The sequence below is a fragment of the Sciurus vulgaris genome (assembly GCF_902686455.1).
Source record: "Sciurus vulgaris genome assembly, chromosome: 5".
Taxonomy (NCBI): Eukaryota; Metazoa; Chordata; class Mammalia; order Rodentia; family Sciuridae; genus Sciurus; species Sciurus vulgaris.
The window spans coordinates 116,320,851-116,391,468 of NC_136465.1; the positions used below are offsets into that span (position 1 = coordinate 116,320,851).

At 50.7% G+C, this 70,618-nt stretch overlaps 1 protein-coding gene and 1 long non-coding RNA gene across 4 annotated transcripts; one reads left to right on the forward strand and one right to left on the reverse strand.

The window, feature by feature from the left end:
• Positions 1-11,086: 11,086 nt before the first annotated feature.
• Positions 11,087-21,955, forward strand: LOC306661795. Its single transcript, XR_013763958.1, has 3 exons — positions 11,087-11,352; positions 13,304-13,462; positions 21,002-21,955. It is a non-coding gene; the product is annotated as an uncharacterized lncRNA (long non-coding RNA).
• Positions 21,956-46,327: 24,372 nt separating this feature from the next.
• Positions 46,328-53,218, reverse strand: SMUG1 (single-strand-selective monofunctional uracil-DNA glycosylase 1). 3 transcript variants are annotated; one of them, XM_079140994.1, is made up of 4 exons: positions 53,159-53,216; positions 51,652-51,850; positions 49,193-49,494; positions 46,328-48,205 (listed from the first exon to the last, which is right to left on the reverse strand). In XM_079140994.1, exons 3-4 carry the CDS (start codon positions 49,481-49,483, stop codon positions 47,678-47,680), a joined length of 819 nt encoding a protein of 272 aa, XP_078997120.1. In that variant the 5' UTR covers positions 49,484-49,494; positions 51,652-51,850; positions 53,159-53,216; the 3' UTR covers positions 46,328-47,677. The 3 variants fall into 3 exon arrangements, with proteins under 3 accessions (XP_078997120.1, XP_078997121.1, XP_078997122.1); XM_079140995.1 differs by having other exon boundaries at positions 49,193-49,956; XM_079140996.1 differs by lacking the exon at positions 51,652-51,850 and having other exon boundaries at positions 53,159-53,218.
• Between the last annotated feature and the right edge of the window lie 17,400 nt (positions 53,219-70,618).

Here is a 70,618-nt window from a genome sequence, read left to right on the forward strand (position 1 = left end):
AGGCCCTGCTGGCCAAGGCCATCCGAAGACTGCTAGGCTGATTTGCTCTGAGCTCTGTGGTGCTCTGGCTATGATGCTGGGCCTTAGATTGATCATCTGCCATATGAGCCCTTTGCACTGGACGATTGTCCTGTAATTTTGGTTAGCCTTCTTGAATGCGTTCAGGTAAGATCAGGGAGAAGATAAGGCCTGGTCCACTTTGGGTGTGAGGGGATCTTCATTTTCTCCTATTGGTGAGAACAAAAATCTGTTCTTAGCAAAATCCTTGCTATCCTTATCCTCATCCCTTCCCCAGGAAAACCACCCCGTCAAGGGGTCTCTCCATGCCAGAAAGGGTTGGATTCATCTGAGAAGAGATTAGCATAACGTTTGCAAACCCTGGAGGAGTCAGAGAAATAATCTCACATGTGAAAGAGAATGAGGAAGGTCCCTACTAGGACATGCAGAGAATTTTACAGACCTCACACAAAGAGATTAATTGACTTTGGATTCAGCCTGTAGAGGTGATCAACTCAGGGTTGTTGGGTATCTGTTGCCTATTGGGCCTATATTCCCATGCCCTATTCATGTGTTCTGGTGGCAACTGCCCAGTTTGATTCAAGTTGTTTTTTGTTTTGTTTTTGTTTTTGTTTGGGGGGTTTGTTTTATTTTGTTTGGTTTGCTTTGGTTTGGTACAGAGGATTGAACCCAGCAGCACTTAACCACTGAGCCACATCCCCACCCCTTTTTATTTTTTATTTAGAGATAGGGTCTCACTAAGTTGCTGAGGGCCTCACTAAGTTGCTGAGGCTGGCTTTGAACTTGTGATCCTTATTTCTTAAAATCTATTAAATAAATCCTTTGTCTCCCCTAAAGTGGAATGGGCAGGTTACTGAGATCATCCAAATCCACCAAGGTCAGTGTAACCTTTGAGGGTGGGCACGGGACCCCCAAATCAACAGTTCAAAAGATATATTCGTCCATGTTCATAGTAATCCTTGCGATGCCATTTTGGGGAGGCCTCTGCCTGGCACTTCCTAGCATTGCCCTTTATGCTTTCCCTCTTCTCTTCTCTATCTTCTTCTTTCACTAATCTTTCTCCTTCTTTCTCCCTGCCTTCCTTTCTGGTTGTTTGTTTGTTGTTTTGTTTTTTCTCCCCCATGTTCTCTCTCCCTTTTCGTCTACTCCACGTGAGGGCCCTTGTACTATTGTGGTATCCCAGAAGGCTCTGCTGTGAGACTTAAGGCTAGCCAACATGCAGTCTTAAGAGTTCGTTGTGTGGATGCAAATATTGGGGTTTGAAAATGAGATGCTAAAGGGGAGATGAAGATTTGCTAACTCGCTGCAAACAGTTCTTCCCCACCCCACCCACCCAGTTGCCCCGGGCCTGTTCCTAGGAGTGGAGTTGCTGATGTCCCCAAAGCTGTTGCTCTCCCAGAATGAATGAGGTCAGTGATACTAGGTTGGAACCTCAAACTCTTAATAAGCAAAGCATATTTCCCTATTCCCTATGCATTCAGAGGTCTTGCACAGAGAGACTGGTCAATTCTGGCTCCTGACTGTCCATCCATGGATCACCCCTGATTAACCAGGCCCTTCATTATCCACATCTGCTGGGCAAAGGGAAGCAATTCACTCCAAACCATGATAGAGGTGTTGCAGACTGCCTTCTCAGACAATCTCCTTTCCCCAACCTGGCCCTGCAGGGAAGGAGGGAACCCAGCCCACTTCGCAGGATGCGGAATCCTGGAATCAGCGGCAGAGCTGACAGCGCAGCTGCATCCTGGAGCCTGCTGCAGAAAGCAGCTTCTGCCTTTGGGCGCTCCTTGCTGCCTCAGTCTTGGCTCTGTTCAGTTTGCCATTGTATTTTTCTCCCCCATTTGGGGCTGAGGGGAGTGGGAAATGAAATGTTTCTCCCCATGCTGCTAATCCTTTCCTGTGCTCCCCCCAACCTCAGAGCTGCTAATAATGAACTGCAGCTTCCAGCCAATAATCAAAACAAATTCAAATTCTCTTCTGGGCAGGAGAAGGGCAGATGTTCCTTCTGCAATCCTCCCCTGCTCATTGATCCATTTTGAGGGCACTTGGGGGTCAAAAGTGAGACCGATTGCTTTAATCAGTATGGAATTATCATTTCTTATCCCACCAAAGGCCCAGATTTCTCACACCAAGGAACAGGAGGTCTTCGCCCAGACCCACACCTGTTCTCTGGCCTCTCAAGCCAGTGGTAACATACAGGTTTGTTGAGGTAGAGGAAGAGAAGGGAAAACGGGCAATTTGCTCCATTTTGTAGTCAGTAGCTTCAGCTGTTCATTCCCCTAATATTTATTTAGTACCTACTATGTATAAAGCATTGTCTCTACCTCAGTTTGCTATGACTGTGAGAAGATTCTTGGAACTATGAGGTCTCAGTATATTGTGAACAAATATACAAATAAACCAATGGAAAAGAACATTTGTCTTGGATTCAGTTGATTTTCATCCCAGCCTTCCACATGCCGGGTCTCAGACCCCTTGTCTTCTCAGCTCCAGCTCCACAGCCCCAGTGAGATGAAAAGCTCACTGGTCTCTTTCACTGAAAAACTATAAGAACATGAGCAAGAGGCAAGTCCTGAAATAAATGATTTAGGACGGCAGAGAGGCCCTCAAAAGTACCTCCAGTCTTTGGGGTATGCATTGCTCAGTCAGGGAGTTGTGTTGGTGAGCATGTGGTATGAAATGTTTCTGCAGGTTGCTGAGTCGATCTGTGAGTTTGTCTGAGTGTGAGCACATGCTTGAAGGTGACAGCAAGGTTGGGCATGTGAGTGAGCTGAAGGGGGTGGAAACTGCCTGCACCAGGCTTGTACACGCAGGGCCTGGAAGCCTGCACAGGTGCATGTGCATGTGTGAACGTGGAGGAGTGGTATAGACAACAGGTCTGAACATATCTCCACATACATGACCGTCTAGTGTGTGCAAGAGTGTGTACACCTACTGAATTATTATAAAATTACACTGATCCTTACAGAAAATCCATACCAGCCTCGGCCTTTCTCCCCCGACCTCTCGACCTCTGGGGTGCCTGAGGAAAGAGTTGACCCGGTCACTGCCTCCCCCTAGTCAATGAGACTTTCTCCATTAGCATAAAACATGAATCTGCTGGCAGCTTGACAAATTATAACTAGCAGCCAGAGTTTTGCCAACTGGCTGGCTTGGGCGCTGTCTATTTATCATTGAAAATGGTAAATCATAAGAATCCAGATGACTTAATTATTCAAATCCACCCAGGACCCAGAGAAGCTGCAGCTCCGTCAATCTCAGCCTTGGGCTCAGGGAGAAGGGCAGGGAGAGAAAGGCCTGAGCTGGGAGAAGCAGGCTCAATCACCGTCCTCTCTTCTGCCTTGCCAGTGGGGTCCTTCTCTGCAGCCCCTTCTCCTCCCTGCCTTCCTGTCCACCTTTTCAAAAGTAAGGCTGCTGAGTGTTGGGGTTGCTGGCCCTCCTTTACCCCCGCACTGTCTACCACCCCTTGTCCACCCTGGGGGCTCCTCAGCCCCTTTTTGTGTGGCGCTCTCAGCTCTTTCAGTGCCATCGTTTTTAATTTCTTCCCTAACTCCGATTCTTTTTACCATTTCTCTTCCTCTCCCCTCTCCCTACAGATGGTTACTGACCCCCACACGTGGCCTTTCCGATGGAGTTCTGCAGGCTCTGGCCCCTTTGTTCTCACTCTCCCTGGGGTGCTCGCTCAGGATCCTCACAGCGCTCCCAGTCCCCAATGTCAGAATGCTCTTCTCTTTGCCGCGGGAGCCGCATGGAAGCACCAAGTCAGTGGATGAGGTCAAGCTTGCTCCCCGCCACCTTGCCCTTTCTGTGGATTTCTACACAGTTCAGGAGGCAGTGGACAGGCTGTCAGAGACTCGTCCCCCACCACCACCACCACTTGAGCAGGGCTGTGTTCCAAGAAGGCCTATCCCTGGGCCTTCCCCTTGGCTCCCAGCATGGAACCACCTCAGGCCCCTAGAAAAGGACCTGCCCTGTGCCAGTTCTCCCAGAAGAACTCATTTACAGAACAGCTCGTGGACCCAGATGTCTGCATGCTAGCCGCCTAAGCAGTGCTTTGATCTTTGGATCCTTTTATCTTCATGTCCCTTAAATATGTCCACTATTTTTTGCAGCCCTGAACCCCAAGGAGTTTTCCTCTATCCCCAGGGAGCAGTGTGGGTGAGTGGGGCTACACGTTCACCAATGCTGATGTGGCTTTGACACCAGAAGAGACCATGGAGAACAGTAGGGTCACAGAGGCCCTCCCTCTAAATGACATTCTGGCTTCTTTTGGAGGGTCTGCTCTACCTGCAAGAGCCCCAGGGGCCCATCAACCCACTACTGTGTCTGCAGATGCTCCTCAGTTTGCTTCTCGTGCGAATCAGTTTGGTTACGTCCGCGTGTCTGTGTGTGATACACCCTTCTGTGGATAACCTGGACTGTGGGCATAATGACAGCTTGTGCCCAGAGATGTGTGCCCGCACAGGTGTGGGGGCCAGTGCTGTGTGTGTGCACGTGTGTGTGCCCATAAGCACACACTTCCATGAAGAGCCCTTGTGCTAGAACAACAAGTGACAATGTCCCCACCAACAGGACACCTGAGGAAACAGCCCTCTTACTCCATTCTTTTTTAATGTCTCTGAGCAATGTTGCTCTTAATAAAATATTGGCCTTTTATTTTCATAGAATTCTAAAGAAAGAGCTACTTGTTTTTGCTACTGAAAGTAAGTTCTGCCTATCGTCTATCTTCTCTGCCTTTCAGGATGGAGTCGGGATGGTCAGGAATCTTGGGAGGAGACACCCCATTCAGAAGAACATATATGACACACAGGGGACCTTTCCACACTGAGACATTCCCCCTGTGAAAACACTGCACCCGCTCCCTCTTTTCTTCTCCCTACCTTCCCGACCAGGTTGATATTTAACAAGGGCAGTGGTGAGGGGTGAAGCCTGGCTGGAGAGGATCAAGACTCAAAAGCAAGCCAAGCAGCTGGAAGGCAGGAGATCAATACGGAGAGACAGATTGGAGACAGGTTTCTCTCCCTTCTCCCCCACCCCTCTGGCTCAGCACCCCTGCCCAACTCCTGACAGCAGGTGGGCGGCAGAGCCAAGCCCTGGCCTCTGTCTGCCCTTCTAACTCAAACAGGTTCCTAATCCCTGGGTGGAGGGTAAACAGCCTCCAAGCACGGCCAGGATCAACCACAGAAATGCCACTAATGTATCTGGAGGCATGTTCCCTGCCCCTGCCCCCACCCTGTGTTACTAATTAGCCCACCGGCTTGGGAGAAGCTGGGAAGGAGTGGCTGAGGATGTCTTTGTGCAGGCTCTCTCCAACAGCCTGGGTCTAGCTCTGGACAGTGTCTCCGTGCCAGACAAGCTGAGGGTGGCAGAGGGATTCCCGCTCCCTCCCTACTCACTGACTCCGTAAATCAGCTCAAAGGCAGACAGAGGTTTTTTCCCTCTGCACCCTCCCTGAATCTCCCATCTCCCCTTGGCTGTTCACAGCTGGGAGGCAGGTGGGAGACAAGAGGGAGAGTGAAATCAGCTCCGGAAATCAAACGACCCAATAAAAAATTAATTGTCTAATTAAAACCATGAGGAAGCCCCTTGCCAGAGTTTGGCTCTGAGTCGTCAGGGCTATAAAGGGTGGGAAAATGAGTCTCAGCTCCTAATAAATTCCTGATTTGCAGCTTGGTCTATCAGCGAAGGAGCACTGAGCGTTCTGCCTGGCTAGGCCTCCTGGAGGTCATTCCACCTCATTCTTGCCCCCAGCCCAGGCCATCACACCCTTCACCCCACACCTACCTGGCTCAAGCCCAGAAAAAAGAGACAGAAGCCACCACCCAAAGCAGGCAAGCGTTTCCTGTGCCTGAGCCTCAGCCTCCCTGATCTGAGGCTTACCCATTTCTTCCTGAGCTTTCCTCAGGAAAGTGAAGTTGCAGAAACTTCCTCAAATGGAGTTCTTCATTCAACTTAACTAATAATTATTATAAGTTTCTGTATAAGGTTCGCTGTGACCTCACCACCTCCCCTTTTGTGAAAAGTACATTTTTACCTAATTCATGAAGTGACAGATCCCCTCTCTTAGACCTTCATGTTGAGTTTTGCAGATGAATGACAGAGAACCAAGCTAAGAAATTAATTTCCCATCTCAAAAAGTACTGCACTTATTCTTCCCAGTTGACCAAACCCTCTGGAAGATTGAACACAGAGCTTGTCCAGAAAGGCGTGCAGTTAGATAATGCTCAAATGCAGATGGAGACCCCGCCTTCTCCCTGGATGATTATATCACCTCTTCACTTGGGTCTGCGGTGTGGACACAGCCTCCAGGCCTCTATGCCCTCCCTTCCCTGGCCAGGCCAAATGCATGGTGCCTCATCAGCCATATTCATTCGTTCTCCTTGCAGGAGGAGTGGGTGGCTAGCACGTTACACTCATTTGTTATATAAAATACAGGATAGCCTCCAAGTCTTCTTTAAACAAACATGGCAGAACAAACAAGGGTTGTCCTTCAAAAAATTACCCTCAGCAGGACATATATGTACTTATTCTACATGTACCACGAGTGATTAAAATATTTCTGCAAGGTCTTCTTTAAAAATCAACTTTAGAGCCAGTGCACAGAGTATTCAAGACCAGCCATATTAATTATGATTTGGGGGGAACAGACTCCATAAAGCAAAGAATGTCAATAAGGACAATCAAAAAGCAGAGCCACACACCCTGAAGACAATGTCAAAAGAGGAACTGCAACCTTGTGTCGCTGCAGCCTTGCTGGAAGGAAGGGAGCCCCGGCGAGGTGACTACTCGGAGGCAGCGGCTCCTTCAGACATGGCTCTCTACGGCCACATCTGGAACATATTATTTATTGTTCCTGATGATCCTCCTTTCATTCATCTGGTTGTTATTTTTCATCCTAAACAATGAACTAAGCTTTCCTAAGAAGGAGAAAAAGGAAAGGAAACAAATTCCTCACCCCCATCTGGGTCAGGACCCCATTTCTATTTCAGCAAATTCCGGTGCACAAGTGTAACCCCGCATGGCTAAGCCTACTTCTAAGAACCCCAAACCTAGAGGCTGGATTGTAGACTGCTTCTGATTCACCTCATATTAGCTGCATGCCTACTAAGTGCCAGGCTCCACTTGTGTGGACCTATGAGTTATCCTTTCCCATCTCAGAATTTTAAGACCGTTTTCCTTTCCCCGTGGATAGACTGTTGTTTCAGATCACCACTAATTAATCTAAGACTATACACTGCTCCAAGGACCAACTGTTCCATTTTCTGGTGGGCACTGGTGAGGACCTAGATTTGGAGATCATTCTGCCTATCTCTATGTCCTGGGGCAAAGCCTCATTAGAATATTGCTGGTTCTCAGGTTGTCTGTTCGGGCTTGTAAACAGAACCCTGATCTGCAAAGGGCCTTAGGAAAAATGAAAATTTAAAAAGAACATTAAGGCTGCCTGCTCTCTCACATCTCTGGAGAAGGGGCACCTTGCACACGTGCAACTCTATGTGAATGGCACCACCTAGGGTTGTGCTCCAGGAGTGCAACGACCAGTGTTCCCAGAGCTGAGCGAGGCTGCCACCCTGCCGCCCAGAGAGGTCTGGTGATCCAGTCCCCCTCTCTCAGCCCTCCAGGATGAAAAATCCAAGTTTTGACAACTACGGTGTCAACACCTCAGCCCCTAAAAAGGGCTCAAAGACAAGATCCTCCCTGCCTCGTTGGCAGCTAGGAGATCTGGGCTCAGCACACAGCTCACCAATCTTCTCTTCATCCACTTCAAAGTGGGCCCCAGGATATGAAGCAAGGCTGTTCTGACCCAAGTAGGGTGTTGGGCGATGTTGCCAGAGCACCGGTCAGGCTGGGCTTGGAAATCAGAGTGGGACCTCAGATCCCATCCATCCCAGAGTTAGGGGAGGTGTGGGAGCGGGTGATGGAGGAAGGGGACAACCCTGAGTGAGAACAAATGCTAACAATTTTCCTGTTCCCTCCCAGACACCAAGCCCGCCAGACTCTCACTTGGGCCCTCACCAGCTGGCAAGCCTGTTTTACCTCCTCGCCATCTGTCAAGTCTGTTCACCTGAATGTCCTCTGCCTCCTCTCCCTCGCCCTTCCTTCCACTTCTCCCAACCCTCAACCTCTTTTGTACCTTCCTCTCCTACAGTCTCTGAATAAAACCTGCTGACCTTTGTAATCTGCACAACACCCCCTCAAGCGCCAATCCTCTCAGCTTGCATGGCCTTTAAGACCCCTGATGTCCTCACCTCACTAGACAGAAGCTCCTATTCACCCCACTAAGTTGGGACATCCCTGATTCAGCAGGTCATGGAGGCTCAGCCACAAGAGCTCCTCATGAAGCTAAGACAGACACTAGCGCTTGGAGGAGAGGGTCAGCCAGTCCACAGCCAACCTTGACGGAACTACTCCTCCAGGTTGGCAACGAAGGAAGAATAGGGAAGTCTGGTCCCAGTGAGTATCTGGTCTCATGTGACAAAAACAAGACATCTGCATTCCAGATTTTAAAATAATAGTAATAAACCCAACCATGAAGGTGAGCTTTTGGAAAAATAAGCTTCAGAGGCAAGAGAAAGTGCAGTTAACTTGGGTCCTCCCAAAATGCACCAAGAGGAGGTCTGATAGGAGCTGCCTTGGTTGGTGTGGAAGGGCTGAGGGCCCACTGCAGCCCTCCATGCTGCTGAGGAGTCACTGAAAGGGTTGATCTTTGTTTCTCCAGCGTATTGGCCATGGAAGAAGAACAGGCACCAGCTACAGCAAGGTAGCATCCCTGAACACCCACTCTCTGCCAGGCCCTGTGCCAGGTCCTAGCAATACAAAGAAGGCCAGACCTTCAACACTCTGACAGTCTAGGTGGGGAAGAAACAAGTTAATCCTTATAGTGCAATGTGGGAAGAGCCAATACTAGATACCCTTGGGGCATCACGGAGCACCACGTATACACCTAAACCTCTGCTGCAGTCGGGGAAAGAAAAGGGTCAGAAACAGCTTCCTGTAAAGCAGGTATGTAAACTGTAAGCAAAATGGCATGCAAATGATGCCCCTTCTTCTCCATGCCATGCTTAACTGAAGGTCATTTTCCAACCCTAAAAAAAATTGGCTTTTTTTCTCTTTTTTTACAACAGATTGAACCCAGGGGTGCTTCACCACTGAGTCACATCCCCAGTCCTTTTTTTTTTATTTTTTGAGACAGGGTCTCATTAAGTTGCCTAGGGCCTTGCTAAATTGCTGAGGTTGGCTTTGAACTCTCAATCCTCCTGCCTTGGCCTCGCAAGCCACTGGGATTACAGGTGTGTGCCACCACGTCAGCTACCACTGGCTTCTTAAACCAAGATCACAGTGGGGTGTCAACATCCAGCCCACTCTCTCTCTCATGCTGTGGGCAGATGATCCAAGTATGAACTGGGATTCCAGCTGGCTCTAGGGTGCCTCCCTGACCCATCAAACCCTACAGTCCATCCCTCTTGCCAGCACGATGGCCGGGAGCTCTCTGATTCCCAAGACTTGACTGAACCTGGGGAATGGGCAAGAAAGAGCATCCTGTCTCCCAGAATTCTAATACTTAAGCCTTCCTCTTTCCCGCCTTTGGGGAAGATGCCCCTGCTTCCCCCCATCCCAGTTCTCCACCCAGCTCCCACCCTCCCCCTGCTGCAGCTGCTCCATCCTCCCCATCCTGAAAGAATGCACCCTCCCCTCCAAGTCTCCTCCACAGGGTGCAGAGCTGGAGGGAGGCAGCATATGGCCCCATTTTCCTTGGCCTGTGTAAGCTGTTTTGGAAATGAGAAACCCCCTTGCCCTTTCCTCCCCTCTGGGGAGCACCCTCCCTCCCTCTGCACATTCCCCAGAAGTTCTCAGACTGAGATCCGCCCTACGTGCAGTTATGTGGTGAAATCACCACTTTCCTCCCCCAGAGCTCCGAAACTGGGAAGGGAGCGTATGCAAACCTTTGATGTAGGCACGTTTTAAAAGGCCCACCTGTCCCCTCACTCCCTCCTCCCCGCGCCCCACCCGTCTGAACTGCTGACTGCTGGAGCCCCTCATCACAGGCTACCCCCTCCCCAGCTTGGCCCAGATTGGTCACACACACTCTCCTGTTGGGGGCAATCAAATCCAAGCATGCTCACTCAGGGACATCTGTCTCCTGCGAATACGGAATGATCCCAAACTTGAGGGGTTCTGTGACACTTAAAAGATTCAAGCAGGAAGATCTGCAATTTCTCTTGGACCAGGGCCTGTGGGGAGGGTCGCTCAGAAACCCTCGTTTGATGTTGTGCTTTCATGGCTGCAGTTTGATCCAGATGTTCCCCAGTTGTGGGATTTTCTCACTGGGAGGGAGGGGCCCTTGGCTGTGAAGACATTTCCATCATGTGCACATTTGGATCTGGGCTGACTGGGCGGGGGTGCTCTTCCAGCTCTCACCAGCCCCACCCTTTCCCCCAGGTCACATCCTTTCCCTTAGCATCCAAAGAAGAGAGCAGAATCCCTAACAGGGAATTCCCATTAGCCTGCTGGTTTGCTGTATGGCTATCCAGAAATGGCCCTACATCTATCACTCTTCTGGCATCATAAGATGGAGCTAGAGATAGTTCCCCAAAGTCATTCCCATATCATGGGAATAGGAAAGGGAGTTTGAGAACCAAATTTCTGGCCAAGGCACAAAAAATTATCTAAGAAATTGTGAATGGAATTGGACTAAAAGTGGATGAGTCAGGGTTCTTGAAAAAGCAAGTGACTGTCCCTCTTCCAGGACAATCTCTCAAGGACAGAAGTGAACCTTTTCAGACTGTCTGCTCCCTTGGAGCTTGGAAAGATCAAGGTCATCTTCCCTCAAGAGCTTCAGTGAAACCCTGGAAATCTTTCCTTTAACTTTAAGGGATTTTAGTTCTTTCTGCTGTCCAGCCTCAGTCCTCATGGGCTGTAGCCTGAGGAGGCTTTCCCATGGAAGGTACATTAGCCCCACTCATGTTTCCTCTCAGGCCTCTGGGAATCCCTCAAATGCCTCCTGGAGTCACTTAGATTTAAAGAAGAAGAAGGAGAAGGAGGAGGAGGAGGAGGAGGAGAAGAAAGAAAGAAAGAAAGAAAGAAAGAAAGAAAGAAAGAAAGAAAGAAAGAAAGAAAGAAAGAAAGAAAGAAAGAAAGAAAGAAAATCAGATTGCTCCTGGAGTTGTGCTGGTGACCCCATAAACACTTGACTTCTTGCCTCCATTGTGGGAGTCATAGCCTAAACTGGATACATGGATGTTGAGCACTAGAGGACAAATGAATCCCAGACTCTACTGGTCCAAGGTGCCAGCCCACGAGTGGATCCTGAAGGACTTGCATCAGACTCCAGTTTGCGTAAGTGGACTTTTTGCAGGGGAGGGACCTGCATGGGGAGAAGCAGCAGCCTGGGGTGCTTCTTGCAAGAAGAGAAATTTCCAAGGAGACAGAAGTTGGAAGCCGCTGAGTGGCACAAGAAGGTGGAAAGAACCATGAGAAACAGGCCAGTGGGAAAACAGCACTGTTCCCTCTTAGACTAGACAGAAGGGAGGGCTGGAGAAAGAGGTAGGCCTACGGATGGAAATAAGAAGAGGAAAGCTCCATGTGTTGTTCCACCTGTAGGGTTGAAGTGACTGCCCCCAGCTCCCTGTGCTCTAGCATTTGGGGTAATGTACATTTGGGGAGCAGTTTTTCTCAGGGAGCCCTGATGGACAGTTCTCAGGCCTCTCCCTCCCCACGACTTTAATCCAGTCCAACACAGATGGGTCAGGTCATGATGGTGATGGTGGTGTATGGCGATGGGTTTCACTGGCTTGAATTTTTTCTTATTCCCCCATGTCCTCTTTCTAAGGCAATCATTTCTCATTTGCCTGGTCTTAATACCCCATATGTCTCTAGCTCAAAGAGCTAAGAAACACTCCATCACTCTTAAGCTGGGCCTTGCCACCTGCAGGCCCCTCCCTCCCATACATATGTTCACACAACAGGGGCAAGTGGTTAGCTCCAGCCCCTCTGGCCCCTCTGCCTCCACCCCACCCTTCCCTCCCTGTAGGGGGTGGGCATGGAAAGGATCCTCACAGCTGGAGAGCAGCTGGAAGGGCCCCACCTAGCCTGTGCACTCACAGTGACTCCCTGGAGGGGACCAACAGCAAGGGGAGAAGGTGTAGGGGGCAGGGAGAATTCCTGCAGCAGGGTTTCTACACGTCTGGTCCAGTCTGGGAAAGGGACGCATGCTCAGCAAGGGGTCTTGGTTCTCAGGGAAGACATGGCCAGTGGTGAGGCGCCAGCTGGCTCCTGTTGCCTCTCCCTCTGGCCCACCTCTCCAACTTGCCACACTGTAGAATCCAGGTAGACACACCTACTACGACAATCTCATCCCTCCTTGTGACTTCACCTTAGTGCCAACTTATATCCCTGCAGGGTACTAAAGTCTGACCCAAGTCTCCACTCCAGAAGCAGGCCTGTCCCCTAGCTCCTGTGGGTGCTGTGCATGAGGAAACTGAGATAGGGTCACAAGTTCTCCTGACTCCTCCCCTGAGGGACTGAAAGACTCCCAGCCCATCCTCAGAATCACCACTCCTGAGCAGAAATGAAGAACTGAGGGAGGAAGGGCCAGAATACATGAGACTGGGACAAGGGACAGTGATGCCCTCTGCATTCTCTTCATATTCCTGCATGTAAATCATTTCCCCCAAAGGTTCTGCTTCAGAACCATGAAGGCCCCACCAGTACCTCTCCTCCACCTCCTTCTCCTCCTCCTCAGCCCCACAGTTACCAAGACAGAGTTGTTTTGACAAGCTCTACCTGCAGGTCTGAGTTAAGAAGTTTGAGTGGGGCCTGGGCATGTAGTTCAGTGATAGAGCACTTGCCTGGCTTGCTTGAGACCCTGGGCTCCATCCCCAGCACTACAAAAAAAAAAAAAAAAAAAAAAAAAAAACATTCAGCAAAAGGAAGAGACATTTCCTTAATGTTTCCTGCAAACCCTGCCCAGCTAGAGATGTGATGATCTGGCTTCCCTGAGCCCTGCATCAGACCCACTTGGTCAATCATTCCACCAAAAAACCTCCCCAGCAAGTATGTTGGCACGTGTGAGGACTCATTGGAGCTGACAAATAAGATTGTGGCCAGAAAGCCATCGACATTGACCCACTGCCCTGCAGTGGGCTGGGCTCTGCTGAATGGAGTGGAAAGAGAACTTTTCCAAGCTTCCACCTCAGAGACCCCATTATCCCATAAAGATACATATTACAAATCTTGGAGACTCTCATGCTTGAAAAGAACTTTGTAATCTTGCCTCATTCCCATTCAGGTGGACAATCATATGTGAATCTCAAGCACACAAGCTAGACAGAAGAAAGAACTCCCATAGGGTGTCAGGACTATACAGAAAAATCATCCAGCTTGGAGGATTCTCTTCATGGGAGGCAATGAGCCAGGAGCCCCCTCACCTTGCTGAGCCAGAATTAAGGTAAGGGTCCTGTCTGAAGGCATCAGGGTGGCTGAGATGATCCCTCAAGATCCTACCTGGAACAGAGGGGAGGAGTTTCCAGTCAATGGGTGTGAGGAGGAGGGAACACAGGAAGAGACAGATGGGTGGATGGTGGGATTGGAGGAGTAGGGGGAACAAGGCAGGAGAGATGAATGGTCTTGGCGGGACTGATGGACGAGGCCAGGATGGATGGATGGTCGCTGAGGTTTGTTTACTGGCAGCCCCCAGCCCACCCTCACCCAGAGAGAGGAATGGTGGCTGGCACATCAGAGGGCTCTTAGGGAAGCTCTTGGAGATGATTTAGATGGGAATGAATCAGCTCCATATGGATTAAGTGTCCCTGCAAATCCCAGGACCTTACAGATGAGGGGACGGGGCAAGGGCACTGAAGGGAGGGGGACCAGGGCAGCGTGGAGCTGGCGCAGGGAAACACAGGCCCGGAGCTGTGGAAGGGCTTGGGTGGGCAGGCCTCTGTGGACACAGTCCTCCCAGGCTTGTCTGTCCTGCTGTTTCTCTGGCTTGGTACCAGGCTTCAGGAAAAGGCCTCCTCCTCTGCCACCAACCCTACCTGTCTCCCCTCGACTGGGCCTCTTCTCCTTTCTTCCTATGTCTTTTCATCTTCGTTTTTCTGTCCCTCTCATTACCCGGCCCTGGCCCTCCGTTTGTTTCCTCCATCGCCTTCCACACTCCCAGTCCCTCTCTCTGTCTCTCTGCACCTCTGTCTCTTTCACTAGAAGCATAAATGGCATAAGGTTGCTGCCCATGTCCTACTTACCTCAGGCCTTAGCCTTGCCCTTTCAAGCAGGCCAGGTTTAGTGCCACCCTGCGTCTAGCGGTGTGCTTTCTCTCATGGGTTCCTCAGGTTCCAGAGGTGGGAGAACAGGAAAAGGTGATCTGAAAGGTGACTTTCTGGCTACACGAAAGCCTTCCCCTTTTCTCTGCGCCCTGCCTCAAGCTGTCCCTCTTCCAGTGCCAAAAATGTCTTGGATGGAATTGGTCTCTTGGGCCAGCAGCAAGTTGAGTCGACCTGCATCACTCCCAGGCCATGGGAGGCAACGGGTTGTCTGCTGGCTGGGGCTGTGGAGGCACCATCTCCCCCTGAGCCCTGCCATACCCTCAGCAAAGGACCCCAAATCAACTGTGGTTATGAAGCTGGCTGCCATGTGGACAACCTGGAGTCAGAGCACGGGGTAGTCACATATGACAATGGTTGAAATATCACAGCCACTCTCCCCCCACCCCCACTGGTGATCTATGGGCTGCGTGCCCTGTAAAAATTATTTATTGGGGCCTCAGAGTGTCCTGATTTAGTGCTGCTGCCTCTGGGGCCGAGAGGCCTGCCTGTCCGCCAGAGTCTAAGCGTTAAACGACGCTAAAAAGTTAAACGGCCAACGTTGGGGGCTCACTCAAGGAGGCACCATAAAGCTGTCGGAGCTGCTTAAATCAGGAGCGAGGATTCCCCGGGACATCTTCTCTCCATATGCTGCAAGCCAAGAAGGCTCTCCTCACCCCTCTGCCACTCACCCGCGTAGGGCAGGAGGCACGAGGGCTGGGCACACAGAATAGAACCTAAAAGAAGGTCAAGAATGGCCTTCCCTCCAGGGGTTCCTCCAGCATTACCTGGGGCAGGGGCTCAAGAGCATAGGAGGTCACATTGTCCAGTCCCCTGTCTCAGGGCAGGGGTCTTTTTGTTCAATCCAGTTTTTTATTGTAGTTTGGTTGGGTTTTTGCAGTGCTGAGGGTTGAACCCAGGGCCTCTTACATGCTAGGCAAGTGCTCTACCACTGAGCTAAACCCCAAATCTGGTTTTTAAAGACTTCCAGCAAAAGAAATTCCACAGTCTCTTCCCATGGCCAGTGGGGAGCAGTTCTTTCCTAAGTGTGTCTCACTTCAATCTATGCTCCTGTGTATCTAATCCATTGGAACTCAGTGTCTTCCTGCCAGCTTTGGAGAGGGTGTACTGACCAAACCAGCCTGTGCCCTCTGACCTCCTGTGCCCCCCACACCTACCCGTGTGGCTCTCTGAGGAGCCGAGTCTTGCCCATTGCAAATTTCCATCCACCAGAGCACCCCTGGGTGCTGGCGTGATGCTCAAGCTTCACGATAGGTTTCCACAGCTGAACCCCAGACCATGCTGCCACCGCCCGGCCGCCACTGAGCACAAGGGAAGGTGGGTCTCCACAGGCTGTCTATCATGCTTTCTTTCAGCAGCAATAAAATTCACCTCTTAAAACCTCCGCTTGGGTCCCTAATATTTGCCTGGCTATATATCTCCGGTGATATATGGACAGAAATTGCTCATAAACGGCTATAAAACCTCTTAGTGGAGCTTGGGAGGAGGTGCATGAGGGTAGGCACAGCCCAGGCTGCAGGAGGATTGGAAGCTGAGCCACTTCACTGAGCATCCCAAACTAGACCCTGGATCCCAGCACTAGATGTGGGGCTCTGGTAAGGATGAAGGAAGGAGACCCAGAAAAAGATCTTTATTCCCATCAGATGGCATCATGGGACTGTCTCACCTTCTTGCTCCAGCCATATTCTGTGTGGCCTCGAGCAAGTCACTCAACCACTCTGTACCATGCTTCCCATCGCTGACATGAGGATAATGGCATCTACCCAGGCTCCTGCATTAAGTTGTCATGAGGATCAGATGAAGACACATACAAAGAATTCATCCATGCTTTTTAAAGTAGAGAGGTTGCATATACTGGGTGCTGCCCTCAGATGGGCAGGGCATATTTGGAAAGCCTACTCTGTGCTGGATACTTTGCCTAATTATCACTCATCCTTCAACACCTTGCCATGTCATTATGTTGCAGATGCCAAACCTCAGGTTCAAAGAGGTGTGCACAGGCTGTCAGTGCCAAAGATGGGATTTGCACCAGCCTGATCCCAGAGCCGGTGCCTTTCCACAAACCAGAATGAAATCCTGGCAACTCAACTGGGAGGATAACCAGGTGGCCTCCAAACAGGGCAGATGGCTGAAGAATGCCTTTCTGACCAGGGTCCACTCCTCTCTAGAATGCAGGCCTTTCTCTCTCTCTGTTTCTCCTCTCTTTCTCTCTTCTTCTTTCCTCTCTCTCTCTCTCTCTCTCTCTCTCTCTCTCTCTCTCTCTCTCTCTCTCTCTCTCTCTCTTTTGTTTCAGGCCTGCAAGGGCCTAAAGGCCTGAGAGTCAAGGGGGTCCCCACAGCATATTCCCAACCACTATACCAAATTACCCAAGAAACAGTTCTCAAAGTGGAAGGCAAAAACCTGGGGCATTATGAGAGGCCTGAGCGCCTCTGCCCAGGAGCCTGGGAAGCATGGGTCCTGGGTGACCAAGAGAAGAGAGACCTTCAGGGGAATAGGGACAGACTGTGATGGCCACAGTTGCAGGGTTCCTGGTCTAGCTCTGCACGAACCAAGCACCTGGCTATACCTGCCCGTCACCCACCTTCTCCCACCTGCTGCTGGATGCCTCTTGCTTCCTTGATCCCCAGCCCTCCTCCACCCCTCAACCCACATGCCCACACCCTCCTTCTCTCCCACAGCATCCCTGAGGTCCCTGTCTGCCCCTTGGTTGTCCCAACTTCTCCCTCCCTGCCTATAGAGTCTCTGTGCCCCTTCCCTCCATCAGGATCCCTCCTCCTCTTTTCCCTAAGTCCCTTCAACCCAGTTGTCCCCTATGCTTGCCCATGCTTCTCCCTCTCCTAGTACCCTCCTAGTTCCTGGATGTTCCTTCTTTCAAGCCCCCAACCCCTCCCCTTCCCCCTGTGTCCACCTGCTCTCCAGGACCCCCAGTACCTGCCTGCTCTTGCCTCCTCATGACCAACCAGGACAAACAGTAGGAAGGCCATCTTTCTGCCCCATACTTCCCCTTCCCTGGTGGCTCCCACCCCCAACCCCACTTTTCTTTAAGTTTCCAAATCAACCTTCCTCCAATAATAATGATAAAGCAGGAAGCCGGGCCGGAGGACAGTGCAGATTTTTCTTCTTGACACGGAGTTTCCGATTAAAGGCAAAGGGACATAAATCCTCCCGCGTAATTGCTGTACTCCAGCTTGGAGCCACTCGGGAGGGAGGCTCCCACCCCCTCTGCCCCTACCTCTGGGAGCCCTACCCCCATTCTGAGCAGAGCCTGGTCCCCAGAGCCCGAGGGTGGGCCTAGAAGGGGAAGGGAACACTGCGTCTGTGGGTGAGGTTGCGGTAAAGGGCTGGGACACACCGAGCAGGCTCCCTCATCCCGCTTCCAGAGGCCAGAGCGATGGCCCATCTGAAAGCACCTTCCCTGTCCAGCACACACACTGAAAGCACACTGTAACTTTGACAAAGCTTCTTGGGGTTCATCATCTCATTTGATCCTTGTAAGGACCTTGAAAATGATAAACATATCAGATGGTGGACAGGGTCCTGGAGATCCATCTGTGCAACTCCCCTTGTTCTGAGGGGAAACTGAGACCTGGCAAAGGGACTGGCTGACGGCAGAGCTGGGATGGCAATGCTGTCCTAGCCCCATCAGAACTTGACTGGCATACACAGGGAGGGGCTGACAGGGCTTAGGTCCATTAAATCATGAGCCTACGCTAAGTAGCCTCCTCCCAAGTGGTTTTCTCATCTGCTGGGGAAGCTTTGTTAAAAATCAGAAATGCTCAGTGCTTTTCCCCATCTTTATAGATTAGAGGAGGAGGACACTGGAAGGATGTGTGAACTGGGGTCCCTAACCTGGCTCCAGTCCACACTTGCCCCTCCTCAGGTTTGCACGCCCAGAGAGCACCACCTCTGCTTACACCACAGGCAGACCTCCAAGCCCTGACTCCTCACCCTACACAGAACCCTTCCCACTCTGATCCCTAATTCTTTCCCAGTCCTTCCAGCCTGCTCTCCTCCTCCATGAAGCCCTGCTTGATTTGAAATTTTGGGGTTCCACTTTCCCTTTTTCCTTCCTACACTGACCAATCCCCAACCCCAGCTCTTCCTAAGTCAGAGTCCTGGATGTAACCCGACTCTTCTCTCTCATCAGACTAGGGGGCATGGACCTGTCTCCTCCCTCAAACAGCCAGGTCCCAACTCCACCCTTCCCATCATCTCCACTCCCACTCACTCCCCCACCAGACTCAGACCCCAAACAGGTCTGTACAGGATGTTCATGCGTAACCATGGGAACCCAGGAGTCCTGTCTCCTCTTCATCGATGGAATTTTCCACGGAAGGTCCAAGGTTCCTATTTCAGATGCAAACTATTCACGGCTTCTCAGTTTCCCTGGCCACTTAGGGACATTTAACCTGCCATCCTCACAGCTTCTTCAGGAGCCCTCAGCCAGGCCAACAAAAGAGAAACATATCCTTATCTGTTTACCCATCTCTAAATAAAACTGACCCCAGCCATACCCTGCTTGAGCTCTCTGGACGTTCTGACATGGTGGCAGGCAACTGAGTCCTCTACCAGACCCTGATCAAAGGCTCCATGTTCCACCAGTTACACATGCGTGTCCCGTGTACTCCCACTTCCTGCTACCATGGCAACACTTAGTGGAGAGCAAGGGCCAATGATGGCTTTGGAGTCAGAGCATCCTGCCTGAAGAGTGAGAAAAAGTGTGAAAAGCTTTAGATGCTTCTGTAGGGGCCTATGTTGAGGCTCCTGAGTTGTGTTTGGGGTGGCACCATAGCACTACCTGGTCTGGGAGTTAGGTTAGGCTTCTAGGGTGTCCGTGCAGATTCTCGATGCCACTGTAGAGTTTGAAGCATAACTGTGGAGTTGCCCTGAAGATCTCGATGGGGGTTTTGGACTTCACATTAGGGATGCTCTGGGTTGTCTAGAGAGTTACTCCAGAATGCCACAAGCCTGTGCTACTGCCTGGGCCCAGTGATGAGGTAGGTACAGCAGGAGAGAGAGAGAGAGAGAGAGAGAGAAAGAGAAAGAGAGAGAGAGAGAGAGAGAGAGAGAGAGAGAGAGAGAGAGAGAAAGGAAGGAGAAATTTTTAAAAGCTAGATTTTTTTAAAAAAAACATTTTGGTTTAGGTTGTATTTTTTTTAAGTTGTCAATGACCTTTATTTTATTTATTTATTTATTTATTTATTTATTTATTTATTTATTTATTTATTTAACTGCAGTGCTGAGAATTGAACCCAGTGTCTCACACATGCTAGTCAAGTGCTCTACCACTGAACTACAACCCCAGCCCTAGAAGTTTTTTTGTTTGTTTGTTTGTTTAAAAGTTTGGAGGGGAAAGAGAGACAGGCCCCAGGCTCACACAGGAGGGGATAATGTGAAGTTTCAGGGTTAGGAAGGCCATATTAAGAACACCTGTCTTGGTGTTCATGTCCTGAGTCCTGGTCAACAGCCTCGTTCATTGGCGAAGAGGGGCTGGGAATGGAGAAGGATTCTTACTGCCTTGGGAATGATTGCAGGTCAGAAACTATGCACACTCCTGGCTTTCTGTAGGGAGGAAGAGCCGGGCAGATAGTCCTCCTGAAGTCCCCAGTAGTCTTTCTGGGTGTGTGTCCCCAACAGCAACCAAATCTGAGCTCCTACCTCATTGTAGGGGCAGGAGTGAATTCAGGAGGAAAAGATACAGACCCCTAGGCTGGGGTTGTGGCTCAACCCCAGAGTTCTTGCCTTGCATGCATGAGGCACTGAGTTCAATCCTCAGGACCACATAAACAAACATTGTGTCCATCTACAACTAAAAATTTTTTTTAAAAAGGATACAGACCCTTCTCCCCAAAGACCCCCAAACTTTCAGGTGTAATAGAGCTTCATCATGGACCCCGGCAATTAAGTGGTTAACTCTTCTTGCAGCTTGGATAACTTCCTGAAAGATAGAAGTATGAAGCAAGGATTAGTAGAGAGGTGGGCAGCAAGAGAGTCAGGCAGAAACAGGCTGAGGGCCACCTCAGAGGTGAATAAGGATGATGGTGAGTTCTAACCTTAGATACCTGCGTAGGGAAAAAGTCCTTCACCCTCGTATCCATCACTCACTTAGCAAATCATAAGGACAGCTGTGTCTCATACATGGTACCAGAAAATGCATACAAACTAGAGGGGCAGGAACAACAACTGGAGATGTCCCCCAAAACTCAGTTCCTCCTCTAAAATACTAGCTTTGGCTTTCAGTGTTATCTGAATCCAGGCTAAGTAACCTCCCACCTCCCTGCCTCTCCAACACAAGAGAAATGCTTTCCCCTTAATTTCAGCTTCCTTCTTCTCTAGAGTCCCAATTCCTACCCCAGTCCCTGCTGTTTAAATATGCCCTGCTCCTCTCTCTAGGAAGACTTTGGAGCATTTTGGGTCATAGCTGCAGCAGGAGGAACTGGGGCTAGATATTCTGAGCACCTTCTCAGCAGCAGGGAGGAGCTGAGTGGGAGGCCAAAGGAAGGACGGTGTGAGCCAATGAGTCCAGGCCTGAGATCCTCAGCCCGACTTTGCATCTTGCTGGAAGAGGCATCATTCATCCGCCCAGGGGTGGAGATGGGGCAGGGGGAGGGGAATGAAAAACACCCACAGCCCATTAACCTACTTTTGCAACTTCATTAAAACAGAGTCTTCGACATATCGCCATAAATTGTCTTCTGAGGAGGAAGCCAGATCCAACATCAAGTTCTAGCAGCAAAGCCTCTAAGAAAAGGCTGGAATAACCAGGGTGGAAGGAATACAATATGCGTGTGGCACTGGGGTTGCAGGAGTTGCTGAGAGGCTTCACAGACTGGGCCAGTCCAGCGGGGCCAGCACACAGTCTCTGAGGTGGGCAGGCCACTGTGTGAGGGGCCGGGAAGGGATTTCACATAATGTTGTGCACTTGCTGCTCTGATCAAGAACCCTTAGAACTTCCTGGAGTCCCTTATAACAAAACTAAAAGCTCTTCTCCACTTTCCAGGGCTTCCTTCGAGAAACCCTGTTCTGGCCTGAAGCCCTCTTCTGCAAGGTGTATGCTGAGCATGATGTCTTTCCTCCAGAGAGCCTGAGGTCAGCCCTACCCTGGCTGGGCAGGTGGCCCAGCTCAAAGGAAGGAGCACTAACCCATGTGCCGCAGGGCTGGGCTCCCAATTTCAGACTGGGTAACCTGGATCCAGTCCTCACATGGGTAGTGACTAACTGCCCAGGCCCTGGAGAGGGATTACCAGGGTTCAAATGCTGCCTTTGCCATTCAAGGAGTTTGGCCAAGTTATTTAACCTCTCTGTGCCTTAGTTTCCTCACAGGAATAAAGATATCTCAAAGTTGTTGAAATTTAAATAGGATCACCCATGGAAAATGCATGACTCTTGGGACCTGGCACATTCTAGGAGTCAAAAAACATGAGCCATTGTTGTCCTTATTATGAATTTATTTCTCTAGGGTTTCACAGGCCTGAAAAGAACTTTTGATGATCATGGAATCTGAACATCTGGTTTTATGCATGAGGCAACTAAGGCCCAGAGAGAGGAAGTGACTTGAGCAGAATTATAATCCAGATTTCCTTCCACCCAATAAAAGGGTCTTCCCTTGAGACATCTCCTCTGGGCCTTAGTTTCTTCATTTGTACAATGAAGTGATCCAAGTAGGATAGTGGTTTCCTTGCCTGTTATTATTCTATCAGGAGTATGGACTCAGAAGCTCCTCTCAAACCTCTCTCAGAATCCAAACCTGCAAAGGTAGACTAGATCTGGAGAAAACCGTGCAAGGCCAAGGACATGGAGTGACCTGGAACCTGAGCCATGGCCCCTCCTTCCTCTTCCTCAGCAGCAACCCCAGAGAAACCCTGAGCAGGTCACAGACCCAGGTCAGGACAATCCCTGGGCTTCTACCACTGTCACTTTAGGAGACAGTCATCCCAGAAAGAGCAAGGACTCTCCAAAGCCTCATGGGGAGGGAAGGAAGGTCACGAGAAAGACTTCCTGGGGTAGGATTATTTTGACACAGTCCCTACATAGACAGGTGTGGAGAAGAAGGGTGCAGGGGATGCAGCAGAGGGCCCTGTGCCCAGGGCCTGCTCTGCCTGCCCAGGTGTCCCATCCTGGCACGTCTCCATCCTCTCCCCACTTCCCAATTCTGAGCTGCCTACACTCCTGCCATAGCTGCAGCCCAAGAAAACATGGCCATAAAACAGACATTTGCTTTAATTTTCACTTGAAGGGGCAATTTAACACAGGTCGTTTGCAAGCTGTTGGGAGTTCTTTATGAGCCTGTATCATGTTTTCCTAAAGTCCTCCCCAAAAAGTGGATTCCTGGGGTCAAAGTTCACACACAACTATTTAGGGGGAAGAGGGTTGTGGGGAGTATGGGGGATTTCAGAGATGGGGAATACATGTGTTTTTCAAGTCACATCAACATGGCTTGGAAAATAAGAGCAAGAGAAAGACAGGCCAGGCTAGCCAGCCCCCGGTCCTAGGCAAACGTTGTGTGATTTTATCCAACCCTTTGCCCTGTCTGGGCTCTGCAAGCAAAAGCCAGACCTATCATAAATAAGATACTTGTGGCTAGGCTCCAGTTTCTAAGGACCTTCCACCCACTCACAGTGACCCAGATACTCATATACACAGCCAAACCACCTTCCCTGGACCCTGACTTTAGCACTTTCTGCTTTGGAATCTCTCCAGCCACTTTAGCCCCCAGCAAACTGCTGACCCTTCCCTGACCTCAATTTCCCATCTTAGGTCCTCTGCTTGTCTTGTAGGGTCCTGCCTCCTCAGGAAGAAGGCTAACATTTTATAGGTCCTCCCAGCTACTCTGAGGAGGGAACAGTCAACCATCCCACCTCCTTCCAAGATTCAACTTGGCTTCCTCTCCCTTGATTTTCCCACAGTCCTTCCCCTCTTCTCTCCAGAGCCCAAGGCTGAGAGGCACAGGAAGGAATAAACCTCCCATACCATAAACTGCGCATTTTCCCTAGGAGTCTGGATGCACTCAAGGCCCTTGGAGATCCCAAGGCGGGTAGGGGCCAGGAGGCTGGGACCCAGAGTGCCTTGAACATGCACCAGTCCCCCTTTGGCTCCCTGCAAAGAAAGGATCCTACTACTAAGAACATGTGGGACTCAGGAGTTTGGGGATACACTCTGGGGTCCCCATTACCTTCTCCCAGAGGCAATGTGGGGAAACGAAGATGAGCCAGTGGTTGTACTGTAGGACAGGGGTCTCCCTTTACTCAAGACCCCTCCCTCTTCTTCATATTTCAGAGGAATTTTCCTGTTCTCTTGGAATTCCAGCCTCAGTATTCCCAGGGAAGGGTGACGAGGCAAGGGGGACAATTCTCAGACTTGGAGAGACCTAGCGGTCAGGGTCAGGAATGGAAGGCAGGATGTCTCAGAGGCAGATGAGGCAGGAATATGGGAAACTGGCATGGTGGGAAATTCTGTGATTCCTGCCATAGCAGCAGCAGTTTCAGAGGAGACTCCACCAGGGCTGCTGACTAGAAGCTCTCTGAGGTGGTCTAAGACGCAGCCCAAACCCCCCACCAAGCTGCTGATCAGGGACTCCATGTAGGCCCAGGTGCCAAGCTGCTGGGGCTGATTTGAGAGGAGGTGAGTATGGGTCCTCCCAGGGAGCTATCAAAAAACAGCAAAACCCACAAGAGGTGGGTGGAAGGGAGGGGACCAGACACCATTTCCCCAATAACAGTCCTTGTGAGTACCTTGTGCATGAATCAAGCTTCCACCTACATGACCTTTTCTAAAGTTTAAAAGAAGCCTGTAACATTAACCCATTTTGTGTATAAATAAACTAAGGATGCAAGAGGTCAAGGAAGCAGCTCAAGACCACGTTGGACTTGTCTAGACCTGACACCAACCTGCTTTCTCCCTGGGTTGGGACCTCTCCAGTGCCATTGATCTAGTTACCACCACCCCGCCCCTGGCTCCCAACTGGCAGGTTAAAAGAGGCTACCCATGCATCTATCTGCAACTGAGCATTTACCTCCATCCTAAACACCACAGAAACACAGATTCTCAGAGTAGGGAAGTCCAAGCCTTCTCATGATGCGAATTAGGAAACATGCCCAGAGAGAAGAAGCAGCTTGCTCAGGGTCACACAGCCAGAAGAGTCAGAGCTTGGATTTGATTCAGTTCAGAAGGCTGTTCTTCCCTAGGGCCAGGTTCTCAGCCATTTACACCATATAGATGCCAGGTACCATATTAGATGCCAGGAAAATAATGATGAATAAATACAGGCACTGCCTTAAGAGACTCAGAAGTAGGGAGACACAACCTGCAGGAAGACTTACCCTCCAAATGCCAAGGACCACCTGCTAAGGGAAAAGTTGCTGCAAGCTGGGGCAGTCACAAAGGCTTCCTGGAGGAGGTGACCTTAAACCATGAGAGAGCTGAGTGGGAAGAGCACTGCTCTAGCCATCCAGGCAGGAGGAGGAAATGCAGCACACACGACCCACCTTCCTGGGGAAGATACTTCCATTAGAGGATGGCGGGGAACAGGACTGGAAGGCACTTTGAAGACTAGACCAAAGAAAGCCCTGAATGACAGGGCTGGGAGTCTGACCTTCACCCCATCAGCCCTGGGGAAGTTATAGAAGGGAAGGCTTTTTTCTGAAGTAAGAAGAGGTCCCCTATAAAGGGGTTCATTAGGAAATTTACCCTGACAGCAGCTCATAGGGTAGACTGCCTGGGAGAAAACCTGAGGCACCTAGCATGTCCGTGTGAATGTTGAGTGTGGTCTCTGGGGATGAGAGTGTGAGTGTGTGTGTGTGCGTGTGTGTGTGTGTACGCCCACACATGTGTATGCATTTGTGCACGCACAAGCACTGTACTAAGCCCGGGAAAGCCTGGATCACACGTCTACCCTGCTCTGCTCTTGTGGGGAGATGATGGATGACCAGCTCCCTGCCCCTTATGTCTCCTTCTCATAACCACCCTGAATGGGCAAGAGAATAGCTACCTCCCCCATTCTGCATGCTCAGTACCCCGGCATGCACAGCATCAACACAGTAGGAACAGAGTGAGAATTTCCCCTCCTAACACTGCCCCAGATCTCATACCAGCAGTGACAGATACCCAAGATGCCGGGATAAGGGTGGAGGGGTGGAGAGACTGACCATCCCCAGCCTGAGGAGCTCCGAGGGCAGTGAGGAGTCTGGTGGGGAGGTTGGAGGGGCACTGCTGGGGAGGACAGCTCAACCTGTTGGGACCCATGTACACTAGGAGGGTGGGGGTTACTAAAAACACCCCGGAGAGACAAGTGGAAATGAGGGGAGCCGATCAGAAGAGGACTTGCTAGGAGAGGGCTAGAAGCCCACCTGCCCCTTACCTTCCTGCTCACTACCCTCAGTATAGGTGCTGACTGAAGTCACGTTACCTGGCCAGCTGTTTTATCTTATCCTCTTTTGAGATCCCGGATGTCAAGGATCTCAGGCCACCCCTTTCCCTTCTCCCTTCAGGGAGGAGATCCTTGAAGATGAGGAACTGTGGCTAATGAATCCTGGTGGGGTCGTCATTTCTGTGACCTGTGATCATCAATTAATAGTGATTAGCAATCATCATAGCCATGATGTCATATCCACTGCCACCCAGAGAAAAGGGAATGGCAGCCACTCACCTGCTCTGCTCATCCTTCCCATTTCCCTTCTTGGAAGCCTGTGGAGAATCCTAGTTTAGGGATCCACAGGATCTCAGAATCAGAGCAAATCTTACAGAGGTCCCCTTTTCTCCATTGCTGTCTGTATGCCCATCTCTGGCTTGGGCCACTCGTTCCCACCCTGCCTTGTGCTGGGGAAGGGTTAAGAACGTGTTCTGTGCCCTAAGGCCCCAGTGGCCCAGTGGAGAAGTCTGCAGGAGTACTGCTCCCTTTCTAATCCCGAGGTCTTCCCATCCCTCCCCAAGCCAGCCCAGACCCAGAGCCTCCCACACCAACACAGACTAACCTCTTCGAATGTCCAGTCAGTGTCACCCCACCCGCCCCTCCAAGACAGCATCCCGAGCCTCCTACTCTCCTTCTGCTTCTACAGCTGTGCGCCATGAGCCTCCCACTGCACAGGAAAACGAGGACCTGATTCGCCTTCTAAGGAGGCTTTCAAACCTCTGAGCACGGGTCTGTCTCTTGCTCAAGTGCACCTCATCTCTGACTTCCAGGCACTTCCTGATATTTAACCTGAGTCTTACCCTCTGTGGGCAGAATTTGGCAGGAGGTCATTTATTTAACATCCTAGCCCAGTGTCCCAAGTCACTGGTGTTGTGACTGTGATGTGTTTTGTTCCCTCTATCAGCCTTCCAGGGCACTCCCCCCACTCCATCCCCAGTTCTGGGGCCCCCCAGAGCCCCATCCCCCAGGACTGTTCAGGTATGCCTGCCCACAGGCCTGGCTCTAGCTCAGGATGTCAGTCCTGGCCCAAGAAGAGGAAGAGGCCTCATATAGCCCAGCCCCCAGCCTTTCCTCTAGAAGAGGTAATTAGGAGCTGTGCAGTCCCTGTCCCCCAACAGGTACAGCTGAGCAGCTGCATCCATCATCAGGGGCAGCTGCCAGAAAGGAGGAAGGTCACATGGCTTCATAAGACCAACGGGAGGGCAAGGAGAGGCCTCGTGCATGGGGATTGGCTGGTCTGCAGCAGGAGAGTCATGGCTGTTGGGGATAACCTGAGAATGACCTTGTGGGGACGTTAGCGCCCCTGGCTCTACTCCTCCCCAGACATCCCTCCACCTGCACCTAGTCTCTAACCTGAGGCCCTACCACCACCCTGGCCCTGGCGCTTTCTCTCCCCCTTCCAAGTCATTTATCTGGATGTAATCTCTTCTCTTACTCTTCTTTTTAAAAAGGAAAATGGCCTCTCATGTGCTTAATAGACCTGAATCAGGAGAATGAGTAGTTTTCCGGCCCAAATAGGTGCTGATGACTTCATGAAGGAAGGAAAGAAGGGAGGGAGGGGCCCTACTTGGATGGAGAAAGTGTTGGTGCAGGTGCATTTTTCTCTAATTGCCTGTGCCCGTGCCAGAATGTGAGTGTGAAGGAGCCTGTGCTGGCAGCCGTGTGCACGGCACATTGGCGCGCATGCAGCCTGGGACGTGTCTTGCATACTTGCACCGACCTGGGTACATTACCACATGCTGCAGTGCACTTGGGTAGAGATGGGTGTGTTGACCTTGTGCCTTCTTTCCGTGTGTGCACAGGACACTGGGCCTGTCCAGGCACACTGACACAGTGGGCTTTCACCCTGTTTCTGAACCAAAGAGGGGAGCCCCTGCAACTCACGGCATCTGGAACCTCTGAGCACATCTCCCAAGCAAAGGAGGTACCCCCACCCCCAGAGCCACAGGTCAGGGTGGCAGCTGGCAGGAGAGAAGAAAGGGAAAAGAGGAGGGGTGGCTTCACCAACACCTGTGAAGGTTCTTCGTTATATATGCAAATGTCCTCATTAGAGATGCAGAGAGCTTCCTGGAGTTAATCGCTGCTGCAGCCGGTCCTGTGTGGATGTGCTAAGCAGAAGGAGACTGCGGGCTGTGGGGAGAGGGAGGAGGCAGGACCACCGCCCTCTGGCCAGACAGTGCCCGGGCCCCCATTCCTCACAACCCATCCTGGGCTGTCCTGGGTTGAGGAGTCTGTGGCAGGGACAAAGGGCTGCTATGAGCAGGCACAGCACACCCAGCAGACCGCAGCGCGGGGCACTTGGCTTTGTCTGGGCAGGTAGGCCTGAGCAGAGCCCCATGCCTACCCTGGGTCAGGACTTGCCTCCTATGAGGACGACTGCAGCCAACCACACCCCTCCGCCTCTCCACCGACCAAGCCCCAAGGCCAGAGTCCCTCTAGGTCTGACCCTGACCCCCGTCCAATAAGACAACACAAGGAGCCTCCTCAGGCCTCATCCTCTTGTCACCTCTGCCATTGAGTACCTAGAAGAGAGTCTCACAGTAGTCTTTTCCTGTCGCCCCAACCACAGAGATAGGAAGCCGACTCTCATCAAGCCCCCTCCTCGCCCTGGCTCTCATCCCCATTGGCCAGTCACGTATAGGCCAACCCTTTCTTGGGGCTGCTTTGTCCTTTTTCAACCTCACTGCGACCAGCATGGCACCAGACACAAACACAAACAGTAACCTTCCGTTCACGCATGCCCCCAGAAGCATGCAAACAACTGCTTGCCTCCTCACAGGGGCACACGCTGGCCTGTTTACACCAGCGCGTGCTTAAATACACACCCACATTCAAACAGTCCTGCCATCCTCTGCTGTCCTTGTACACACATGTCACCCCATTTTGGGGACAGAGTCCACAGAGACCTCCCCTGCCCTACCCCCCACCTCTCCTTTCTTCACTTCTCCCTCCCCCTCCCGCCCTCCTCCCTGGGCACCCGTTTGCCAGGGTTATTTATAGAAGCAAGCGATAAATTCAGTGTGTTTCTCGGCGCGCAAAGCTATAAATAATGGCACAGATCATTAAACCCCGAGAGCAGGCCCAGCCGCCCCGCAAACAAGATGAAGTACAAAACCACCACGTGAGAGGGAGAGAGGGAGGTGCAAGGCAGAGCCCCAGACCCAGGCCAGTGGGCCCAACCCTCAACCACAGCCCAGTCCCAGTGAACTTGGGCCTCCGAGAGGCCTGGGCCCTGGGCCCTGGGCCTCATTCCCCCCCTCCTCCCTCTGTGCCCTCTTTCCCATCTACCCGCCCTCGGCTTCTTTCTCCCCTTCCTTCACTGTTCTCCCATGTTTTCCTGGTTTATGTATTTATTTTTTCCTAATTCTCCTTTCCCACCTCTCCCTTTATCTCTCCACATTCCCTCCTGTGCCTTTACCTTCCACCCTTCATCTCTCCCTCTCCATCCACCTGTTCTCCCCAGCCCTTCCTTTTCCCCACCCCAAATCTCCAGGCCCCAGGAGGGCCCTCATCCCACCAAGGAGCCCTCAGAGGCAGAAAGTCCCCTGTCAGCAGAACACGGGCGCTGGCTGCTGATTCAGTGTCTGTAATCTCCCAGGCGGAGGCGGGGGCAGGGAGAGGGACAGGGAAGATGGATGAGGAGTAGAAGAACAAAATGGCATGGACACCAGGTACAGGCTGTAGGCTGTGTGCGGTTCTGGGGAGCAAAACCAGAGCCCCAAGCTCCACCGAATCCCACTACCACTAGCCAGTCAGTGGAGCAAAAAAGTACTGTCTAGCGATGGGGGGAAACAGCCATTGGAAAGAACAAGGCACCCTGGAAGGAATGAGGGGATAGGTAAGGGGGCAGCAGGGAGAGGCTGTTGTAGGAGCCTGAGAAAGAGGCAGCAGAAGGAAGCCAGAAAAGCAAGGGGACTTGATAAAAATGATGGCCCTGCCCAATCCCACCTCATCCCCAGATCCAATATGAACCCCTGAGCAGCCATATTGAGTTCCTCAATCCAGGTCACAAAGTGGAAAGTTCTGGGCTTCCAATTATGGCTACCCCAACTCTCCCTCCTTCACTTTTTGGAAGTACTGCTACCTTTGGGTTTCATCCAGTTCACTCTGGTATTCTTCATAGAGGTTTGCTTAGGCCCCCATCTAGGTCCTACATTCTAGGGTCTCTCACCCCTTCTCACTGAGAAGTCCTTAGCATTACTTCAACTTGAGCCTCTCAGGAGGGCAAGCCCACCTCTGTCCAATACATGCAGTTAAGGGCCCCAGAAAAACAAGCAATGCTGAACTCAGAAGCAAGTCCAAACCCAGTTCTCTCCTCTCTGGCCATGTCAGCAAACCAACTTCAAGTGGGGCAGGAATTGGACTCCATATCAACCAGAACCTGCTGGTGCTGTGGGATGGGAGTCACTTGGAGAGCTGATGGGGAGCCCCACAGGCTTGAACAAAGTGTAGGCTGGCTTTGTGGAGGGGTGGGCAAAGGGGCTCAGAGCCTTCCTCCACTGCCCCTGCCCTCTCCACCCCGTGGCCAAAGTAACCATCTGCTCCTGCTCACTCCCCTGTTGGCAGCTTTGATGCAGAGCTCGGTTATCCGCCCAGGGATTTATAGTAGGAGCCAGGACAGCAGCTAAATCCCCCAGCCACAGAGTTAAATCAGCTGCTGCGATGGGCCGGAACGAGGGAGCTGTCGGACTGGGAGGCTGCACAGCAGGGCTGGAGAGGAAAACACTTGTCCCGGATCCCTGGGGGCAACCACCAATAAATCCCCTCAGGCCCTGACGAGGGCTGGCGATCTGACCAGATCTCAGAGCTGTCTGTGCTGTAACAGAGAGGACAGCACAGCCAGCAGTGCCACAGCAGCAGACTAAGGCCAAGGGCTTGGGGACTGACCACGAGAACTGCTCAGAGCATCTGGGCTAGTGAAAATGGGGCTGTTTTCCCAAGAGTTGTGTGAAATAGTATCTCTGAAGGGAGAGTAGTTTCCCCAAGCCAAAATGCCTGAACTCAAATCCTGGCTCTGCCACTTATTAACTGTGTGACTACAGGCAAATTACTCGACTTCTCCGTGCCTCTGTTTCATTATCTGTAAAATGAGGTTGAGGATAGCACCTACCTCCCACAATTATTGTGATGATTAAATGAGACAACGTGCATAAAGTGCTTAAATCTGCACCTGGAAGTAGATTGTCAGTGGCACTGTTGTATAGAGTAAGCTCTCCAGGCTAAGTTGAATCTGGTCTTGTATAGAGGAACAAGAAGGGACCAAATGACCTTTGGAATAACATGGGTTTGCTGGAATGATGCTTAAAGAAACCGAGAGGTTTTTTCTTAGTGTCACTGGGAGGGAGTGTAAGATCAGGTTTTCCCAGGGCTGTGGTTAAGAACACCCTGGTTACTCAGGCCTATATTGGAGTTCCAGAGCTATACAAGGTGAGACCTTCTTCAAGTTGTTTAACTTCTCCACACCTCACTCTCCTTATCTGTCAAGTGGGATAAAAATACTCATTTTACAGGGTTTTTGAGCGATTTACACAAAATCATATCCAGGTAAAGTGTTTGGTTGCACCTTGTCCATAGTAAGTGCTCATTTAATTTTAGTCTTGTCATTATGGTTATTTCAACAAGTGAGAGATTGAGGGTTATGTATGGTCCCTGAATCTAGGCACCAAGTCCTCTGAACCCAAGCAGAGCAGCTGAAAGAGGAGTGTTATTGCCAAAGACAAAAGGTAAGAGAATAGGAGGCAAGAGGAGCTAAGGCTGGGGGTGAGGCAGCAGGAATCAATACAGCAAAAGGCAGCCAGAAAATGTAAGAGGAAAGTAGAAGCAGATAGGAGGAGAAAAGAGGGGAGACTTTATAAAGAGAAAAGAGGATAGCACAGAGGTGAGTCTCAGGGACCCCTGGAGGAGAGAGATAAAGGGAACCCACCTGGGACACAAATGACAGGGGACCCGGGGGAAACATGAGTGGAGCTTCAGGCAGGGGTCATGAAAGCGGACCAGGGAGAAGGGAGTGGGGGCTTTGGAGAGCACTCAGGGGCAAAGGAAATAAGGGGAAGTGGCCAGGAGATCGAAAGAGACTGGAGTACCAGCTGGGAGACAAAGGAGAGGAAACAGCAGGCCAGGCCCGGGGCTCCAGCTCGTGGCTCCTTATGCAAACGTGATTCCAGGGCTGCTCCACTGCACTGCCCCCTCCCCGGCTTTCATTTTCAGCTTGGCTTCCCCATGGCTTCCCTCCTGTGACCCTCCTGCCAGCCTCCACCTTCTCCACGCTCAGCCCAAGGCATGAGAGGCATCAGGGAGGGTAAGGGGCATGGACGCCATTCACCAGGGGGTGAGAAGGGGAGGAAGAAAACGTCCCCAACAAGAGCAGAACCCCAGGGTCCGTCCCTCCTCCAGCAGCTCCCCTCCATCAGCATGAAGACAGGACAAGTGACAGAAAGAAAGAAGGGCAAGCGTGGAATGATTATAACAGCACTTAAAACATTAGCATTTCACAGTCCACAAAGTGCTTTATAAGCTCCAAGCCCCAGGCTCACAACAACCATTGTGAATTTGACAGTATTATCCCCATTTTTTGTTGGTTTTGTTGTTTGTATTGTTTTGGTCCTGGGGACTGAACCCAGGGGTGTCCAATCACCGAGCTACATCCCCAGGTCTTTTTATTTTTTGAGTCAGGGTCTCACTAAGTTGCTGATATTCTCATCAGTTGCTGAGGCTGGCTTTGAACTTGAGATCTTCCTGCCTCAGTCTCCCACATTGCTGGGATTACAAGTGTGCGCCACCATGCCTGGCCTCTTGCTTGCTCTCCAGGATTCCCAACAGGATCCAGCATAATTCCATATGACCAGCATCCCTTTCACTCAGGAATCAGCTGGCAGGTGGCAACTCAAAAGAACATACAGCAGCTAGAGTGAAATATGACAATTCTTTCCAGCGTTGATGTTTCCCCACTTTCCTCCCAAAAAGATCAGAGGTGACTTACCAGATAAAACAGAGCCATTAAAACAACCATGTGCTGGTGGTGTGGTAGTACCTGCCTGTAATTCCAACTACTTGGGAGCCTGAGGCAGGAAGATCCAAAGCTCAAAGCCTGCCTCAGCAACTTAGCTAGGCCCTGTCTCAAAATAAAATAAAAAGAACTGGAGATGAGGCACATGCTTAGTATGTGCCTGGTTCCATCCCCAGTACTGCAAAAGGGAAAAAAAGAAAAGAAAAAAAAAAAATGAAAGAATCAGAACAAAAAATGAAAGAATCAGAATCAGAGTGAGAAAATATCCCTTGAAAGGAAACTAAGAATAGACAATTACCTCAGAGGAACGAAAACTTAACCCTCAGCTTCCTAACACTAAAAATAAATGAAACCAGGTTAAAAGCAAAAAGAAAAGAAAAAAAAAAAAAAACCTCACTTCTACCAGAAGATTCATCAGTCAGGTGATGAGCACCTACTGTGTGTTATGCCTTGAAGCTGTGATTGACACCAAGGATATAGACTTTTTACTCTACACAGTCAGGAAGATTTTGCCTGAGATATGCAGAGCACATTTGCTGAAGAACTGGAAGAACACTGGACTGAAACAGCTTGAGAACAATGAGGAATATAAAAGGCAAAGGCCATGGGCCCAGGAGAGAAAGGGTCCCCATGAAGTTTTCCCAGAGTGGAGAAACTGAGTCAAGGTGACAGTGATAGCCCTTGGATTGGTTCCTTCCCCCAGGTCCTTTCAGCTGCCCTTCTACTCCCAATGGCCTATTTGGGTCAGTCTATCTACCTCCATGCAATGCTGGCAGTGACTGTCCCTGGCTTCTTCTGCTTGTTAGCACATCAGCATGGGGATCATCAGCAGCCAAAGTAGATCAAATGAAAATAATACCCCACACTCGCCCACAGAAACAAAATCTGCCCTCCCTTTTGCCACAATTTCAGGCCTGTAGGAGGAACAAGTACCAGCAGGAGAGTGTCCTCAGGCACAGGGGACAGGAACACACTGGGAAAAAGGAAATGGACCCTAGTTAGGGAAAATTCTACACTTGCAAGTTGGGCTGCCTCCCATAAGCAATCATAGAAACGCTACCCATAGCTACCCGTGTAGCTCAGTGATAGAGCACCTACCTACATGTCCAAAGACCTGGGTTCCATCCCAGCACCACAAAAGCAAACAAAAAGTCTTACTCCTTCCCCAGCAGTCAAAAAGAAAGGGTCCACTCCACACAAGCCTGTGTGTGAAGTACATAGGTAGGAACTTAATTTAAACTAAAAACTTAGTTCTTAGAAACAGGGGCACCTGTTCTGGCCAGTGCTGGAGGTGCCTAAGCAGGAAAAGTCCCCAAGCATCTGGCATTGGTAACATTGAGATTCCCATTCCAAGGTCTCGAAATGCTGGTGCTGAGGGGTGGAGTGGCTGGTGGAACACTGGAGTGAACCACAGTCCAAGTGTTCAGCAACAAGGCCCCACAGTGTTGCTACCTGCTCATTTGCCACGGAACAGTAACCTCCTCATTCCCCTCTTGAAGCATAGCTGGTTCTCATCAGGGACTCCTGGGCAAAAGAATCTGGTGTTAAGGCAAAAGCTCATAAACTTTCCATAGAACAAAATGATTCTAGCACTTTCTGACTGGGAACCCCACCCTCAGCTTCTGCTCAACCCAAGGACCATCCTTTCACTTTCATAGCCTGACCAAGCATTTGGTGAACACAAACAAGATAACCTGCAGAGAGGGGTCCCACTCTATTAGTCAGGTAAACCAATAGATGTGAAGACTTCCCCAGAAGAACCCCTTCCAAATACATATACCTCCTTATGGAACTCCCTTCCACAGCTTCCTAAAGCACACAGAGCAAGCCTCCCTTCACACCAAAACACCAATTCTTCATCTAAAGCCCTCCTTAATGCAGACTCATACCAGGCCCCTACAGTTTCTCCTTCCATTATTCCCCTCTCCCTGCTACTGGTCCCTGTATGGTTAAGGAACATACCCTGCCTCCAGCCCATTTTTCCTGGAATGCCCTCTCCACCACTTTTCAGGGCCCCCGTATGCTCTCCCCATCCCCTCCAAGCCAAATTTAAATTTCCCCTTCACTGTTGGATGCCCTCCTGCCCCCTGTTCACCTGTGTGCTTGGTGCTAATAGGTAATTTGGATAATGTTTCTGGAATTTTTTTGTACCAGGGATTAAACCCAGGGGTGTTTAACCATTGAGCAACATACCTAATGCCTTTTTATTTTTATTTTGAGACAGGGTTGCTTAGGGCCTCACTAAATTGCTGAGGTTAGCTTTGAACTTGCCATTCTTCTGTCTCAGCCTCCCAAGCCACTGGGATTACAGGCATATGCCACTGCACCCAGCAATGTTTGTGGAATTTAACAAAAATTGCAAACCTGTTCACTGCCAGGCTTTGTCTTCTATGACTCACAGTGTTCTGAGGAGTAAGGAGACTTATCAGGGACAGAGAGACAGCCTGGAACCCTACTTCCCCACCTCAGAGGTGGGGCCTTAGAGAAGGAGGCTGTTGTAATGCTGTAGATGCTTCTAGACTTCCAGAGACCCTGAGATGGGGACTTTGGGGATCTTTATAACAGTAGCCTTGGGCTGGGGGTATAGCTCAGTGGTACAGAGTTTGACTAGAATATATGAGGTTCTGGGTTTGATCCCCAGGTCCAAAACAAAACAAAACAAGACCTCCTTCTTTCTTTGGTTCTTCTTTTTTTACTATCTCAGTGCCTCTCAATCTTCATCCATCTCTCTTGCAATTTGAGGTTGAGGGTACCTTCTGCCTGAAAGGCATCTCCTCTTAAGAGTCTCGCTCCTCAAAATGTGATCAAAAGCTAGGCACAGTGGTACATATCTATAATCCCAACTATTACAGAGGCTGAGGCAGGAAGATCACAAGTTCAAGGCCGGCCTCAGCAACTTAGTGAGACCCAGTCTCAAAATAAAAAATAAAAAGGGCTGGGGATGTGGCTTAGTGGTAAGAGTGACCTGGCTTCAATCCCCAGTACCACAGAAATAAAGTTGAAATCAGTAGCCTAAAAAGTCAGAAAGGCCAGATCAGCGCACAACAGGAAAACTGAATGCCTAAGACATTCGTTCATTTATTTGTTCATTAATAATAAACACCTACTGGGTGTAAACTGCTGATAGGCATTGAGGATAAAATGGTGAATGATTCAAGTGCCCAGGCTGGAGAGGACAGGATAAATGTTCCTACCTGGTGGTCCAAGCCCAGACACCCAGAGTGGGAGGGAGTTACGTCTGACTGGAGTTCAAGGCCCTGGGGTTGGTGAGGGATTCCTTCCACCTCCCAATCAAAAGAGAATCAGTCAGTGAGAAAGAAGGGAAAAGAACAAAGGAGAATGCTGAGCACAAATGGAAATGAGGGAGTCCAAGACTCCCCAAAGCTCCCCACCACTTCAGAGACATACTCAACCCCACTTCTTGGTCTCCCCTTGGAGTCCCCTCCAGGATACCATCCTGACTCCCAGTCAGATGACCTCCAACAATGGGTTCCTCAAATACCACCTTGAATGGAAGTCAACCCAGGCCCATCAAGCACCCTTCACCCCAGGGGCTGAGAGAGGAGTAGGGTGACCACAGGGCAGGCAGACTGCTTTGAAGGACACAGAAAAGTAGAAAGACATAAAGTCTGGAAATGGTGCTGGGGAATTAGGGAAATTGGCTGCTGTGTGGAGAATGGACTGCTGGGGGACCAGACAGGGGACTGTAGCGCTCAGCAGCACAGGTAAGAGAAACAGGACATGGCCAGGATCATATACTTGGAGAGGGTAAGATGATGTGGTCAGAGTTGGGACATAATTTGTGACAGAGCTGAGAGAATTTGCTGCGTAAGGGCTGGGTTTTGGGAGATGAGAAGGTGAGGGAAAGAAGATGACTGCCTCTTGTCTCAGGGTCCAGCCACCTGGTGGATTAGGCAATCCAAGGGGATCTGAGGAGGGGTTCTAAAGAATGGGTCAGAGTAAGGGGAAAAGGAGAGTCCAAGTTGTGAAGATGTAAGAAATGAAAAGGAAGGGATGAAAAAAAGAAAAAAAATTCAAGTCCTTAGTCGAAGTTTCTTGAGAATGAGAACGGCATCTTCTGTCTCTACTGGACGCCCCAGAGTCCTCCCTTGCCATTCTGCACATAGGCACAAGCGGGGCCTCAGTGACCATTTGCTGCTTGTGGAGAAGTGATAGGAATGGCAGACTGGGTGGGCATAAAGGACACTCAGCCCTCTTTTAGGAGCCCTGGACACCTGCTGACAGAGGGTTGTAGGACAAGTTACCTGTTTCTTAGGTTCTCGGTGTCCCTACCAGGAAAACAGTAAAGGTAAACTGAGACCTTCAGGTCCCTTCTAACCCCAATTCTCCTTCCCTGGTTCTACAACCAGAAGCTAAGCTTCAGGTGTCCTTGAAGTCCTTGAGCAGGGGTGGCATGAGGTGATCCACTGGGCTGTTGTGTGGAGTCTGAAAGGGAATGAAGCAGAGGCCCAGAGAAGGGACTGGGGTCATCTGGGTATGAGCTAAGGAGGGCCTGGCCTCTAAGGTGGCTGGAAATGAAGAATAATCTAGCCAAGATCTCCTCACACTTCTTCCCCAAATCCTCCTCAGCATTGTTTTTCAGCCCTGCAACTTCAAAATATTGAAGTGCTTAGACTCTGTCCTTTATTGGATGTCTTTTTATTTTTTATCTGCATTCACTCCTTAGAGTATGTCATCCAGTGTCATTGATGACCCTCGAACTTCTAGTACAGTCTGGAATTCACATTAAACAACAGACCTGTGCATGTATTTGCCTACTAGCCTCTTCTACTTGAATGCTTAGCAGGCTCCTCAAGCCTGTTGTGTGGAAAGCATGTCCCCACAAACCAATTCCTCCTATAATAGTCCCCCATATCAACTAATGGCAAGCCAATGTTCTAGTCACTCAAACCCCCAAAATCACAGTTTCCTAAGCCTTGGCTCCTCTCTTTTATACTTTCCATCCGACCCATAAGTGGATCCCTTGAATGACTCCATGAAGCACACCCAGGATGTGACTGCTCCTCCCCACCTTGCCTGCCATCTCCCTGGACCAGGCCCCCATCATCCCTTACTTGGTACTGCAAGACACTCATAACTGGTCTCTTGGCTTCTGCCCTTGTTTTCTCAATCTATTCTCAATATGGCAGTAAGAATCTTCTGTTAAAATACAGAAGACAGATCATGTCACTCCCCTGCTCTAACTCTCCAGTGACTTCCCATTTTATCAGTGTGTAAGCTAAGGCTTTACTGTGACTTATTAATCCCTATATGATCCAGTTTCCCATTACCTCTTTCTCTGCTCCAGCCATATCAGCCTCGTTCCTCCAACACACCAGACATGCTCACGAGGGCTTCTGCCCTTGATGTTCTCTCTGCCAGGAAAGCTCTTCTCCCTAAATCTACATGGACATGTAGCATCTGGTAAATGACAGGTTCCATATGTTGGGGGGTCTGAGTAGGGATAAGAAAAGGAATGAAGAGGAAGAGGAGACAATGGAGTCAGATCCCATATGAGAGATGAAATGACTCTTCTTGCTTTCTGTCTTCCTCAGGCACTGGCTTCAGGGAGCTGTCTGTTATGAGGTACTTGGCCCACCCTGGTTCTTCAGGAAGTTTCCACTCTCCATCCTAACCCCAGAAGAGCCTCAGTCCCTGATGGGATCACAACTCTTCAGCACTCCTGAGGACCTCCAGACGGGAACTGGCTTATTCCCCTGACATTGCATGGGAGAGTCCTCTCTGCTCTACTCCTAAGGGTATGGGGGAAGGAATGATAGTAGAGTGAAACAGACATTATTACCTCATGCACATGTGTGACTGCATGACTGATGTGGTCCTGCAATATGTACAATCAGAAAAATGAGAGATTAAACTCTATGTATGATCTATCAAAATGTGTAAATGCATTCTACTGTCATGTACAACAAATTAGAACAAATAAAATTTAAATTAAAAAAAAAGATATAAAAAAAAAAAAAGAATGCAGGGAAGAATGGGTCTCTTCCAGTTATTCACTCACAACGTATTTATTCCTACCATCTTTCCCTTGGAAGAGCCCATCCGTGGGAAGTCCACTACCCGACCCCTCTTTTTAACCTACGCAAGCCTCCCCGCTTCCTCTGCACTTCGCAGATGCTCCCAGGCTGCTGGCCTTCTCCACTGGCGCTAGGAGCGAGGCCCTGCAGTGAGCTGTGGGGGCCGGAGGGTGTGAGGCTGGCAGTGAAGGCACAGGGGCAAGGTGGTGCGGTGAGGCCTCCTTGAGGGGCTGGGAGGATCCAGAAGGTCAGGGACAAGGAGGCTGGCAACGAAAGGGAAAGGCCGGAGCTGTGATGAGAGATGATCCAGAGAGAAGCGGGACGACCTGGGCCAGGAGAAAAGGTCAAAGTCAGAGGCAGAAACAGCAGCAAGAGAAGTAAAAGCCGACAGATGGCAGGAGCCAGAGACAGGCAGCGCAAGAGAGTCAGACACCCAGGGAGAGGGAGACAGACCGACAGACGGCCGCGAGAGGCGGAGAGGCCAAGAGGAAGAGGCATACAGACAAGGGAGCATCCCCCAGAGAGGGAGAGAAGGCAGAGCTGGACCAAAGAGATGGAGCGACAGAGAGCCAGGGGCGGAGAACGCACACGACAGACCAGAAGGCTGCAGAGAAGGCGAGGGAGAAAAAAGCGTCGAGGCGGGAGTGGTGGCGAGCGGGGCGGGCGCAGCGGAGCGGGCGCGGCGCCGGGAGCGGGCTCGTAAAAGCCGCGCGGAGCGGGGAAATTGCCGCCAGAATCGCTGAGCTCCACAAAACGCCGCCCGCGCGGCCCGCCGCCGCGCCCGCTCCAATCTCCAGCCTCATCGCCGCGCGGGCTGGTTATGCATTTAAATGTTATTTAATTGGATTGCGGAGGAGCTGGGGGCCAGAGCGGCCCCCGCCCCCGCCCCGCACGCTCCGCACGTCTGTTTTCCAAGTCACAGATTGCAGCACACCCCCTCCCAACACATCTCCCCCACCCGACGGCTCCCCTTGAGTCGGGGCGCCTTCTCTTCTCACCCCTCCCACACGGAGCCAGAGGACACTCGGAAAGACAAAAGCCCCCTGAAGATCCCCGAAAACTCAGAGGCTACACAAAAATACCACAGACACACAAAGCCACAATAGCAGCAAAAATGGGTTACACTCAATTACACGAGTGTCCATCTGGAAGATTTAAAAAATGCAGAGACAAAAAAGAACCCATGGATGGCAAAAGTACACCACTGCATATAATACACCAGAGACTCAAGCTCCAAGGGAACACAGCATCCTTCTCTTTGGTATTTATGGAGTTACACTACCAAACAAGGGGAACGAACTATGATCTCAAAGGGCGACACACAGACCTTCCTCAAAGCTAGGGAAGGACCAAAGAACACATTCACTTTCACACCCAGAGCAAAGCCATCACACATTCTTATGGTTCCTCTGTGTGGCTTTCCAGGATTGGAAGGCAAAAGTACATTCAAGGGCATCTTGTTCTCCTCTCAGGTCAAGCAGAAAGTATTATCACGTGACGGTCTGAGACTCAACTACACCTGTAAGCAAGTTCCTAAAAACCAAACAAACAAAAGTGAGCCAAAATTACAACAGGCAGGCTTGAGGGTAGACACCAGGAAGGCCTTCCTAAGAAGACAGAAAGATCGCAAGAGGTGAGATGGGGCATTTGTGTGAGGCTGGGTTTCTCCCCTATCAACCACAATAGGAGGCTTACTTTTGCAGCCTGGTTGAGGAGTTAGCACCATCAAGGTAGATGAAAGGACAGAATGACCTGCAGAGGCATGTCCTCCACACACTCCCAACTAGCAGACAGGAAATTGCTGGCCTGAAATGATCAGGGTCAAGCTACTTCAATTAATGAAAATGGAAATGGCAACCCGGCTTGGCTCAGGCCACATTGGAGGACTGTTCTGGGCTCTCAGCCATCCCCTCTGCAAACAGGGCCTAGTGACTGACGTCAGGCTAAGGAGCTTTGAGATTTGAATGGGATGTAGGAGCAAAAGAATGGGCTAGAAGATGAGAAGGAAAATTCTTTGCAGTTGTTTTGTTTGCTTTGTGTTTGAGAGTGAGGGCAAAACAAGCAGGGAGGGAATTTCCCCAAACACATGACAATTCAACCTTAACTGGTAAACTTGGGCTTGGACCAGGCTGACATTAAGGCCCCTGTGGGGAGGGGAAGCAATTCAGCTTCTTCCAAAGCAATCTATTTCTGCATCACCTGATGGTCATACCTGGGAATTTTATCCATGTGTCTAACCTCAATGTCTCATACTTCAGTTGAAGTTCTTTAGTTCTCTGGGGTATTAGTGAAAATTAGAAAATAGCTGACCTACATCCTTCTAAACAAGAATATTCAAAGGGTCAAGGGGGATAGGTCACAATCTCTATTCCCTATTCCATTCCCACTAGCTTTGTGTGTGCAGTGGAGGTGCTGCTGCTGGGAATCGAACCCAGGCCTCCTGCATGCTAAGTAGGCTGAGTAGGCACTCAACCACTGACTATATCCCCAGCCCATTTCTAGTCTTCCCCCCCCCCCCAATACTGGAGATTGAACCCTGGGCCTCATGCATGCTAGGTAAGCACTCTACAACTGAGCTACACCTCCAATCCTTTTAAAATTTTTATTTTGAGACAGGGTCTTGCTAAGTTGCCCAGACTGGCTTCAAACTTGCAATATTCCTGTCTCAGCCTCCCAAGTAGCTGGGATTACAGGTGGGAGCCACCATGCCAGGCTTCAGCCATTTTTGATCAAGCACCTGGACAATCCCTGGCACAATTTGCTGCAGTTTCCCATCCCAGAAGTTAATAGAACAAGAAAGCTGTTCTGACAGGAAGCTCCACTTCCCATCTACCCTAGCACCATGCCCAGTCCTTGGCTCCTGCCTAATTCTGGGCCTCTGAGTCCCTCCCCTTATCCTGTTTTCTAAGACTTTGTAGTTGAAACTGAAAAATTCTTAGACATATCCAACATGGTGGTTCCCTTTTTCAAATATCCACGCCATGAAGAAAGATTTAGCAAGAAACAAGAAATTTCCAGTAGTAGCACCCTCCCACAGGCACACACCCATCTGCACACACCCAGGGGTAATCATTTCCTCATACAGGATGCCCAAAGTGCTGTGTTGATAACTTGTTCACAACGTGCTTTTAGTTTGATTTATACTCTAATTATATGCTTGCATCTCCCAGGATTAGACAGTGACCGGCATGAGGGCAAAGGATGATCTAATTCACTAGTGTCACTCCCTACAGTGCCTAGCACAGGAATGACTCACAGCAGACATCAACAAATGTTTGCTGAATTGAGAAAGGAAAATGAGAGACCACACAATGGTCAAACCCAACACCCAATCTTCCTTTAAGCCATCCTATTTCAGTAAGTGGGAAACACAGTGAGAGTCTTTCTTCCTCAACATACTCTACCCCTCGGAGCCTCAGAAGCATCCCAATCACAGCTTTGGTCTCTACCAAGTGGAGTGTGCGGGTATGGGTGTGTATATTTTGTTTTTTTGATATGGGGGGGTTGAACCCAGGGGTGCTTTATCACTGAGCCACATCTTCAGCCCTTTCTAATTTTGAGACAGGGTCTCACTAAATTGCTGAGGCTGACCTCAAACTTGTGATCCTTCTGCCTGAGCCTCTTGAGTCACTGGGATTAAAGGCATGTGCCACTGCACCAGGTGTGTGTGTATTTTAAAAGGTGGGACTTTTAAGTTTCTAGGCTTACTCTAAATCAGAACCTGAATCATCATCACAGGATGAAAGCAGTAAACTCTAGACAAACTCAAGTTTCTGGGTGCCCATGCAGAGTAGTTATCCCAAGCTAGATGCATGTATTACTGGCACAGTTGACATGAACATCTACTTTGTGCCAGGTACATGGTTACACAGGAAAATAAAAAACCCTCTCCTTACCTTCATGGTCTTCAGAGTAACTTGAAGGATAAAGCTTGGTTGTATAACAGTAGCACAGAGATTCTGTTAAAGACATCAGAATGCATGTCAGGTCTCCAGGAATCAAAATTTCTTGAAGTGGAACTGAGACACTGAATTTTCTAAACCTCCACAGGTTAATTTTGATTCACAAGGAGGGCTGATATCTAGATCAGTGGTGTCCAAAAGAACTTTTGCAATAGCAGAAATGTTACATATCTGTTTCATTCCATCAGTAGCCATTAGCCATGTGTGGCTACTGAGCAATTGAAATAGGGCTACTGAACTAAAAAAAATTAAATTGATTTTACTTAATTTTAATTAACCCAAGTTAAAATGGCCACATACAGCTACTGTACTGGACTACAAAATTCTAGATGACCCCAAATTATTTCAATTTGACTTTGGACTTCTCACAATACTGCTGTGCAGCTGAGGAAGCCTCCATTCCCTTTAGCTCATGAAAAAACACTGAGCTTCCTACCCCTTAGGACATTCCCATCTGCACTGAAGAAACTTCTCCAGAATGAACTGGGGGGTAAGAACCAATCTGGTGACATTAAGTCTGGTAAGCTAGCTAAGCTGTCAGACCAGCTTCCATCCCTGCAGACTGGAAAAGCGGAGGGCACTCCTGAGTGTCCTATCTTTTTTGAGGTTAACATGGGTGAGCAACAACCAAAAAAGTGACATGATTTTGACTGTCTGTTATGGACTAATTATGTCCCACAAAATTCAGATATTAAGCCCTAATGACTGTATTTGCAGATAGAACCACCATAGAGATAGCTAGGGTTAAATGAGGCAATCAGGGTGGGGCCTTAATCCAGAACTAGTATCCTTCTGAAAAGGGAGAGGGACACCAAGGAGGTACACCTGAAGAAAAGCCCAGGTGAAGACAGCCCTCTGCAATCAAAGGAGAAAGGCCTCAGCAGGAGGATCACAAGTTCAAGGGAAGCCTGGGTAATTTAGCAAGACCTTGCCTCAAAATAAAAAGGGTTAGGGATGTAGTTCAGTGGTTGAGTACCCCTGGGTTCAACCTCCCAGTACTGGAATAAAACAAAAACAAGGAGAGACCTCAGGAGAAACCCAGCCTGCCTACACCTTGGTTTCAGACTTCGTCTCCGTAACTGAGGGAATAAATTTGTTGTTTAAGCCACGCTGTCTGTAGTATTCTTGTTATAACAGTCCTAGCAGACTAAGACAATGCCCTTGGGAAAAGGCAGACCTAGGACCCTAATCAGCCTCTCCCTGACAAGTTACACCCCAGGAATTGAGGGCACAGCCCCACTTGAAGCCAGATCAGGCAGTGACTGTTTCATACCCAGACCTTCAAGTCATCATCCTGGTATCTACTGTCCAAGTGCCTCTATGTACTACCCAACTCTGACTCCATCACCTCAGGGTTCTCACCCCATTCCAGGCTTTAACCCAGACCTTGCTGTGCACCTAGGATGCCCTCCCTCTCCATTTCTTTCCCTATTGCACCTACTCTGCTTCTTTGCTATGGTTTGGCCCATATATTGAAAACATGGTCAACCTGTAGCATTATTGGAAGGTGGCAGAACCTTTAAGAGGCGGAGCATCACAGGAGGAAGTCAGGTCACTAGAGGGTGCCCTTAAAGAAAATACCAGTACCCTACACCCTTCCTCTCTCGGCTTTCTAGCTACCACGAGGTGAACAGGCCTCCTCTGCCTCACACTCCTGCCAGGATGTACTGTTGCCACTACAGGTCCAAAGCAACAGGGCCAAACAGATGCAACAGATGACCATCAACTGAAATCGTGAGCCTTTTCTGGGCTGGGATGTAGTTCAATGGTAGAGTGATTGCCTAGCACGTGAAAGGCCCAGGTTCAATCCCCAGAACCACAAATAAGCAAAAAGACCCCTTTCTTTAAGAGTTAACTAACTTATCCTTCTTCATCTTCATCTGTGGGTTTCCACCTGTTACTGGGTGTTTTTAGTGTGGTGTGTTCTGTGCATCTGATTTCCCCCACTAAATTCTCAGATTATTCTAGCTCAAAATCCTTCACAAGCTGGCTCCAATTTACCTTTTCAGTTTTTTTTTTCTCCCAACTGGGCTAAGCCAACACTAATCTACTTGTTACTCTTTGAACATCAAGATGCTGTTCACTAAACTCTCAAACTTCCCATCTCTAAGGTCACCTGAAATGCCCCTCCTCCAGAGAGCTTTCTCTGACTACCTCAGCTAAACATGTGTAACAGCTTCTTTCTCCACAGTAATTCCACAAGGCCTAAATCAGTGCTTTGCAACACACAACACTCACTACTTAGCACTGTAGCCCAAGGACAGAAAAAGGAAAGGGGTCTAAGGCATGTGACAGTGCAATGCTGTAATGCAACTGTGATGCTCTCTGGGATCTACACATACTCTACAGGTTTAAGGGCATGGTCCCCAACAAGACTATCTTCACCTCAGATGCAATTCTGACCAACTGGGTATAAACACAAAGGTTCCTGCAACCCTTCAGGTTCAGTAATTTGCTAGAGATACACAGAACTCAGGACAACACAGTGTAATTGTAAGTACATTCTTTATTATAAAGAATACAAATCGGAGCCTGGGAGTATGGCTCGGTGGTAAAGCATGTGCTTAGCATGCATAAGGCCCTGGGTTCCATCCCCAGCAATGCAGAAAAGAATGCAAATCAGAACCATCCAAATACAAAGAAACAAAGTCTGGAAGTGTTCCAAACACATTCATGTTCTTTGTGGCACCAGAACTTATCACCTTCCCAACACATCCATGTTTTTGCCAACCAGGAAGTTGACACAAACCTTGGTGTCCAACATTTTTTATTAAGCTTTCTTTACAAAGAATGATTGATTGAAATCGTGGGCCATGTGGTTGCACTCAATCTGTATCACCTTTCCCTCCCTGAAGATTAGGCTGATATCACCCAGAAGAAAGTCCCAACCCTGTAAGCATTTAGTTGGCCTGACATGGTCAGCCTACATCCTGAGTCAAAATTAGCATAAACTAGGCTGTGGTCTGAGATCAAATCTAAGTGTGGTCTATGGTCAAACCTCAACATTGTTAATTTCAGGTGTGGTTTGAGGGGTCCACCATAACAAAGACACACCTATCACTGGGGAAACTCCCAAGGATTTAGAAGTCTGCCTCTCAGGATCCGAGGGCAGAGACAGGTCAAATTCCATTTTATACTATGAGAGGAGGAGAATTTATATTAAAAATCTTAATTTTGAGACAGATGGAGATGACCCATGTCCCAGGAAATCAGGAAAACCATGTGTTCCTCAATAAAATGATCTCAAGACATGTTTTGTTTCCAACTTGGTTCACTTTTCCAGTCCTCACCAAAGGGGCACCCAACCAGCCACTCAGCAGACAGAAGGAAATGAGTGAGATGCCAGGCTCCCATCCACCCCACCCCGGTTCCCCATTCGACCCAAGTATCAGGTAAACTACTAGACGGCCCCTACCAGCCACCCTGCAGCTTTGGTAAGGCATTTAGAAATCTGTTACATCCCTCCCCCAGCTACCCAAGGAAACTTTTTGTAAACAATGAAGATATTTGTGAGGAAAAATCTCAACAACGATCTACCACCCCTGACATGCAGGAGCGGGAAAAAAGTACCAACACAAAAGGGTTTAGGAGCTTTTAATGCTTCGATTGAAAAATCACAAGTTGAGTTTTTCATCAAGTCATTGATCCATCTCTGGTTGGCAAGACTCCCTCAACCCCAGCAAGGTCTTCCAAGTGGAAAGGGGTTTCCCTCATAGTGCAATGACTCCCCAACCCAGACCCAAGAAAGCAAGAAAAAAAGGTGTGTAGTGAGAACCCAAGTGCCAAGCCATAAGAAGGCACTTTCAAGTGTTTTCTCAGTTAATCCTCAAACCAACCCCATAAGGGAGGTATCTCCATTTACAGATGAGGATCCTGAGGCTTAGAGAGGTTAATCAATTTTTCCATCAGAGTTCACAAGTCTCGCAAAAGGAATTTTAAAAATACAAAAACATTAAAATAATAAAGTTTGAGTTTCAAAGCTAGAATAAAATCCAAGTTTTCTGACTTTTCTACACTGCCATACTGAATTCTCCCTGTGACTTAGCCTCAAATTCCCATAAAAAGTTCATTTGTGTGTATTTGTGTGTGTGTGTGTGTGTGTGTGTGTGTGTGTGTGTGTGTGTGTGTGCGTGTTACTAGGTATTGAACCCATGGCACTCTATTACTGAGCTGCATTCCCAGCCCTTTTATTTTTTGAGACAGGATCTTGCTAAGTTGTCAAGGCTGGCCTTGAACTTGTGATCCTCCTGCCTTAGCCTCCCAAGTCACTTAAATGATAGGTGTGTACCACTGGGCCCCAGTTAGAAGTTCACTCTGAACATCATTTTCATATTTTGTCCTTGTCCCTATTAGGAAAGGGATCAGCTGGCAGAAACTATTCTATAAGGATGAGTAGGGATCCCGGCAAGATTCTTCCTCTATTTGGGAAACAGGTGGGGTAGGATAAAGGGATGTCAGCTCATGCTGAATCCTGTTAGTATGTACAACTAATGCATGTCAACAAAAAGTAAAAAATTAAAGATTTGTTTAAAAAGTCTTTTCTCTGAAATAGCAAATATGACCTTTTGAAGTTCCTGTCTAGGACACTCTCAGCTGCATAGGGATGCCCAAGGAAATAATGAGGTAGAGCAGTATGCAAGAAGCCCACCTTCTGCTGTGGAGTCAAACACTGTAAGACAAAAGGGGCAATGCTCAAAGGAAAGCCAAGGATGCAGGAAGCAGGAGGGTGAGCAGGAGCTGTGTCAACTACTCACCCTGGTAATCAGAGACTGCCTCTGCAGCTCGGAGGACAGTTCAACAGATCAAAGAACTGGCAACAGAGAGCCCAGGAAGGCCTTGTTGCTTCAGTCCAGGAGGCATATAGTGATCTGCCTGTGCAAGAATGACTTAGGAGGCTTGAACGTGGCTGTGCTAGGCCCTGGGGGCACTCATTTTGTTAGCAAAGGCAGCACTCCCAACTCATTGAGCCTTTCCTTGGCCACCACCTCCCAGCCCTTGTTGGCCTGTGGGCTTCGGGGAGAAGGATGCAGGAGCCCCTCCACCTGGACCTCTGGCATCAGACCTGCCAGGGCCCGTCGTGCCCGCTGCTCTGCCAGTCGCCCCACTCCTACCACCAGCCGCACCCCCAGCAGCTGCACCTGCCGGCAGAGGGCTGCATCACAGATCCCAAGAAGCTGTTCTCTCTGCTTGGCAGGCAGCTCGGCAGGGGTGAGGTTGCGCCCACTGGGAGCCAGAAAGAGCAGAGGACACAGATTGTGGACAAAGCAGTGACGGAAGAAGACTTCAGGCTGTCCACAGAGGTTCCGGAAAAAGCCCCAGAATCGGGCACCGCTCACCTCTGACTGTGGGCACTCCAGGCCCAGCACTGGTCGCTTAGGGTGCTCCTGGGGAGGAGTCGACACAGACCCCCCAATGCCCAACCAGTCTCGGACCATGCTCACTTCCCCAAAGGGCACCTGCAGGGAAGGAAAGAAACATGAGGGCTTCACACTAGAGACCTGATGCCTGGGCTCTGGGCCAAAGGACCCCTTTCCACCTTCCATGAGGGTCCAGCCTGGGTACTCCCCACACACAACTTAATCCAAAGGTCTAAGACAAGGATTCCTGGCTCTCTGTTTTGATCCTACCCTTCTTTCTCAGTTTTTTTCATTGTGGACTGTGATCCAGAAAACCTATTTGTTTGCCTCTTTCCCTGTGAGGACATCTGGGCCTACACAGGGCTTGATGGTTACTACATGGACAGACAAGTGCCTGAGATAGAAAGGCAGCCAGGGTTAAAGGAGACACAGGACAGAGTTGACCACTGCTCTCTGGGTGTCCTCCCCAGCCCCAGGCCTCAGGCTGTCATTTCCATCGATCATCATTGATCACCTTTCACCACCCAGTTGGGGTCAATAAAAGCGATTGAGCCTCCTGCCCTGAGGCCTCTTCCCCTCCCCCACCTGCCATGCACCCCCTATGAGGGGCAGTCACTCATCCTGAGCCCTGAAAGGAAAGCAGATGGGCCCTGGAGCCTGGCTGTTCTGAATCTCTCCTCAGCTGGGAAACTAAATCCAAGTTGCCCAAATGCCCTGCATCTCTTACATACCCACCCTGCCAATCAGTCTTCCCTGAGGACCCAGCAGTCCCCCTGCTGACCCCAACCACTCTAGGGACAGAGGAGATCCGGGAAGGTAAGGTAAGAATGGGGGATGGCGGAAGGAAGAGCTCTCAGAGGCAATTAGTGGACAACTCACAGGGGAAACGGAACTACCATTAATGTGTTTGGTTAACTACGGGCAGAGGCCAGGAGAGTGTCTGAGACCACAGGAGCCAGGGTGTGTACTGGGAAGGATCCACTCATGCCCATAGCCCAGCACATGCTCCTCCTCCACAGCACACCCAGTCAAGCATCCACCTTGGAGCCTCCCACTCCACCCACCAAGGGAAACCATGCCCTTTACCCCAGTCTGGGCCATGCCAAAAGGTCCCGGATTCATGCCCAGAAAGAGCACTTCCTTGGGGCTCTGGCAGTAACGAGTCACGTAGCTGCGATGTGGCTCCCATGCGTAATCCACTGGATTGTAGATGATGCCCACAGGCTCTGAAAACTGCAGTTGCCTCAGCTCAGCATTGAGCCGAAGCTCCTCTTCCAGGAAGCCCTCCGCCAAGCTTTGAGGGCAGAGCTGGGGCTCCATGAGCGCGCCCACAGGCTCATGGAGGGGTCCCAGTGGGAAAGCCTGGGGTACAGCCATGCTGCTATCACCTGGAATAGAGGAGACAGAGGTCCCATCAGCCTCAGCCCACAGTGGCAGGAATCCACGCTGGGAAGGACCCCTACTACCATTTTCCTGAGCTCAGAAGGAAATCATGTCAGTAATCCATCGATTGTCCAGTAGGCCCAAGCTCACCTCAGTTCTTGGTAATGAAGGGTCTTCCCCTCCCCACTTCTAATTTCGTTCCTCTTCATACATCATCCAGAGAAAATGAGCCAAAACCACCAACCATCCCCCACTCCAAACCTCCTTTCCATTAGGCATGGGTCTGAGTCACTAGTTCCTAGGCCATGCTGAGCACACAGTAGGTTTCGATACACATTTACTGGTGGCATCATCTCTGCACAATGTCATCCTTAAAACAAGTCCAGTCAGGATGGCTGTGTTCTGGAAACCACTGTGCTGACGAATGAGATGCAGCTGCAGAGCCACAGCCCAGAGATCTGCGAAGGCTAATTACAATAGCTTCCAGGTGGTGAGCAATTGCTCTACACCAGGTACACCTCATTGATCTTCATAACAACCCCATGAGGTGGGTATTATTGCTCCCATGTTACCATTGAGGAGACTGAGGCTTAGCAAGATCAAGCAATTGCCCAGGGTCATACAGTTAGAAAGTAATAAAGCTGGGATTTGAACCCACACTACCTGACTCTAAGTTATGCTCTTAACCACCAAATCATCTTGCCTTAGATGGTTTTATCAGTTACCCCACCAGTTCTACAAACCTATAGCCCGAGCTCAGCTTCTTTCCCACATTCAAGAATCCTCAGTGGTGAATAGGATGGTTACAAGACTCAGAATAGAATTGCAAGTTATGCAACCATGGTCAGGGCCTCAAGTCTCTTCATCCGAATACTAACAATAATAATACCCACTTCATAGTGCTGCTATAAGGATGAAATGAGATATTATGTATAGGTGAGAAGAGGAATGGGAGAAAGAGGAAAGAAAAGGGAGTAAATTGCAAAAGCCATTCCTTCTCAATATTCGTATACAAATCCAGTGTTCCAATGTGACCATTCCACTTAGTTTCAAAACAGCTTCCCTACCACAATACCAAGACCATGCACATGCCATTACTAAAAACCCAACCAAATAGACTCCTTGAGTTAACCAGACATTGTTTAACAGTCACCCAGTCAACTGGGACTATGACTCTCCCACCCCTCCACACATCCAAATCATACCCAGCCTTCAAAATGAAGCTCAAACCACCCTGCCCTCATCAGAACACTGGGGCATTTGCCATAGATTCCCCATTCCACACACAAGAAGGGAGGCTGTGAGGCCTGAGTATCTGTGTTTTAAGCAAGGTGATTCAGATGGTTAGTGAAGGTATGTCAGCATGGTTAGTGGAGTCTGTGAATTCACACCTTGCCTCCCCATTAGGCTTGGGTAGATAAGGAGCCAGGCCCTACTTAATTTCCTTCCATAACTTCAAAGTCCTGGCCCTTATAAGGTACTCAACAACCACCTGTTCAGTTCTGGCCATGTCTACTTTACCAATCTTGTTTAAAAATAATTTCTATCAGTTATACTCCAATGTATGTATAACATGTCAAAATACATTCTAAAAAGAATTTAAGGGCTGGGGAGATAGCTCAGTTGGTAGAGTGCTTGCCTCCCAAGCACAAGGGCCTGGGTTCGATCCCCAGCACCACAAAAAAAAAAAAAAAAAATCTCCTACCAAAGAACCATTATTTTATATGTGTATATACACACACCCCAACATACAGACATACAAGGGATCAAACCCAGGGCTTTGAGCATGTTAGTAAGCACTCTACCAATGAACTACATCTGCAGCCTTTTGAAAAATGGGGGTGGGGGGGTACCCTGGGGTTGTAGTTCAGTGGTGGAGCACTTGACTGGCACACATGAGGCACTGGGTTTGATCCTCAGCACCACATAAAAATAAACAAATAAAATAAATGTACTGTGTCCATCTACAACTAAAAAAAAAAAAAAAAAAAAAAAAATTAAATGTGCAAGTGTGTTTTTATCTTTTGTAGTACTTGGGAACTGAATGGAGGCCCTTGCAGATGCTAGGTAAGCCCTCTACCACTGAGCAACATCCCGTCCCAGGGAACCAGTGAAAACCAACTCCTCTATATCATCAGTTCATTTAAGGCTCAGTAGCTTACTTGGCACTGTGCTTGCTTCCCAGAGTTTTCCAGGCTCCGTGTGTTTCCATCACATGTGGACCTCCCATAGGGCAGGTACCATTGCTCTTCCTCCTTCTCAACCTCCAGCCAAGTCAAATACAACCTCTTCCCCAGATTAGGTTATTTCAAGATTGACACAATAGGTTGACAGATGAAGCTGTTGTGCTCTGATCCTAGCCTAGGAAAAGTGGAAAAAGGAAAAAAAAAACCCAGAGGCCCAACTTTTTTTTTTTAGTACTGGGGATTGAACCCAGGGCCTTGAGCTTGACAGGCAAGCACTCTACAAACTGAGCTATATCCCTGGCCCAGAGGCCCAACTTAAGAAGTTAAGATTGATTACAGAAGTCTTTAACTGATCAGTCCATGTGGGTGCCCAAGGCCAGTTCATATGAAAGCTGAGAAAGTGTGGTGAATGCAAATGTTTCAGGGTACCAGGCTTTGCAATACTAAAGGATTGCTCCTCTAACTCTAAGAAGTCTCTCAAGTCTAAGCTGGATATACCCTTTGCATTTAGGGACCTGAGCTGAAGACAGCAAACATGGAGCGTGCAAAAGTGACAAGCCCTTATTTTCAGTGTTACAGAGTTTCAATGCCTGATCTGATAGAAAGGGTAGAAGTGACTTGAATTCTAGTCCTGGTTTCATCTCTGAGAACGTGCTCTTGAGCAAGGCACCTAACTCTCCTCTAAGAAAATCACATATTCCATCAACATATTACCAGTTGTTAATTTTTCCCATACAAGTCTTTTATGCAACAGGCACTATGGCTTTCTTTTGATGGGGGTGAAATTCAGGCGTTCAGTAAGACAAACACTGTGAGAGGACAGATAAACAACTAAATGTAAGCCAGTATAACCTGAGCTTTAACATCCAAACACAACAGTACAGGAGCCTAAAAGAGGGATTTGGAAGTTCTACCTAAAGTCTCCAAGAGCAAAAGGCGTAAGAAATGTAGATGCTTTGCAAAATATGGTGTCAAATTACGTTAAGTGCAAAGGCAGCGGAGTGTGACTTTCAGATGACTGTGGCCACCAAGCCTACATTTCAGATTGGCATCAGACCTTTCTGACATCAAATCGAAAAAGTTTATTAGGAATCCAAGACACTATCCGCCACTCTGTCCCTTGCAGGCACTCCAGGAATCCATAGAGAAAATAAGGAAATCCTTAAACAAACAAACAAACAAAAAAATACAGCATGGACTCAAAAAGGTCATTTCACCCCTCCTGGTTCCGAGGAAGCCGACAACAGCACCAGACAAAACCTCCGCCTGCGCCCGCGGGCTCCGCCCGACGGGAAAGCCTTGATCCCGCAGGCCTCCCAGGCGGTTCTCTGGGCTCGGCTGCCTCTGAGCCGGGAATGGCTTCAGACGGAGCTAAGGCCCCAAAGCACAGACACTCGGACTACCCGCTCGGATCCACCCTGAGGGCCCTGAGAACCCCCAGCCTTTCCCCGCGCCCCGGATTCCCGGGCTCCCGCTCCCTCACCTGTGCCAGCTCCCCATCCGTTTCCGGTTCCTGTCCCCAAGCCGGGCGCGAAGGGTAGTGGGAGTTGTAGTCTACTTTATACAGAGGAGGTGATTGGCGTAGCCAAAGCCACTTCCGCCGGAAATACCCAAAATCCCCGGAAGGTGCGCTAAATTAGTTCTAAGAGCCTCTGGGGATTGTAGTTTATTCCTATCATCAGTGCTAAATCAAGAAGTCTTGAGGCTCTGTAAGGATCTAACTCTAAAATTCACTCACAACCATCAGAAAGCTCTAACCATTCCCAATCCTTCGACCATCTGAGGGTATTGACGATGGCTAAGGACTATTTCCAGCCCTCCTACCGCACTGGGTACGACCCTCCAGGGGCCATTACTATATGTAGAACATCTACCGAGGTATTTCTGGCATCTCCTGACAACTCTTTGGCAACAAGCATCCCCCATTACTGTACAAACCCACCTCCCTATATTTACCATTTTGATTTTTCTCCTTCTGCCTTGCTATCTGTCCTATAACCTATATCTTGCCCAGCCCTATAACCTTCTATGTTAGTCAAGGTTCCCCAGAGAAACTGAGTTAATAGGATGTCTACTTGTTTATCTATATGAGGAAATTTACTATGGGAATTGGGTACCAGAATTATGGAGGCCAGGAAGTTCCACCATCTGCTCAAAAACTTTCTTTATGCTGGAGAATCAGGTATCATTCTGTCCACATCTGAATGGGGGAGTTGCAGGGAAGCTTGCTGACTTAAGTCCCAGAACCTGAAGGCCTGAGAGCCAAGGCCCTCAGACAGGTCTCCAATGACAGAAGAAGATGGAGGTTCCATCTCATAAGACAGAAAAATTGCCCTTCCTCCACCTTTTTGTTCTATTGGACCCTCAAGAGATTGGATGATGCCCAGCCACATTGGTGAAGATGATCCTTTTGACATTCTATCCAATTCAGAAGCTAAAGACTTTCAGAAATATTCTCACAGACATACACAAAAATAATATTTTACAAACCGTCTGGGTGTCCTTGGTCCATACAAGTAGACTTACAAAATTAACCATCGAACCTCCCATTTTCCAAATCCTCCCTCTTGAATACTCTTCCCAGAAGCCTTCCCTGATCAATCCTAATCTCATGGCTGCACCTAATAATCCATTCCCCCACCTCCCCACCCAGTTGTACCACTGCCCAAAGGTGTTCAATTTATAGTTTTGTTCTTGTTCTCTGTCTAGATCTGTTTCTGTGTCCTAACTATAAGACTCTCATTAGTCTAGGAACCCTCTAAGGCTAGTTACCTTCTGAATTTCTCCCACCTCCACCCCTGCTCACATGTCTGAGCAGGAGCAGGACTCTGAACACCAAAGTACTGTCTCCATATGGGTAGAGGGCAGGAGACCAGTGACCTCAAGAACAGAAAGAAATGAGCAAACAAGGATGCTACCCTTTTCTCAAGTCCATCAATGCACAAAAACTTAATGGGTACAGGAGGAGCTTCAGAGAGTTGTAAGCAGTGACCCTCTGACATTGAGGTGAGAAACCATCCCCACCCCTGCAAGATTTTGGAAACTAAATTAATCATCTACCTCATGAAGTCCATTATTTCCTGAGCCTTAATATGTACCAGATTCTCCCTGACTCTGGGTCTTTGCCTCTCTCTCTGCCTATGTAAATTTATCACTATCTCTAGTCTCCTGTACAACTTCCTCCCTGTATCTGTGTGTCTCCATCTCCTTCTGTGTATAGCTCCCCATCTTTGCTTCTTTCTCTGGAATGACTGAAATAAGAGTAAGCTTCTAGAGTAGGCTCTGCTGTCTCCTCATATCTCTGCATTTGTGTGTTTCTGAACAAAAATAAGGGAAGGGGGAACTTCACTGTGGTGTCACCTCACTGTTTAAGAATTCTAGGATCTCACCATCCCTTAGACACCCTCCTTCCCACCCTACCCTCTGCCACTTGCTTGCCTAGTACTTCCAGATTAGCACCTTGGTATAACCTCTCCACTCCAAATCTGCCTCTGGCAGGACAATAATGAGTAAAGCAAGTGAAAAGCAAGGAGAGACCCCCCCAAGAACCCCATCCCCTAATTTCAACTTCCTAGAAGAATTGGATAACTCTTTCTGTCCCTAAAGCCTATGCAGTCCCAGGAAACTCAGACATGGGGAATCCAGATATAAAGAGAAGATGAGGCTTGAGCAGTCCACAGGGAGTTACCACAATTGACCCCAGTGGCACCTTCTATCTCTAGCTCATGCTGCTCCTCACCACCTGCTGAGCCTCTCAGGAAAGGTGGGGGTGAGGAACTCTCCTAAAGTGAAGGTTCTTAAAAGCAGAGATCCAGAAAGTTTCAACAGAGAGAGCCCAAAAGATAAAGTATGGGCTTGGCCCACCCACCAATCTTATCCATTTTTTAATCTCCTGGACCTCTGGGAAGTCTTCAGAGGGCTGGTCGACAGTGATTTAGAGATAGGACTTTCAGGTCAGAAGCAGAAACAGACTTAGGCTGTGATCTGGCTAAGAAGCTAGAGAGTTGGATCACCTGGGCTCTGGAGGGGCCTTCTGCCATCCACTAGTCTGCTTGTCAGTCCTGAGCCCAGTGGGGAAGGGGTTAACATGCTCACTTGTTTTCCTGCAGTTTCCTTGGGCTGGTGGGGCTGTGTTGGGCCACGAGCGCCATCTATCGGCTTCTGGAGGTCCTAGCTCTAACTCCCAGCTCAGGCTTCTGGGCAGGTCTTTCAGCCCTTGGCCTGCCGCCATGCTTCTCCATTGGAGAAGCCCTAGAAGCAGGACCTTCAACTGCAGAAAACAAAAACTGGATGTTGGAGAAAGTGAGAGCCATGTTTTCCCCTCCCTAGGTGCCAGGTGTCATCCTGGTCAGCTCCCTGGGGAATCCTGAAGGGGGTTCTGATGTTTAATCATCAGGGTAGCCACCTTCCCCAACTCACTACCCTGGACCCTCTCTCAGCCAGCCCAACAAACATAAGAACACTGGAGAGGAAAAAGAACGGGCTGTGAACTCAGCTCTGCCACTTACTAGTGGTGACCTTGTTGGGCAAGTTACTTAATTTCTCTGTGCCTTAGTTATCTCAGCAATGCAATGGGATAATTTTTGTAAACTGTATTTTCTTTTGTGATAAGTAAATGACTTAATTACATAAGGTTCTTAGTGCTTTGCCTACCCAGCCAGGCACTGTGTCACACAACTGTGACCCCAGCTACTTGGGAGGCTGAGGCAAGAGGATTGCAAGTTTGAGATCAGCCTCAGTAACTTGACAAGACCATTTCAAAATAAAAAATAAAAAAGGGCTGGGGAGGGCCGGGGTGGCAGCACAGTGGTAGAGTGCTTGCCCTCATGTGTGGAGCACTGGGTTCGATTCTCAGCACCACACATATATAAAATAAAGGTCCAGTGACAACTAAAAAATTTTTAAAGGGCTGGGGATATAGCTCAGTGGTAGAACACCCCTGGGCTCAATCCCTAGTACCAGGAAAAAAACAACAACAACAATGTCCAGCACAGATTTTTTTTTTTTTTTTTTTTTTTTTTTTTTTGGTGGTGCTGGGGATTGAACCCAGGGCCCTGTGCATGCTATGCAAACACACTACCAACTGAGCTCTATCCCCAGCCCCCTAGCACAGAATTTGTGCTCCCTGAAGGTTAGTTGCTGTTATTATTACCACAGCCAAGGTCTCAGGCAGATGCTGCACTAAGCACCCAAGATCTGGGCTATAAAACCATACCACATACAAAAGCACAGAGGACAAGATGGGGCTACTCATCCCTGAAGAGTTCAACAAAGACACTGACCTGCATGGGCTAGGTGTGGGGTGGAAGTTCAGGATTGCAAGGAAAGTATTTTTCAGATCCCAAGGTCAGCAAGAGATGGGGTTTGGAGGCCAGAGGAAGGAAGAGCTTGAGGTAGATGTCAGAAGGAGGGCTGGGTGGAACTCAGGGGCAGTGTGTGTTTAGCACACACAAAGCTCTGGGTTCAATCCCCAGTACCAAGAAAAGATATAGGGAGGAAAGATATAGGAAAGAAAGGGGTATTAACAGGCCCTTAAAAAGTGCTGTGCCTTAGGGAAGGGGCAAGGGGTCCATGATGTATGAAGTGAGCAAGGGCCACTGCATCCCAAGGACACATCCTTGGCACAGGCTCAAAAGTCTCAGGTTTGATCAAGCCTCCAGAGACATCTCCTATCACAGCTCCATTCACTCCTGTCAGGAATCAACTCTCCACGTCCTTCTCCAGCCTGGTGAGGAGGGAACTTAGAAATGGAGGAAGCTGTCTGCTTCCTCCCACAGGCCCTATTCCCACCTCCCTTTCAAAACTGAAGAACCAGGAGAGCTAGGACACGAGTTCATTCATTTGTTTCTGAACAACTGTTTGCTTCCCATGTCTGCTGGTCTGTGTCTTCTCTAGGTCTACCTTCTACCTTACAGGGAAATGGGTACATAGATTCCTCTCCAAGGATCAAGAGGACAGAAATGCAGGGCCAGTAGGGTCCTTGGCTCAGCCTTTCCTCCCCTTACCCCCACCTCAGCCCCAAGGCAGCAGAGCCCAGTTTCACTGGCTAACGCCCACATAATGGGAGACACATGACAGCTTTCTAGTCTCCCAAACTCAGGTGTCCTCCATCTTCTGGGGTTGGATACCTGGGTCCCCAGGAGAGGAGCCAGGGACAGGCTGGATGGGTTGATTTGCATCACTTACTTGGGAAGCAATTATCGGAGGAGCTGTCAGCTCAGTACAGCTCTCTCCTCACTAATCGGATTTCACCAGAGCCCCGGGCTGGGTGGGGGGGCTGGGTAATTTGGCTTGATTCAGTGGTGGGAGATGTCGGGGCCAGGAGGTTGGACAATCTGTCTGTGTGGTGTTAGAGTTGTCCAGAGCAATTATCCTGAGGAGACCACACAGACATCAGACAGACAGACAGCCAAAGGAACAGAATTGATCCCCAAGTCCTGCAGCAGAGAAGATGGAACTTAGATTTTGGCAGGGTGAGAGAAGGATCTCCCACAGGTTGAGCCAAATCAAGCAGCTGAGAAGAGGAGGCAAGCCGAGTCTGGGACAGTAGCCAAGTGAGAAGAGAACCTGAGAACCCCAGGGTCCAGCCTACCCGACACCTGGGCCCTGCCTCCTGCATCCTGAGACCCAGCAGCACGGCAGAGACTTGAACCAAAGATGGCTGCTCTCCCCACATGTGGTGCTCCCAGGCCACCCTTTCCTGGTATCTGGCTCTGTCACTTGCCTTCTCTTGCCCCTTGCCCTTTTCATAGCCTTCCTGAACCTTCCTTTTCCCCACCCACATGGGCCCGCTTCACCGGCCCACCCCAAGTTTGGCAACAAATGCCAACCCCACTCCTGCCTCCACCCTTCCATCCCACACCTTTAAGAGTGGTGATAAGAGCCAGGCCCGATGGAGCACACCTGTAGCCCAGCAACTTGGCAGGCCGAGACCAGAGGGTTGCAAGTTCAAGGCCAGCCTCAGCAATTTAGCGAGCTCCTCAGCAACTTAGTGAGACCCTGTCTCAAAATTAAACATAAAAAGGGCTGGGGATGTGGCTCAGAAGTAAAACACCCCTGGGTTCCATCCCCAGTACCAAAAAAAAAGAAAAAATGGCAAGATAAGAATGAGAGCAACAAGGACCGACATTTACTGAGTGCTTCTTCTACACCAGACACCACGCTGAGTACTCTGTGTGGATTCTCACTTTTAACCCTCACTGTCACACTTTGAGGGACCTACTCCTTCAGCCTATTTTACTGATAAGGGACATTGCTGCTGACCGAACCTATTTTTTCTATACTGGGATTTGAACCAAGGGGCGCTTTACCACTGAGTCACATCCCCAGCCCTCTCTATTTTTTATTTTGAGGCAGAGTCCCACTTAGTTGCTGAGGCTGGCCTCAAACTTGCAATCCTCCTGCCTCAGCCTCCTGAGTAGCTGGGATCACAGCCATGCGCCACATGCTGGGCCTGACTGAACTTCCCGAAGACAGGGATCACATCCTTCCCATCTCTGCATCCCGAGTTACAGGGACAGCCCCCGTGCTGGTTGGTGTCTGGTGAATGTTTGTTGAATGAGCCAGTGATTGAGTGAATGACTTACCCTCTTGCCTGCTCCCAGCTGGCCTCCAGGTAACCTCCATGTCCCAGACCTGGACTTCCACCCCCTGGTGTCCTGACTCATCCCTGCCCTCTCACGGTGACCCCCCTCACAGCCCTCCACACACCCTGTGCTCCAAAGTATCAGGAAGAGTGACTCACTCATCCTCTCCTGCCCTTGCGTGACAGCCCATACTGTACCTGGTCTGGAACACTCTTTCCGCTCCTCTGCCATTGAATACAGCCTACCCATCCTACGGCCCAAGTCAAATGCCACCTCCCTTGGAAGCATTCCCTGGTCCTCCCTTTGCCTATACCTCCCTGGTGACCGTCACCAGCTGTTGCTGAAATTCCTCATGGTTCTAAACTGGACTGTGTGTTCTGGGAGATCAGCTCCCTCCTGACGAAGGCCCTTGCCTCCTACCTAACAAGTGCTCGGAAAATACCAGTGGAGGGCTGGGGGTGTGGCCGGGGTAGGGTCCTTGCTTAGCATGCACCAGGCCCCAGGGTTGATCTCCAGCACAGAAAAAAAAAAAAAATCAACAAAAAGAAGAAGAAAAGAAAGAAAAACTGGAAAACATGAAATGCCAGCTCTGTTTTTGTCTTTGTCTCATTCACGAATGAGCCTATGGTAGGTCGACCTTTTTTAAAGGGAACTGCAAGTGCAGTCCCCCCTACCACAAGTTACACAGTCAAGTTTCCCATCATTGGGGAAGTCACAGTGGGCGGTAGACTGGAGCACAATGGATGAACCTTTCCATGGGAAAACCACTTGGTGACCTTGGTCTCTTCCCTGCCAGTGCGGATCTTATGGTAGGTTGACAGGTGCACTGAACTTCCAAGGAAATTTGAATTTGGGGTCTGGCACTCACCAGCCGCTTGACCTTAGGAAGATCATTGCCTCTCTGAATCTCAGGGTGACCATTCTGCTCTTCACCTGAAAGAGAGGATGACAGTGCCCACCACAGGGGACACAGAAGGCATTGTCACATCCTCGATGTATCTGCTCAGGCCTGTCAAGCACGCTGTGGGGATCTCTCTCCATCTTCCTGCCTCACTGCTGAGCCCCTGCCTCTCCCGACGGCCTCAGTTCAACTCAGCCTGGAGTCTGACCACTCAGCTCCCTCACTGTGGCTCTGGAGTGTCAGTTTTCCTGATGTCACCACTTCTGGGCGTGGCCTCACCCTCTCCCAAGGAGCCTAGAGAGGCAGCCTCACCTTTGCTCCCCCACCCCCTTAACAAGTGAGACCTTGAGTTCGCCCTCTGAAAATATTCATAATGAAGACACGAGGCACTGGGCACAGAACTGGATGCAAATGGGCGTCGATTCTCAGTCCAAGAAAGAGAACGCCTGAGCTGTGGACCCGGAGAAACCCTAGGCTCGTTTGCATGTCATTTGCATTATATTTACATGTGATCAATTTCATGTTCAAATGCAAAATCCTCCCTCCCCAGTTTTTCTCCCCCAGGGTTCCCTCAGCCTTTGCCCACAGCATCCGCCCAGCCCCTGCCCCGCTCTTCCCGAAGCTGCCACAGCCCCCCTTGCCCTCCTCCCAGCCCCCGGCCTCCCCTACCACCCAGGACCCACTCGCCCAACACCAGCCGCGTCCTGGGGTCTTACCCCTCGGTTCAGGAGGGGCGTCCCTGCCTGCCCCCTCCCGCCCCGAGCCGGGCAGGCGCAGCAGACAGCAAGCGCGCCTCTCAGCAAATCCCAGCCCCATTCAGCCTGGTGATTAATGGCGCTGCCCTCCCCATGAACCTGCCTTTAATACTGAGGAAGTTATGAAACCGCTATACATCAGCAGCTCCGGCCCGCGCCCCCGCCCGCCGCCGCCTCCACCCCGGCCTCCAGCTCCCTCTTCAAAATCTCATTTGGGCTCCTGCCCCCCGGGCCCACCCCTCCTCCGGCCTTTGCTGGGGGAGGGGGCGTCTGCCCCTGCTGCCCTCCCCGCGAGGACCCACAGCTCATTTTCCCTTCCTCTCTCCCCCTGCTCCGCCCTCGCTCCCTTCCCCCCCACGGCTGCATCTCCGGACCCATTTAGAATTGCTGACATTTTATCTGCATTACATACATCACTCCGTCCCCAGCAGCCATCTCTCATGGATTGGCGGGGGCGGGGGCGGCGTGGTCCTGAGCTTGGGAAGATGGTGGGGAAACAGTGGAGGTGGGGAGACGGCACTTCCTCCGCACTCCTTCCCCCTCAGTGTCCTCTCCCCAGCCACCTGAGAGGCCGTGCAGCTGGGAGCCTAGGACCGGTGATGGCAAGTGTTGTACCTTAGCCTTCTGGGAGTTTCTGCTACCTCACATCCAAAGACCTTTTCTGAGCACAGACTAGGGAAGGTCATGTTGCCCATCCTCCTGCCATGGAGATTAAGAAGGTGGTTGTTTCACCTCATTCAGTTGACCTGCTCTAATAGTTCCTACACCTCCCTTTTGGGAAGTCCTTCTGAATGTCTAACTACTGTGCCTCATGCTGTAGTCATTATTTTCTTCTCACTTTGTCCTCAGAAGATTGAAGAGCAGTCTGGCCCCTCATGTGTGTTAAACCCTTTGTTACAATGCCTAAGGCATCACAAATGGAGTCAATTGTCTTACTCCTGAGTTTTATAAACACGATAGGAGGCAAAGGGTGGAGAGAGGAGGAAATGGAGACCCAAACTCAGGAGGAGGAAAGGCAGGGGCTAGCAGGAGTTTTTCTCTCCCTGGAGTGATAAGCAGAGAGCAATGACAGACAACAAGGTCTGGAGAAAGAAAGGGAGAACTGGGAGGGAGGCGGGCAAACAAAGAGCTGGACAGACAAAGGGACCGTCAGCAGGGACAGGCAGACGGGCGGGCAGAGGAGAGGAAGCCGCGGAGGCACTCCTTGGCAGGTCCCAGGCTGCACACTGAGAGGCGCGCTCTCCGCCTGCCTCTGTCACTCAAGGTCTCTGCTGGAATGTGTCTCTCAGGGTCTCTGGGGGGCTTTCTCCTTGCTGGGCCTGAATCTGTGCACTGTCCTGAAAGCCGCGTTCTCGGGCCTGCCTGTCCCCTGCCGGCGCCCTTCAGTCGCCCCTGCGCGCGGCCATCCCCTCCACTCTGCCTCGGTGGTCTTTCTGACCTGCACTCCAGGTGCTCTCTCCCTCGCAGGGAAATTCAGGCACTTCCCCTGAGCTTTGGGCGTCTCCCGCAGCAGAGGGCCCGTCCTCCAGGAGTGAGCCCAGGGGCAGAGACCCAGTGGGCACAGCTCCCGGGCGGAGTGGGACTGTCCCACCCTGCCAGGCTCAGCCAGTGGCAGGAGGAGCCCTGGCAGGGAAGGGGAAGGGCGCAGGAAACTTGGCCCCCAGCGCTGGGCTCACCCCAGACAAAACCGACCTCAGGCGTCGGGTGCTGGGCGTGGTCAGTTTGCGTGCCGTCTGCACCTCCTTTGCAGGTCCCCATCCCCAGCCTTCCCCGCAGACTCTCTCCAACTGTCTGGCCCCAAAGACGTTGGGGACGGCTGCAGGGGGCAGCGTGGAGAGGAGGCTCCCACGCTGCTGCTCTGGCATCTTCCTCGGACACCTCCCAAGGGCACGAGTCCACCCTCCAAGCAGTGCCTCCTCCCTGCCCCAGAGTCAGCAGAGGCTGTCCTCCACGCGGCTACCCCACCTCCGACCGTCACCCACGTCCCACCTTGCCCACTCCCTCTGCTTATCTCCACATTAGCCACCCTTCAAGCTCTTGCAGCAAGCCCTCCTCTTCCACAAAGACGTCCCTGGTCACGGAGCCCACAGTGACCATGCTGCCGCTCTCTGTGTGAAAGGCACCTCAAGAACGGACAGGGCCTGTCCCGTCTGAGGAGAAGACGCATCAGCCTCCCCATCTTACGGATGAGTCAACTGAGGCCCAGGACCAGCCATGTAGTTTCCCAGGGCAGGACAGTCAGGGAGAGCATGAGGGTCCAGGGCACTCTTCCCATTGTCCCCAGAGCCCTCTCCTTGTCACTCCTTCAGCAGGACCAATGCCCCATTCTCAAATGCCTGGCTAGCTTGGGACTGTAGTCTCCCACCTGCTGGTCTCAAGCCCGCAGAGCCCCTGGGAGCTCCTTAAATTCTCCCCCCGCCCTTGGCGACCGTCTTTGCCCCTGGTTGCTGCCCTCATCCCCACCCTTAGGAGCCCGGTGAACTCCAGTTCATCCCTCAGAACCCATCTCGACCTTCCTCGCCTCCTCCGGGAAGCCTTCCCTGAAGCACCTGCCACGCTGCTCCTCACGGGCCCAGCTGCCCACCTTAAGAAGGTCCTTCGAGGGCAGGGAGCGCCATGTCCTGCTTAGCCATTCCCTGAGGGAGGGACACACACACACACACACACACACACACACACACACACACACATTATTTAATTGAACGGGACTTCATCCCCACCTTCCTGCCCCTTCCCAGGCTATAGGACAGAAGCATCAACCTTGGGGGAAGTCAGGACGAAAGCCCGGAAACTGGGGAGGCGGTCAAGGGACCTCGGTGCTCCAGGGGTACGGGCGGGCGCACTCTCTGTTTTCCCAATAACTCCTTCCCCTAACTGAACTCTCGAAAGGGGCAGCCGAATGGCAGAGGAAGGGCAGGAAGAGCTGGCAGACGGCGCCCGCCCAGCGTCATGCCTGCCCCTATTTCTCTGCCTGGGAACCGGACACGTCTAGGCTGGGCAGGGACAATGGCAGAAGTGCTTTCCACAGGCGCCCCACTGGAAGGTGTCCCCTCCGCTGTCCCCGCAGCGCAGGGGCTGAGCCGGATTCGCCTGGAGGAGGCGGCTCTGGCCCCTGAGCCTGCTCTGCCCCACCAGGAGCCTCCCGGCATCACAGGGGACAAGAAGGAGGCAGGGGGACAGAGAGGGCTCGGCCCTGGGTGCTCCTTGAGCAGCAGGACGTGGCGACGGTGTGGCCGGCCAGGGCTTTTCCTGGTGAGTCGATGGCGCTCCATTGGGCCCTCCGAGGACCTCAGCACACATGTAAAACAGGCCAGAAACCACCCCTTCCCTCACCCTGCCTCGCCCTGCCCTCCACCAGCATCCCCAGGAGAGGGAGCCGTCAGCAGGCTCCCCTTTCACTCCTTGAGAGAACCCCCATGGGTCTCCTCCACAGCCAGGAGCCCCCAAAGCCCAGAGGTCCAGCAGTGTCCTGGTTCTGTGAGGCTCAGGGTGCACAGCAGCAAGCAACTGTACTGAGCCCCGCCTCTTGCCTGCAGGGAACTGAAGGTGGGGACTATGGATCACAGAGGACTCCCCAACCCACAGAACCAGAGCCTCCCTCCAAAGGAACAGGAGGCTTCCCTGTGTTCAGCCTCCTTCATTTACCCACTCTCTTGTTCATGTCCCTATCTGGGAGGAAGTGCTTCCTGATGTCTAGCTTACCTCTTTCTTGCTGCTGTCTATTCAGTTCTCAGCAGTGACCAGAGATTACTAACCTTCAAGGGACCGGAAAGAGAAAAAGTACTTTGATTCTAGTCTTGGGTGGGGAAATCATAGTGCAAAAGAAGAAGAGTGGTTCATTCTATTCCTCCCCAACCCCACCCCCAGTGGCAGTAGAAATCATGGGCAGACAATTGGGAGGACTTCCGACTGAGAGAAGGGAGGAATTCTGGAATAGGGGTAAGAAGCCCAAAGTCTGCACCTCCTCTGGCTGCCTCTCCGGCTGGCCCGAGACCCCTCCGTGGCAGCTGGGGGAGGCTGCAGCGCTTCCAGAAAAGCTCAGCTTGCTGGGGTGGCTGGGATTTCCTCAGCTCCAGGCCAGAGAAGAAAAACCTGATCCCAGAGCCCCCTTGTGACCACAGAGGGGAAGGACAAGCAGCCCTGCCTCCCCCACCTCGGGCTTGGAGAGCTGATGCTGGGAGGGGACCCACCCTGTGGGAGCCCCAAGACCCACCCTGTGGGAGCCCCAAGACACCAGGTCAGGGTGCAACAGGGGAGCAGCCAGGAAGAGGGGAGACCACCGAGCCCCATTCAGCTCTCAGTCTGCCACTCCAGCTGGCCACCCTGGGCATCCTTAAACGTTTATTAAAAGGGACCCAAACTCCCCCTGAGCCACCACTGCCTTATAGGAGAGGGGTAAAAGCCAAAAGCAAACGTGATCTGTACGTGAATGACTTTGAATAGTCTGTAAAGCTTCAGCCGTGTGGGGGAGGGAGAGGGCGTTGCCCTGTGGGAGGGCTTGTCATGTAAGGTGTGATCGGGACCCACGGGTTCTGCCCCTCTAAATCCTCCACTCGGGAGCTCCAGGGGCACTTGGAGTCCTTAGAGGGACAAACAGAAAGGTTCCCCAAGAGACACCATGCCATCTTCCAGAAGGGTGAGGACAAGCCAGTGAGGGTCACCGCAGGGGGCAGCGGAGCTGGCCTGCCCCCAGGGGATACTGGCCTGATGTCAGGGAAGACCAGGTGTTGGTGCGCTCAGCTCACATTGTCAGCGCCCCTCCTGGGCTTGTGCAGGCACAAACTTGTCACACCAGCCCGTTCCAGGGCCGAGGCTGAGCCATGCTGGGCCACCCAGGTGAGCACGCCTGCCCTGGGCAGCCTGCCCACGCTGGCTGCACTCAGACCTCTCTGCAGACGTGTCTCCCGCGGACGCTCACGGGCCTGTCCTGGGAGTATGCTGAGAGGTCGGAGTGGAGAGCCAGGGTGCAGGTCCCAGAGCAGAAACACAGGGCAAAGCCAGAGGAGGGGTCCCGCCAACCCTGAAGAGCCTGTGGCCTCCGTCCCCTCTGCCAACATTTATGATGAGGCCATGGGGTGGCTACAAAGCACCCTAAAGGGCTTGGGGGCATACGGAAAGGAAGAACTAGGTTACAAAGCTGGATCAAAACCCATCTCCCTCCCAGGATCCACACCCTCCTTTCTCCAGCTCCCTTCAGTTATTTGGAAGTTCTTTCAGGCATCTAACCTCAGTTCTTCCTGCTGGGATTGGAAAGTTGGAAAGGACTTCTCCTTGGATGTTATTCTGGAAAATTATTCTAGATTATTCAGGCAGAACAGGTAACAGTCAGAGGTGATGCTCATGATCCTCTTTCTCCCCATCTGTGGGGAAGGAAGAGGGAACGGGCTCCACATGGCCAGGGGACTTGGGACAGATGACAGGGAGGGCTTCCCAGAAAATGGCCAAGGAAGACATTCTCTGAGAATATTTTAGAGCATCAGAAACTGGAGATGACAGGAAGGAGAGCAGGCAGGAGGTGGGTGGAGACTGTCCATCAAAACCAGGATGGGGTGTGGCTCCCTGGATCCCCAGCACCACACATACAAATAAGAGAAACCAACGCGCCGTGGAGGAAAAGCCATAGAATTGAAGCGACGGCGACCTTTGGTAGAAAAGGCCCAGGCCTGTTCCACTCAGCCTTCCTGGTCTTTAGCTCCCAGCTGGAGCCAAATAAATGTCACTTGGTGCCCTTCCTATAGGAAGCCAATGCTGGCTTCCCCTGGATTGCAGCCTGGCAAGTGGGTCAGAGCAGGAGGGGCCCTTGAGGAAGGCCCTGGGAGGTCATCCAGCCTGCTAGCTCTACCACATGTCACCCGGCCACCCATCAGAACCAGGCAGCAGTGGCTAGGAACCTGGATGTGACTCCTGCAGATGTTTTAAGTCATCTCCTAAGAACTGCTGACTCAGCGTCAGGCTGCCGTTGTTCAGAGGAGGATGAGGCCGGATGGGCAGAGCAAGCTGCCCAGGTCACCACCTGCAGACACACACCCACCTGACTCTGCTGGGTCCCCCTCCCACTCCGCAGCCCTCGTCCAGACTGCTCCTTTTCCCCACCCAGCTGGTATAGGCAGTGGAACCCGGGGTGCTTTACCTCTGAGCTACATCCCCAACCCTTTTCATTTTTTATTTTCAGGTAGGGTCTTGCTAAATTGCCCAGGTGGGCCCCCAACTTAGGAATCCTCCTGCCTCAGCCTTCTGAGGTACCACAGGCATGTGCCACTGTGCCCAGCAGACCCCTTCCCTCTCAGTCACCAAGAACTCAATTGAAACCAAGTATCTGATGCCCATCCTGGCCTCCAACACACGGGAAGTGCTTCACAGGCATTTGTGGGATGAGTGACTGCCAATCATTTCCTCCTGGCTTCCACCTAGGCAGGAGGAACTTCCTAAAAGTCCCTGGGGCAAGTCAAGGAAGGGAGCTGCTTGTTTCCGTCTCCCCCATCTCAGTCCTAGGAGATGAATCCTGGATACACTCGTTCCCATTTCCTCCTCAGCCTCCTGGGCTCTACCTGGAACCAGATCTGCAGGCAAGCTGTGGTGGGGTCGCCTTGGTGAGCAGCTGGCCTGTTCATCCTCCAGGTAAATGCATGGGTCAGCAAAGCCCCAGGAGGCCAGGCAGTTCGAGGGCATGGAAGGACCAAGGGCAGTGGGCACTCTGTCATCCCCAGACCAAGCCCAGCAGAGACATCAGCAGGAATGCTGCCACAGGAGGTGGCAGTGCGCCTCTGGGGGACCCCCGTCCGGGCTGGTCCCACAGGAGGTCCATGCCCCCAGGTTGGCTAGGCACCTCCTGCTCTGGACCCTCTCAGACAGGGAGGTCCCTCGCTGTCAGCCTCAAAGTGTTGTGACTTGAGGGTCTCTCGCTACAGTAAGCCCGGGGGCAGAGATCACAGGGAAGATCAGGCTGAGCTGGAGAAGGGACAGTGGAGCTAGCCATGCTAATTGGACAATGACCATTCAGAGTCACATCTGTAGTTCAGAGGCCTGGTGGACTGGAAACAGGTGGCCAAGAGTCAACCAGAGAACAGAGATATGATGAGATGCTGGGGCTCAGGGAGCAGAGACAGCAAGGAACAGAGAGGTAGCAGGAGAGGAGGGAGAAACCAGGACACACAAGATGGGGACAATGAGAGGAAGGACAACCTGCATCCAGATGCCCCAATGTGCCTTTGAAGTGCTCGCCTACAGCTAGGACCCGTGGTCCCGCCTCACAGGGGAGCCCTCAGCCCCACCTGCCCAGCAGCTTGGCCTCCCCATGGACTCCAGGAGCACCCAAGGCCTTTCAGGGGGGTCACAGAGCACCTGCAGGGAGCCAGGAATCTGGGTTCTCGTCCTGAATCCACCACAACATGCTTTGGTGCCACCAGGGCCTTAGTTTCCCCAGTTGTTAGAATTTGGGAGAATAAGGTGGGTGTAGCTGTGTGCACCAGCTACTTGGGAGGCTCAGTCAGGAGGATGACTTGAGCCCATGAGTTTGAGACCAGGCTGGGCAACACAGGGAAGAACCCCATCCCCACATCAAAAAAAGAAAACAATTGGGAGGAGATTAAGAAGGCTTTAAGACCATATCTAGCCCTCTACTCTAAGAGACGGTTTCCAGGTGTTTAGAGATGATCTAAGGTTGAGTGGGGCCTGGGGTGAGGGATGAAAAGAGGCTAAACTGAAGATCTGGACTCCTGGGAGCCTCCTAGTTTACAGGTGGAGACTCCGGGCCCGAGAAAGCCTACAGTGGAAACACAAGGAGGTGCTGTAGACCCTTAGCACTTGAAGTATGGTCCATGTGCCAGTAACACCCCACAAACACACCCGAGGAACCTGCAGAAATGCAGCATCTCAGGCATGATGGTGCACGCCTATGACCCCAGTGGCTCAGGAGGCTGAGGTAGGAGGATTGCTAGTTCAAGGCCAGCCTCAGCAACTTAGTGAGGCCCTAAGCAACTCAGTGAGACCCTGTCTCTAAATAAAATATAAAAAGGGCTGGGGATGTGGCTCAGTGGTTGAGCGCCCCTGAGTTCCATCCCTAGTACAAAAAAAAAAAAAAAAAAAAAAAAAAAAGCAGCATGTCAAGTCTGCCCGACCTACTGGGTTGGAACTTGCTCTGCAACAGAACCCCTGGTGACATGAAGTTTGAGAGCACCACAGCGGCAGGGGCCAAGTGCATGGGTTCAACATGGAGCCGCCCAGAGCCCCATCAGAGGTCCCGCTCCTCTGCTCTCTAACTGAGGCTTCCCTTCCCTCCCCCACAGAGCAGAGTCACAGAACCCACTTCGCAGGGCCAACATCAAGTGAGCAGCATTTGACGTGGCACTTGGCATGCGCTGAATGTTCCATTGGCAGTCAAAGGTGATTATGAGGACTGTGGGCAGCTTGTACGGGACACGTTATGTGTGGCACTTGGTGCTTGGTTGGAGCAGCCTGGTTACCTGATGACCCTGGGCAGGACCCAGGAACTTTCTCTGCCTCCTAACCTGTGGATAAGAGTAGTCAGAATACCTCCTGGTAGTGTCGCTGAAGGATTAAGAAATTAAGTGATCTGATGCATGTGACAATAATCACTGCCGTAATTATAGTAATAATAGCTTTTACTATTGTTATTACAAGAGCCCCAATCTCCAGACACCTAGATTCTAGAGAAGAAGGTACAGATCCTTTGTCCAGCTTGTCAGCAGAGCCAGAGGAAGAGGCCGGGGCAGAGGCAGGGGCTAACGTGGGAGAGGATAAACAGGACCACTTCCAGGAGGCAGCCCCGGTGGTGGGCGACAAAGCAGGCACTTGTTCTGGGGCCCGAGGTTCTGAATGAACCAGCCCGCACACCTACTTCACACGGACACACACACAGATACAGGAAGAACGGTGGAGGGGGACTCCAAAAGCTCTGCCATGACGGTGCTGTGCAAGCCTGAATAAGCAGTTTGCCCTCTCTGGGTCTCAGCTTCCTATCTGAAGACAAGGTGATTGAACCATTAGACAATCTCTTGAGTCCCTTCAGGACATAAGGAGCTGATTTGGTGGTCTGGTACACACAACTACCCCTACACATGTCACAACAGGGGTAATAACAGGGGAGAACACTCGCTACCCACCTCTCCCTCACACACAGAGGAAGGGCCGGAGGGAGACACCTGTGAATTAACTGGCCTTGCCACAGACTCCAGTTCCGGGTTCTTCTCTTTGCCCTCTGGGTCCCTTCACCCCGCAGGGCCAGGTGAGCGCGCACACACCCCTTCCTGTGCATCACAGTCCAGGCGTCTGCTGCCCCCTGCTGGTCAGAGGAGGGATGGCGGCCTGGCCTGGTGGGAGGTGGGATGTCTGTCCAGCATTCTCCGGTTCCTTAAGAGTCACCTCACAAAACTGCTTCCCTTCCAGAATACAAGTGGAGGTCTTAAGAACTAGTGAGCAGAAGAAAGCCCATAGCTAACCCGAATCCCTCTTCAGGGAAGAAATGAGATAAAATAACAGATAAATAGATAACACTTAGGAACCAGGTGCTATCCTAGTGCTTCATTGAAGCTGCCTCAGTCCTCCTCTGGGATAGATGCTAGAATCCCCATTCTGCAGATGAGGAGAGCGAGGTGGAGAAGTACCAAAGTTGCATGACCAATGGGTTCAAATGGGAGCTGTACCCGCAGTCTGGGGCAAGAGGCTGAGAGTCGCCAAGTAAA

Coding starts and splice junctions, on each gene's coding strand:
- SMUG1 (XM_079140996.1), bottom strand. CDS start 49,483: ATGGCTGTACCCCAGGCTTTCCCACTGGGACCCCTCCATGAGCCTGTG. Junction 48,206..49,192: donor TTGGCATGGCCCAGACTGGG/GTAAAGGGCATG, acceptor CCTTCCCTGCAG/GTGCCCTTTGGGGAAGTGAG.